This window comes from Xenopus tropicalis, chromosome 8 (genome assembly GCF_000004195.4).
Source record: "Xenopus tropicalis strain Nigerian chromosome 8, UCB_Xtro_10.0, whole genome shotgun sequence".
Classification (NCBI taxonomy): domain Eukaryota; kingdom Metazoa; phylum Chordata; class Amphibia; order Anura; family Pipidae; genus Xenopus; species Xenopus tropicalis.
The window spans coordinates 46,352,717-46,424,805 of record NC_030684.2 but is presented as its reverse complement, the minus strand read 5'-3'; the positions used below and the strand labels follow the sequence as shown (position 1 = coordinate 46,424,805).

The following is a 72,089-nucleotide window of genomic DNA, read 5'->3' as shown; positions in this document are numbered from 1 at the left end:
AATCCTATTGGGTTTAATTAATAATAACATTTTTTTTTTATCAGACTTAAGGTGTAGAGGTTCAAAGTACAGAAAGATCTCTTATCGGGAAAACCCCTTGTCCCAAGCATTCTGGATGAAGGACCTCATACCTGTACTTGCCATTATTCATTTAAAGGGCTTCTGTCATGATTTTTATGGTGTAATTTTTATTTTTAAATTACACTGTCTACATAGCAAAAATTTTAAATTTTATTCTTGAACAAATGTATTTTTTTAGCTGTAATATCAGTGTGTAGGCGCCATCTCAGTGCATTGAGTCTGAGCTTTCAGAAAGAGCCAGCGCTACACATTAGAACTGCTTTCAGCTAACCTATTGTTTCTCCTACTCCCATGTAACTGGAGGAGTCCCAAGCCGGACTTTTATTTCTTACTATTGATTGCTATTCTGATATCTACTGGGAGCTGCTATCTTGCTCCCTTCCCATTGTTCTACAGATAGGCTTCTAGGAGGGCAGTGATAACACTCCAACTTGCAGCGCAGTTGTTTTTAAAAAAACAGATTTTAATGCAGGATTCTGCTGGAGAAGCTCTATTAACTGATGCGTTTGGAAAAAAACATGTTTTCTCATGACAGTATTTCTTTAGTACATACATACATTTGAGTCAGAGTTCTAATCCTTATATCAGAGTGCTGCTGTACATATAGTAAACATTACACATTAAAGGAACAGTAACACCAAAAATTGAAAGTGTATAAAAGTAACTAAAATATAATGTGCTGCTGCCCTGCACTGGTAAAAGTTGTGTGTTTACTTCAGAAAATCTACTATAATTTATATAAATAAGCTGCTATGTAGCCATGGAGGCAGCCATTCAAAGGAGAAAAGGCAAAGGCACATAGCAGATAACAGATAAAACACTATTGTGTTCTACAGAGCTTATCTGTTATCTGCTATGTAACCTGTGCCTTTTCTCCTTTTTTCCAGCTTGAATGGCTGCCCCCATGGCTACACAGGAGCTTATTATATAAATTATAGTAGTGTTACTGTAGCAAACACACCAGTTTTACTAGTGCAGGGCAACAGTGCATTATATATTTATTACTTTAAAGCTCTTTCATTTTTTAGTGTTACTGTTCCTTTAAAAAGATGTTCCTGTTGCAGCTAGGGAGAAAAAAGTCATAATACCACATTTTTTACTTCATCAATAAGGCACAAATGAACAAGTTGTTAATCATACCCATGATGCTTACTTGGCTGTGCCAGCTCAGTATAGGACATTTCCATACAAATCCTTCTCATTGTGATGACACAGACGTCCTGCTGTTCCTTATACACTTTTGGGCTTGAGTTTAAATTGCTGTTTTACATACAGTACAAGTCTATGGCAATGTAAACATGTCAGTAATGTGATTATTTTCTCTGCTGACTCACACTGGTACCCCAAATTTGCTTTAGTAATTATTAAATCATTTGAATTTAAATGATTTGCAATACTCTCTTAGTAGCACTGCATTGTAAAAAATAAAAATAAAAAAAAAAATCTAATGTATAGCGTACTAGCTGCCTGGAGCTGGATGTGCTATAACTGTAGATAATATCAGATTTGGAAACCTGGAATAAATTATTTTTAGTTCTTTTGTTCTACAGTGCAGAAATGGATCAGTAAAATCAATGTTATGCACTCCATCTCTGATTAAACCTTCCCACATAGGAATGTCAATGAAAAAGCTGTAGGTTTTATATGCATAAACAACTTAGCCTGACAGATTTTGATAGGCCAAGCAACACCAAGTAATCAGATGTAAGACTAATTCCTGCCAGGGCTAACCTATGGTACTTTCACTTGATCTATGGCAAAACTTGATGTCACCAAAAAGTGAGCTATGGCAAGAGGTGATGTTATGGAAGAGTGAGCTATGTCCATGGGTGATATGGAGAGAGGTGATTTCAATGAGAAGGAAGCTATGGCAAGAGGCTGAAATATTCTAAAGTTTTTTTAAGAATTATTTTATTGGGTTAGGTTTTTACAATAATATGGAATCTGTCACAAAGAAATCAGTTGTTAATGTACCAAAAATATTGTCTTTACACGTACCATGACTTGACTTCAGATGTCAGGTCCAATATCTAACCCAAATAAATTAGCTTTAGTGTAACAAGGTCTTAGTTGGATGGATCAAAATTCTAGCATGTTGTACTTTTCCTTCCTGTCGCCTGGAAAGTAGCATAATAGAAATACAGAGCATCCAATCTGACATCCAACAAAATCTGCCTGACTTAATCACTTAGAAAAACAAGGCATAGGTTAGCTTGGATCAAAGTAGTGTAACGTTACTTTGTGTTTTCTGCTCCTTTTCATGATGTCCATGGGAAGTAGCAGATTCAGGCTAATGAAACACAGGCCGTCAGATTTTGACATCAAATAATATCTGACAGATTAGGTTGTTTGTGTAAACAAGGCCTAAGGCTAAAGTTATCACAGAGATTTGTATCTGAATTCTTTAGATAATACATTGCAGCGAAAAAAATCCTTAGGACAGCCACCCAACAAAAAAACAAAAACAGAATTTAGGGGCAATGTCTCACACAAAGAGGGACCTGTGGTGTTTTGACCCCTGGCATTTGCCCCATAGTCTAAATGCAGCATCAGCAGGGGAATTCATAGAAGAGGAATAAATGAAAACTGAAGTAAGACATTGTTGAATTGTTGTTACAAAATGGCTAGTTCACAATATGTCATGAATGCAGTGCTTTTGTATGATTTGGCATTTAATTGTCTTTCTGGGTGCCACATCAATATGGAGTACCATTTAAAGGGGATGTTAAACATATAACCAAATATGTATATATATATATATATATATATATAAATATGTATATGGTCTTGATAAAGGTCTTAGGTGGAGAACGAAACGATGGCCGTTTTATTAGCATGATACAATAAAAATAATGTTTTATCTTTAAAAGTTCCTGGTGTGCACCTCATATTTTTGGATTTTTTGGATAATCAGATACATGGAGGTAGCACCCAGGTAATGTGTATTGTAAGTATGGTGTGCTGAAAGCATTTTGGACTGTAAATATGTGTATATATATATATATATATGTGTGTGTGACCTATAAAATGTGTCGTTTAAACATTAATGATTTTGATTTTCTGTCACAAATAAATATTTTCTTTAATTTCTCTTATTCTTTTATTCCATTTTAGCCTACCTGCCAGCAACTCCCACTGCAGTCAGCTGTAATTACTTGGAGATCTTAGCAAGAGTGACTTTCAGTATTATCCTTTCGTTTTATAGCACTGAATATACCATCATGCTTTATACAAGTTATGCAACATTCATATCATGACATTCCTGTGGTTCTCCAGATAAGAGGTCTTGCCATAATTTGGATCTCCATACCTCTACTAAAAATAATTTAAACATTAAATAAACCCAATAGGATTGTTTTGCCTCCAATAAGGATTAATTATATGTTGGGACCAAGTACAAGATACTGTTTTATAGAGAAATTGAGAATAATTTAAAAAAAGTTGAATTACTTAATGTAAATGGAGTCTATGGAATATGGCCTTCCCGTAATTTGGTGCCTTTTGGAAAATGGGTTTCTGGATAACGGATCCCATACCTGTAACAGAATTACAAACAAAATCATTTTTGCAGGACTATAAAAAATAGTATTTTACTGTTTTACAGTATAACTTTAGCTCATCAAATATACGGTGGGGCAACTTTCTCCAAACCCAGAACTTCTTATATTGCTGAAAAGGGCACTTTCCAATGCCATTAGAACTGTAGCACATGGTTATCTGACTAGGAGCCCATTGACCAGATGTGGTCCTCTGAAGTATTTTTATGGCCCTCAGCCTACCTAAGACTTTTTTCCATAACAGCTTTTTACCATATTCTACCCCCAGACACATGGTTTATTCGGTAAATGGCATGCTGCCTGGAAAAAGTTAGCACAATTAGAGCAGATGCCCAACTCATTGTAAGGCTAGTGCAGGGTTATATACACCAATGTGGCTATAAGTACAACAGTATTGTGTTTGCAATAATATTGTTGTTTTGATTCCCCAAGTAAATACTTCACACTGGATTCTGCCCCAAGGATTAAAACCCAGGTGTCACCAAAAGAACTAGAAGGGAATTCTAGAGATTTAGCAGCCAACTGTGTAAACAGCACAGATTCTCACAGCAATTCACCCCAGGCTCAGTAATGGGGCAGTTTAAGTGAATTGCAAGGTGCCAGACACCCGGCTCATGTAATAAAAACACCACTCTGCTACTGTCCCACTGGAAAGAATCATTTTTTTGGTGGATAACGTGAAAAGATTTTTATTTCCTGTTATTTTTATTGGAAACAGCACGTTGATTTGTTTTGGGACTTAGGACTTTAGGACTTAACAAATTCATGAAAGGAAAGGTAGCTGAGGAGCTGGGAGTTTTTCCATAAACAGCCAATAGAGAGCAAATTTAAGTGCTGTAGCTCAGATGACTCACTGTACCACTACAAGGGCTAAATGATGGCTAAACTACATCTGTTTCCATGCAACAGATGCAAATGTGGCATGCTGCGTCCACGTCTGACGCCATATTGTTGCATCCAGTCGGAGTGACTTTTTTTTTTTTTGCATTGAAATACATTGGCTGTTGCGTGTAGACACAGGAACAAAATACTCCATCCAACTTTATCAGATCCAACTACACAATACAGCCTATGGAGATCAGATTTTGTAGGATCCTCCAAAATGTTGTGCTGTTGCATAATGTTGCTTGGAGGATCAGATTAAATCTGACATTCAAAATCTGATGAAAAACACTTGTGGACTGTGTGGGAGCGATTAGTTGTCACAACTTGATTTTAAAATCGCAGCAACTAATCGCCCTGTCTGTCTTCACCCTAAAGCTCATGGCACAGGTGGCACTATTTCAATAGGTGCATTTCAGCCATACTGCCTCCTGCCATAGAAGTGTTTGTTCCCCATCAAGTAAATTGGAGCCACAGGAGGCTGCAGGCCTGGACTGGCAACTGTGGATTCTGGTAAATGCCAGAGGGGCTGCTGTAAGATGCCATAGACAGTCACTATTTATTGGGCTGGTGGGGGGCTGTTTGGGTCTCTGTGTACTTGGAATGCCAGGTCCTATTTCAAAGGCTGTGTGGGAACTTTTTAGCTGGACAAAATACAGTCAGCTAAAAGTACCCTATGTACCATACCTTAATGCCATGCAAAATCATTATTATTTTTCTTAATAAAATGGATGATGTGCCATGTTGTGCTGTGGTGTTAAGAATGGTGTAAAATCAAAATCAAATCCATCTGTATAATATGAGCTGGGTAATTTACAATATTTATGACACAATAACTGGAATATTAGAAAGTGTCCTTGTGCGAGTCACTATAAAGTGGCAGTAATAGTCTACAACAGTTTGCAGTTGGTCTTTACTGTCATGATTTCTGGTTTTTAAATAAATATTTTGTTTTGCAGCTCTCCAGTTTGGCATTTCAAAAAAGGACCAGTCACCCTAAAAATAATTTTTTAATCCATTTCTATCAGGTTAATTAAGCAAAATAAAATTTTCTTACACTATATAAATTATTAAATCTTATGTATAAATGGGGGACCCTGATGCCCATGCACAGGATACAGAATTATAGAGCATGAGAAGGGAGGGGGAATGTGAGGAGTGCAGTGATTTTTAGTAAGTGCAGAATGGAAAGTTTATTTAAAAAAAAAAGAAATTTTGGTCTCATGTTTAGTTTGAAAAGGACTTTTATTTTACAGCTTTTTATGTCTGGGTGACAGGTGGCCCTAGGGCCAAACAATTGCATTAAAATGGCAGGTATATGGGCCTTTGGACTGAGGACCACATCAATGTGCCATCGCTGCCCCGATCCAATGGGAAAGTCAAACCTGCCCGAATTGACATCCGGCCAATTTTGGGCCAGGTATCAGTCAGGTAGGACCATTAGGGGTGCCCATACACAAGCAGATAATCTGCTGAATCAGTATAAGGGTCCCGAATTGGCACCTGAAATCTGCTTGTGTATGGCCACCCCTGACGGTCCTACCCGGCCGATATCTGGCCTAAAAGTTATTTTGCAGACTATTTAGCAGCACTCACACATACCTGTGCATTCACACACAATGGGGGCCCTTACCGTCCTGTATTGGGTGCTTCTTTTGTAACATTGCCTCTGTAGCCAAAAGTTCTGGCCTAGTAGCTTAGCTCTGTTATTTATCAAATGTATTTTTAAACTTGGTACACGTATGAGATCCCTTATCTGAAAAACAATTAGGCTGATGTCCCATGGAGACATCAAAATTCCTTTTCACTGCCAACAATACAATCGCTAGTGGAAAGGTCTATGCATCGCTTTGCCTTTCCGAAGTTGTGTGAAGTTGCCTGCAGGAGAACCGATTTCAGAAAACTGAAGCGATAAGTAGGACTTTCTACCGGCGACAATAGGAATCGCTGGTCTCACTATGTCTCAGTAGTATAAATCTATTGTGGGCGACTAAATCACTCCATGGGATATCAGCCTTATCCAAAAAGCTCCACATTATGGGAAGACCATCTTCTATTTTAAGTAAATCATTTTTCATAAATAATTTCCTTGTACGGTGCCTTGTACTTGATCCCAGCTAAGCTGCATACATCCATTTTGGTGCTAAAACAATATTATTGGATTTGTTTAACATTTAAATTATTTTTAGCAGACTGAAGGTATGGTGATCCAAATTAAAGAAAGATCCCTTATCTGGGAAGCCCCAGGTCCCAAGCCTGCCTGATAATAGATCCTATACCAGTATATTTATATAAGAGTAATATGTCTGATGTAGTTAGATACTCATGATGCAATTAAATAATGTTTGTCCACAGTCTCATTGTACAGGCTGCTGAACATTTTCCCTCAGTCAGCGACAAAATACAATCTGAAATAACCCTCCTTACCTTCGGGGTGTTGACTGTTTGTTGCCCTGCTGCTCCAGCTGATATTACTGCATGTCCATCCAACCTTGGCACCAAACTGTTCTCAACATTTTGGAGAAGAACTATGAAACACAAAGTCAAGGTGGGAATTTCTAATGTTCTATGTTTTAAAGGACTGAGGAAGAAATAGACCCAACCTAATGTTTTGCACTGGATATCATTTTGCTATTGTGACAGAGAGCTAGAGCTTCATCTGCATATGGCCACTGTATAGGCAGTGATTAGTGTGGAGCTTTAACTGGCAAACGTTGAAAGTGGCCCAGGTATTTTTGTATATTTTGGCAGCAAATTGGTAACTTATTTCAGTGAAGATTAATTTAACCCTGCACTTTACCCCCTTCCCCTCTCTTGTAGGTCTAAAGTTGGCCATACATGCCCAAATTGGTTGGGAAGTTTGGACGATTTTGACCATATTGACCAACACTCTGGATAGCTTTGCCACCTTTTATCAGAAGAAATACCAGTAGGGAAGTAGACAGGGAGATTGTATTAAGGGGTGGGCACTTAAGGCAAAGACTAAACAGAGGTTGAACCTTGACGTAAAGGGGGTAAATGGTAGTTGCAGTTATATGGAACATATTTTGGATTGTTGTTAAGATCCCAAAAGCAACAGAATGTGAACCACCATCAAAAAAATTGTTTCCATCATTCAAGAAAATGTTGCTAGTGAAGAGAGGCCACTCTCCTGCACTAAAATAGGGACACCTCACTTTCCAAAAAATTTTCCTATGTCCTGGTGATGCCCCTGTAGTGTGTCCTTATGGCTATAGCTGTACTACAGAGAAAGAGAGTGCCAGCCGAGACACTCACCAGGGAGAGCTAGATTTTCAGCATCACTCAGTAGTCACTTGATCTAAGAACTGTCTGTGACTTTTGACAGTGACAACATTGTGGTTCTTTACCTCCACTGCCTGTGCCCAGTTTCATAATGCATGCTAAGGTAGCTCCCTCCTAACCAGGGCTAACTATCCCAATCTCTGTATACCCACGACTAGTAAATACATTGATTCAGCCTAGCAGCTAGGTATATAAGATCCTATTTAAAGTAGCACCCTACCTACATCTGGCTACTCAAAGCCTACTACTGCTACAAACATTACAGTTGACGCTGCCTGCAGGCAGATAAAAGAGAGCACAAACACCCTTACAATAAACTGCAGAATGCCATTCACCCCGTCCAATGATTGTCATTAACACTGTTTTAAAGGCTTCTTGTTTTCATGCTAATGCTTCTTCACCGAAATACCCCTCTTAGCCCATTACAAACAGTAAGCAGTTAGCAACACTTAATTATCTGTTTACCTTGCCTAGTGCTCCTTTATTTGCTATTGTCTGAGAACTGATAATCCTCTGGCTCAATAAAAATGCAATTTCGGTGATTAGGCCTGCAGCCCAAGAGGCTATCTGAAAATATTTGCAGATCTCACAGTAAGGTGAAGTTGTTTTTATTCTAATTATCTAGCTGTACAATTTGCAAAGTATTATGTAACAAAGCATAGTAAAGAGGAGGGCAACCCTTTAGGGCAAGTGCCAGAAAAACAAAATGTCATGGCATTACCATGCAGTGTAACTCTATGTGCCATGTTCTGTGCACTAAACAAAGCCCAGAAGAGAATGAGACGGCCTAAAATACTACCTCTATCATGCCACCCAGAATTCACTAATGTGGGTCAGATATCAGATATCCCACAATGCACCTAAAAGGCCATTAAAGCTAATAATAAGGACACCAGGGCTTATTTACATCCGCAAGCACAGTGGGCAACTTGCAATTTTCCCGCAGTGAGTTATATCTAAAACAACTTTCATTAAAGGTACTTGTGTCCAAATACACTCTGCACACTTCTGTATAGTTGCACTCAGCCCCAATCAACCTTCCTGCCTTCCATTCTGAATTAAGCACTATTGCAGCTATTGTTGCACAGCGTTGTGTGAACCACCACAGCTACAATCCCTCTGACCAGGGAGTAGCTCCATGGTTCCCCTAGCACCCTGAGTCTATAGCTGTAGCACACTTGCGGCTAGAAAACTGGGAGCAGACATAGTTCTCACCCCAAACACCTGAAAGTCAGACAGACTGCAAAAATATTTGGAGCAACTGCTTCAGATTTGCGACAAAGCGCATGTGCAGTTGTGTCACAGGTGATGACTCAAGACACAGATTCAATGTCTGCATTGCTCCCACAAGGATACATGGAAAAAAACAGTGCATTGTGGGAATAAACCATGTGGATTGCATCCAAAATTGCACTTTGCTCACTGTGTCTGGGTAAGTGAATGTGCCCTACAATCTGCATCAATAAGCCCATACTGCAAGTAAAAGACAAACTACCAAGAGTACATGAGGTGGTCCTATAAGGTCCATAAAGTACTCCACAATCCTGTGCTTCAATCCATCATCAAATCTGATTGAGTTATAATTGGTTTCTGTTGTTAAATGGACCATTCTGAAGGTTGATCAATGAGCCTAAGGTGCATGAGTAAGCCATGTCATTTCTTCTTTTGGCATAAAGAACATGCCTACAGTAGTGTGCACTATATTTGTGCCACAATCCTGAACAGAAATTATCCAGTCATGGTCCAACAGGATGCAAATTGTATTTTTATCATGCAAAACAGAAGAGCTGGCATGGTCTGTGTATCTGTACTATTTCTGAGCCTCATTGGCTCTCTGCTGGGAGTATGTGTGAATTCTGCCGCTTACACCTTCCATGTTGATAGAGTCTTGCAGGGAAGACTGAATTTGTAATAACAAACAGAATTGAACCAAGCAGGACATAGCAGTTATAATGTCTTTAAATCAAACTGGCACCACATTGTAAGGAAATAGGGAAAACATTTTGCAGCACAAAGTCTAGCCTTCCATTTAAGAAAACACAGACAGATTTAATACACATTATTAAACTCCAGTGTAACACAGACTTGCATGTTCTGTGTGCTCCTTATATTACCCACACAAAACCCAATGACAAGCCATACTCTCTACTGGTACACTGGTATAGCTGCCATTTCGCTGAAAATATTATAAGGCTTATTGAGGTAAGTGCAGTGAGCAATGTGAAATTGCAGCACAATCGTCAGGTTTTTGGTGCTATTTTCTGCTAACAGGAGCACCAGCCTGGGGTATCAGGTAAGTGAATAAAATTAATGGGGTGTGTCTAACATTTTGGCATCCCCCAGTGATTCTACCTTTCCTTCTCTTTTAATACCGGACACATATTGGATCCACATTTTGCATGGCTAGTTTAGATGCATGCTGCATGGGTGGGCATTTCGAAGCATTGACTCTGGGCACAGGGAAAAGCTGATGCCAGTGTAAGAGCTGATTCTCACCCTGCATTTATCCACAGGCCCATCTGGCATTAGCCAGATGGGCCTGTGGATAACTCAAGCTTGTCAGAATCATAGACTCAAGCTTGACACAATGATAGTACCTTGTCTCCCTCACAATAAAATGCCCATTTATAAGGCACATTCATGCATTTGCTTTTTTTCACACAGGTTCATATGTAGGTTCAGTTCTCCAGATGATATTAATGTGCATCAATGAATTAAATTGAACCAATGTCCCAGTTGTGTCCCCATGCCCTCCAGCAATTATCATCATTCATTCTTGGATGGCAACAAGGTGACAGCTACATTTGACTTTAAAACTATACATAGCAGGTATAAAAATACATTATTATCAGTGACAGATTTACGGGTGTGGGTTTGATTCCTGGGATGAATGCTGTGTCAACTTTTAATTTTCTTAAGCAATTAACACACTCCCTGCACAGAGTAATGAAGCAAAATATGGGGTTCACACATTGAAATGACCTTTTCAGCACAAGTAGAAAATTACCATGTATTCTATACCACGTAAAACACCTTCAATTTAAAATACATGCATCACAGAAAAAATGTAACAATATTTGCCATTAAAATTCCAAAGTAGCATGGGGGGGGGTACATTATGTGAGTATGTGCAATGCAGTGGGGGGCAGGTGCCAGTTATGTGCAGGAGGTGGTGGGGGACGACAAGGGCCCAGAATAGGGGTAGGCAGACAGAAGGGATACATCCCTGGGTCCCCGCGCTGTTGGGCCCTAGGCATGTACATTTTATTTCTACCCCTTGTTCTGACCCTGACTGCATTAGCTCATTGATGTGATCCACTCCCAAATGGCCTGTATTTACCTTCCTATATTTACCCAAGGGCCAACCTACTGGATCAGCCCAATATCTACCAGGTTAAAGTGTAACATGTTTGCTCCCATCAACTACTCATTTTATGACCATTGGTGCATCTTGAGGCTTTTGGCCAGCTTTACTACCTGACTCTATGGGTGAAAGAAAATTCCAGTCAAAATTCAGTGTAAAATCTATTCTGAAGCAGTAGGGGATGCAAAGTCATTTTAAAAAAATACATATATAGATTCTTAGCACAAAATTATAAAACTTTGTAATATATGTATGTTAAAAATGTTGTACCTATTTTGAGATACAAGTGATCATTTCTGCAGCTTTCTTTTCTCTCCCATGATCACGTTCCCCCGTGAAGTTCAGCAGCTGCAGGTAGCCTAGCGCTGTCAGATGCTTTTTCCAAGAAAAACTATTGTTAGGCTCTATTAGACTGCGCATCTGATGGGAGATAAAACAAGGGGTGATAGTTTGCCTTTAACGAATTAGATGAGAGTGTAGGACTGGTCAGACCAGGGTTGAATTTGACGTAGTTGGCCAGCTTGAAGTATATTGCAATATATGGAAAAACAATCCCTGTTTTGTTTAAAAGGAATTTAAAAGTGTCTTGATGTCCTATATATATATATTGATAATAGGTGTGTGCAGAGGATTTTACACAAATTACAACTTAACTATGCCCAGTGGTTAAATTATAAAAAGAAAAAAAAGCTTTCCTAGAGAGCAAAATCAAGGATAATTTTGCTTATATGTTCATGAATTATTGAAATAAATATACATATGCAGCATTTTATAAATCTGATCCTTATTTCTTGTATCTATAGCATTAAAGAAAAATTACCAAGTATTTATAAAAGGGATCCTGGATTTAGGTTCGCTTGTTTTTGCTTTGATGGCCTCTTGGCAGCTAAGCTGATTAAGATAAGAAATCATTTCTGTTAGGGCTCTGGCACACGGGGAGATTAGTCGCCCGTGGAATGGAATACGCGGCGCGATTTTTAGTGAAATCGTGGAAGTTGCCTTTAGAGGAAACTTACGTGATTTCACTGAAATCACCATCCCAACGGCAATTTACATTTTCGCCCGTGGGATGGCATTTCGGGGAGATTAGTCGCCCGCGAACAGGGAGATTTGTCGCGGGCGACTAATCTCCCCATGTGCCAGAGCCCTTATAGGAGGGGTTTCCTCTTTTAACCAATAATAAGATAATGCTTTTTTAGAGGCAGCCATAAACAAAAATAATAATTTATCCATTTTTTGTGCTAAAGAGACTGGTAAAATGCTTGATAACACCTCATCTTTTAATGTGTAATAGAGCGAAACTAGGAGATAGCTGTAAATTTAAATTCAACCTGTGGTTCAAGAATCTTTCCACCATGTTCCAGAAGTTACCAATCTTCGGACAAGACCATAGGTAGTGGAATAAATGAACACCAGTTTTATTACATTTGGGGCAAAAAGAGTTTGTTTTAAAGCACTTATTATGAACAAAAAGATTTCCATATCCTAGATGGACAAGTTTGAATTGCTAAATCCTCAAGCTTTCAACAAAAATCAGATTGTTGAATTCATGTATAGACTTAACCAACTGCGATGGGGATATAAAGTGTTGTAGATAAGCAGACCACTTAGCGGACATCTTTGACTTAAGCTCTCATTCTGCTTGCTGGTTGACACTGTTCAGCTTTCTACTTGTATGGAAAGGGGACTTTTCTAGAAGACTTTTGGAGTTTGGCACCCACAGAAGGTAGCAGTTTCTTTGTCTGTTTAGTAACAAAGACTCTGTCATCCAGCATCAGAGAAGATTCTGGTCAAGATTTGAGTTCATCTGTCTTATTGACAGTAAGTTTGGTCCCAGGAAGCAGCAGAAGGAAGTGGATGATCCTGGGGCCATCAGTGGCACTGAGTGGAGAGATCACAAGTAGATAAGAGCCACAAGCCCTCTCTTATTGAAATCAGTGGGAATTACATGGAAACCAGAGGTACAACCAACATCTACACCTGTACATTCAGGTGAGGTTCAGATTGGCCACTTGCATTTTTAAGTATTTTTTATCCTAAAATATTCACTAGCATATTTTCAGCTGAGAAAATCACCTATACCGCGAGCTATATTAATTTTATTGAGAGCCACTGATACATGGCCATTATAACCCCATGTTTTTAGTGGAGAAAATAAGGCAGTTAAGTAGTGCAAACAACTACATGTGCAATTATCCTTATCATGTAGAGAGCATCTCTGGAGCAGCCCCACCTATATATATATATATATATATAATATATTGGCATTGGGAGTTGTGATATCTCATGAGTATTCATGTGGTCTGTAATTCTCCATTCTTGATTCTTGAGCTATAGAATATGCAGGTGTTTCATAAATAAATGAAAGTGGTTCTTAAGGCAGATCTGAAAGGAAAAAAAGAGGAGAGTAAATGGCCATCTATCAAAGCCAGAGCTCACAGACTGAATGACAGGAGCCAACATGTTACAGCATCCAGTTGCTGCTTGCACAAGCCAGTGGTTTTTAGCAGCTAAAGGCTGCAGTATTGGCTTTTCAACTTCTGTCTGTCTACACTGTCATACTGAAGGCCTTCTGGGATTTACGGGATAAGTAGTATTCAAGCAGAACAGGGTTTATTTTTATGTCCCCTTTTCTATTCCTCCAGGGGGGAGGAGGGTCAGGATTTGTGGTGGATTTGAAAAAACATTCTTAAATTAGATAAGGAACAGGTTATTTATTTTGTATTCTGAGAACGGCTTTAGATAACGCCAGCTAGATAAGTCTTATTAGCATAAATGTTATGCTTGGTATGTTGCCTGGTTAAACAAGCAACACAGGGGTAGATTACCCCTCCGGGGGGGGCGGGGGGGGGGTTATGATGATCCTATCATATGAGATGCGATCATGTATGAATTGTTACATTGCACCAGAATCGACACTCATACAGGAGAGCCATTAGGGCTCTGGCAGACGGGAGTCTAGTCGCCCGTGACAAATCTCCCTTGTAGCGGGCGACTAGTCTCCCCAAAATACCATGTATGTAAATCGCCAGTGGGATGGTATACGTGGCGCCACGGTTTCCCCCGAAATCGCAGAAGTTTCCGCTCAAGGCATTTGTCACAGGCGACTAGTCTCCCCGTCTGCCAGAGCCCTTAGGCTGTTTAGGCAGGTTAAGGGTAAAGATGGCCATACAGAGGAAGATCTCATCGGCCGATTTAGGTTCTTCAGACCCATTTGGCAGCTTAACTGCCAGTCTACGGATTGCACTGTTTATGGCCATCTTAAGCTTGCAGAGTGCTGTTATCTATTAAGCATTCTTAAGTAACCACATAGCTGCAGAGAGCTGATGATCAAAAAGCTGAATAACTGAAAAACCACAAAAAAAGACGACTAACTGCAAATCGTCTCTGCATATCAATATCTATGTCATACGAAAAGTTAATTTAAAGGTGAACAACTCCTTTAAAGGAACAGTAACATCAAAAAATTAAAGTGTTTTAAAGTAATTAAAATATAATATGCTGTTGCTCTGCAAAAAACTGGTGTTTTAGCTACAGAAAAGCTACTATATAAATAAGCTGCTGTGTAGCCATGGGGCCAGCCATTCAAGCTGGAAAAAAGGAGAAAAGGCACAGGTTACATAGCAGATAACTAGTAGATAAGCCCCATATAATGGGGGTTTATCTGTTATCTGCTAAGTAACCTGTGCCTTTTCTCCTTTGAATGGCTGCCTCCATGGCTACACAGCAGCTAACTTATATAGACTATAGTAGTCTTTCTGAGGCAAACACGCCAGTTGTAGCAATGCAGGGCAACAGTACATTATATTGTTATTACTTTTATACACTTTCATTTTTGGTGTTACTGTTCCTTTAAGTATGATGTAGAGAGTAATATTTTGAGACAATTTTCAATTGGTCTTCAGTTTTTAGAATTTGTTGTTTTTTCGTTATTTCACTTTTTGTTTAGCAGCTTTCCAGTTTGGAGTTTCAGCAGCTATCTGGTTGCTGGGGTCCAAATTACCTTAGCAACCAGGAAGCGGTTTGAATGAGGGACTGGTATATAAATAGGAGAGGTCCTGAATTGACAAACAAGTCATACATCATCTTTCTATCCTGGTCTTCTTCCTGTCTCTATTCAACCCACTGCCTAGCTGCTAAGGTAAATTGAAAGACCAACTCAATATTGTCTAGATCATAATGAAAGATAATTCGAAGGTGAACAATCCCTCTTTGTATAATACATTGAGATTCAAGTTTTATGCTCACACATAATGAAGGAGAAATAGTACAGTAGCAACAGCTTACACAATGCAGGCACGGCTCTGAGAAAGGCACAAATGTCCCTGGGTTGTACTAAGCTGTCCCTATTTCCCAGACATGAGATGAGCACAGTGATGTGAGGGTTGTGCTGCACTCTTTTCTGTCTAGAAACTCAACTCTCCTGGCTTACCTACCTACTGTTCCATTAAGCTCAGTGAGAAGGTGGCACTGCAAGGGATCATCCTCAACCCCGCACACTGTTTTTTGAAACTGTAAGCCTAAGAACTAAGTACAGATTGCTTTATGTGGTCTTTGCTTCCTCTTATGGAACTGAAATCTCTCTGAAATCTCTCAATGGGGAGAAATGTGCCTTTAAAGGCATACTGCCAGCCACCTGTATTTTCAGAGTAGCCCAAAAAAACAGCCCTGATACCTCACAGAGCACCAGACGTCATTATTATTATCATTCTATGGGGCCTCCAGCAGTCAAAAAGTCTGAAAAGTTGGAAATAAGGTCTTGGGACTGCACCTCTGCATGTTTTATATATTTTTAATAGTTGCCATTGCTATCACTTTAAAGGACAAGAAAACCCTCCACTCCAGTAGGGTTGCCACCTTGCTGGTACTTCTCTGGCCTAGCCACTGAATCATCAGTGTTACATATTTACCAACAATGTCCTTTTCTCTCCTAACTGAACTATTTCAACCCAATCTAGCCTTTAAAGCCTCCCATCCCATCACCAACAGATTCCTGGCCCTCCCCCAATCTGCTTTTCCCCAACCCCTGGTCTTTGCTCTATCCCCATCACCCCACCCCTGCCATGCTTCTAAATTGATAGAAAGGTGGAAACCCTACCCATAAGGCTCCCCTTCCAGCCAAATTCCCAGTAGAAACAGAAGCCTAATCTTAGACAGAGTAGGCATATCAGAATTATTATTATTTGCTTTACCCCAACCAGCACCTACCTGCAGCTCCTACTGACTGTCTACCACTAGCAATACATATGTCTCAGATGAGTCACGCTGCTCAACAATAATGCTATATTCTGAGCCCCCAGTCCAAATGACATGATGCCTCATCATTGTTTGCTTGTTTCCAGAGCAGCCAACAAAGTCAATACAAAACAAAATGTGTCTAAAATAAAAGGGAAATTAGTAGGAGGCTTTTAGTTTATTCTAAGAATGGTCTGCAAGCTTTTACTTTACAGACACAATGACATGCAGAAGGAGTTGCAGGAAAGAGAGGATTACATTACATATTGAAAGGAGAAAGTGAAATAATTGGTGCCTGTCAAAAAGAAGCAGTGGGAGAAGCTGTGGGATTGTAAATGGTAGTGTGTCACTTAGGTGCTCATTAGTATGTAGGTTTATAATTAGCAGTTTACTGAGTGCCAGAGCTGTGTTTAGAGATAGTGCAAGCTGGGATCCTACCAAAATATACATAAAACTCTATGGGTAAGAACTCATGGAGCGACGGAAAGGCTTTCCAGTGGCATCAATAGAAGTCGCTGGTGAAAATCCCTTTGCATCATTTCGGTAATCCGAATTCGTGCAACATTTCCTCTTGCAGGCAACTTCGGAATACAAAGTGATGCAAAGGGCTTTCCACCAGCGACTTCTATTGTTGCCGATGGAAAGCCTTTTCGGAGCGGTTACTCGCCAGCGATAGCAGTGGTCTATAGGTTCTTACCCTGTACAACTCTTTTCCACCTCCCCACCTGATGTTTCTATTTGCTGACAAGTGATAATGCGTATATTATGGAATCATTACATCTAGATAATGTGTTTAATGAGGCAAGTATCTTTTATCTGGATTTATACCTTTTTTGTACAAAATAAACACATTACAATATGTTTAGCTGGGAATCGCAATTTTTTTTTATTGAATGCATGTTTTTCATTAAATAAAAAGCACTATATAATCTATTTCTATAGGGCAGTAGAGTGAACACAGGGTAATGGAATAAGTTCATAAATATAGTAAATAAAATATCGCTCTAACAGCTTAAAATCTCAGTAGGTAAATATAAGTATTTTAGGTTAGGCAGAATATTACATTTGTAGTGCAGCGGTAGGGGAAACACTGTGTGGGTACAATCCATGTCAGCTCCTTGAATGAAGGCACGTGGGTTGTTCACATTTAAGTTAACTTTTAGTATGTTGTAGAATTAGCTATTCTTAGCAACTTTTCAATTAGTCATAATTTTTTTTATTTTTTTACAGTTTTTTAATTATTTGCCTTCTTCTTTTGACTCTTTCCAGTTTTAAAATAGGGGTCACTGCTCTGTGAGGCTGCAATTTTATTGTTATTGTAACATTTTATTACTTAGCTTGCCATTTAGCCTGCTCCTATTCATATTCCAGTCTCTCATTCACATCACTCCTTGGTTGCTAGAGAAATTTGAAACCTAGTGACCAGATAGCTGCTGAAATTCCAATGTAGAGAGCTGCTGGAAAAAAGCAAAATGATTTAAAAACAACACATAATAACAAATGAAAACCAACAGCAAATTGTTTTAAAATATCATTCTCTATATCAGGGATCCCCAACCAGTTTTACTTGTTTTGAACACATTCAAATGTAAAAAGTGTTGGGGAGCAACATAAGCATGAAAAATGTACTAGGGGTTCCAAATAAGGGCTGCTATTGGCTATTTGGTAGCCTCTATATGCACTGGTAGCCCACAGGAATTTCTGTTTGGCAGTACACCTGGTTTTTATGCAAGGAATTTAAAAATAAGCACCTGCTTTGAGGCCACTGGGAGCAACATTCAAGGGGTTGGGGAGCAACATGTTGCTCATGAGCCACAGTGAACAACCCCACTAGTTGCCAAACTATTATAGCAGAATTTACCAGTGACTTCTAATATCCATCTGCCTTACAGTAGTGAGTACATTATCCCTTATTAAACCTAAGTGATACTCAGGGGCGCATCTGCTCAGGCAGCATCGCCAAGAAGGGGAGGCAAAAACGTCACGCCTTGTAACTTTAAGAGATGAAATTTCACCTGCTCCAGCGCTACAAAAGCAAGGGCAGCGGCATTGGCTAGGCCACCTCAGGGTGCCATTAAGTGCCTGGTAATACTCCTTGACCTCGGCTACAACCTAGTGCCTTTATTTGGTCACAAGAATCCCTGGTAACTTTTGATATTTTTATACAGTACAGGGGTACAATAGCCACTATATATATATATATATATATATATCTGTATATATGAAGTCAGGAGTTTAATTACATTACCTACTTGGAGCACAGAATCAGACTAACGTGTTCTCTGATACAGTCTACTGCCTTAGACTCAGATAACCATCTGAAAGGGTAATAAAAGTTGCAGTCTAGTAGCCCATAGCAACCAATATGGAGATAGCATTTCCTGTTTAACCTGTTTAAAAGTAAGCATCTTATTTGTTGGTTTGGTTTACTAGACCACCTATTACCAACTCTGCAGCATGTACAGTATTACATTATCCTGTTCAAATGTCATAAAAAAGGGAAAATGGTGTATTAAAAGAGGAGATCAACATGCAGTAGATACAGGGCTAATTCACTACATGCAACAACATCTGCAGTTTCCATTGCCTACAAGATAATGGCACTGGAGCTAGCACAAGTATAAAGTGACCATAAGCCAATAATACAAATATAAAAGAGACTATCTTTGTTTTGTCTACTAATAGCTGGAACATGAAAGCAAAGTTTTGAGTAGTTGCTAGAGGTAACTGCCTGGGTGCAATTTAGCTCCTATGTTAGTACAGTATGTACTAATGTGTCTAGCTTTGGTCACACTGTAGCATACTGGCTCTGCATTTGCTGTATAATGCGACACTTGGCAGCTCATTAACACATGTCCTTAGGATTATGGAGTTCATTCACTAACTCTGGTAAAATCTGTGGTTCTTTCACTAACTCACAGCAACCGATCAGTAATTAGCTTTAAATACTAAAGCTGATAAGCCTGTCGCAAGGCACAAGTCTGTTTTTTGCATAACATAAATAAAATATTGTCTCTGATTATTATTATGAGATGTTCCTCAAAATCTGAAAAGATATGAAACCTATGGCTATTTGTTATTCTATTACATGAAACTCTCTTTAATATTATTCTTTCTACCGAGCTGGATATATTAGTATGAATAAGATTATTCACTGGTACTGCATAAGTGTAACCTACAAGGTGCAATGATTCTAAAACTTCTTTACTGGAGATTAGCAAACCCAGTGCATTCCAAAGCTGAATCAAAGAGTCGCTAACACATTTTTAGAAGTTTTTATACACACTTCAGTTCCATAGCAACAGGCATGTGGAAGAGCTGGGCATATTTCCTGCCTTAGACAGATGGGGCCTGTATTACAGCATCTGTTGCTTATGATGACAATCCAGGAGCACTAGAAACATTTAGCTTCAGGAGACATATGGACAGAAGTGCTGAGTGCCAAGCAAGCGCCCCCACTATTTATGGCATTCAGAGTAAAATTCAAGGTGCTATAACAGCGTTTGCTGCACACACACGCGGCTTTAATATTGTGTATAATCCATTTGGAACAAGGCATGGGAGAGCTCCCAGCATCCAACATTAAATGCCAGTTTCTAGCTAGAATTTAAAGGGACACAACAGAAAATCTTATAAATAGCAACCTATATATTTCAGACAAATTATCCATCTTGTATACACATATGAATAAGGTCCCATACATGCAGGGCCCTTGGCAGACATAAGATCTGCAGTAGCCCAGTATATTGGGTATTAAGTGATTTGTTATTGTGATGCTAGCTGCAAGCTCCCCTTCCCATGGAACTATCTGTTTGCTTTCACTGTGTACATTTAAAGGAGAACTAACCCCCCCACCATACAAAAGCCCCATCCACTGCCCTCCACTGAGTCCTTTCCTGCCCTCCCCCCACATAGTCTATTTCAATGAAAAGTGTATCTGTTTGTAAAGCTGATCTATCGATGTAGAATAGTGCTGCAGAGCTTACAGGTGCTATCTCCTTTAAAGGGTCTGTAAACCCAAATATACAATTGTGCCTACTGATCAAAGAACATGCAAGAAATTGTGGGAGTTGAAATCAACACCCATTACTCTTACTTGGGATCTCTTACTATGTTAACATAAATATGCTTTAGGTAGGGTGCTAGCATTGCTGCCATAAAGTTCTGAGGACCTAGGTTAGTTTTCAAATGGCAATGATCTGCTGGGGGTTTATAGAGCCAGTAAAAAGCAGAAAAAGTCCAACTAGTGCTAGGATCGGACTGTCTTTGCCCCGCCTAGAGAGGATGTGTAGATTCCTAGACCTGGGAGTGGAAGAGAGGCTTGGTAGAGGATCGCTTCTTGGTGCGGTGAAGTCATTGCACATATGACGCACACACATGGTACCATATGACTAGGCTGACCAATGGGGTCTCAGGGAGAAATTAAGAACTACAAGCATGTAAGCTCTGAATGCAAGATTTCAAAACTACCCCCTGGTTGCAAAGGTAAACATCCTCTAGAAACTAAACCAAAAACATAATTCAAAAACCACAAAGAATCCAAAAATGAAGACCAACTCCAAATTGTCTAAGAATTCTGCTACCTACACCATACAAAAATGTATATCAGTGGAGACATCTTATTTAACGGACCAGTAACACCAGAAATTGAAAATGATTCAACTGAATTGACCTAAGAATTATTTCAATCCTGTACATTCCAATAATGTTTACTTGAAGCAGAAGTCACAGTTTTGGAATGTGCTTGTTATCAACCGCTGTTGCCTAAACAGAGACCCATCCAGAAAAAGTCTCTTGTGCTTTTTGCAGCCTTAGATAAAGCATATGTATAACTTATAACCTGAAAACAGGTAAAGCAACAAATATTTGTGGTAGTTTGCCTGGCATTGCCATTTGGCATAAAACAGTGGCTCCTCAGTCCACCTATCACTGCTCTTAATACTACTGAATGTAAAGTGCCCAGTCTGACACAGGGACACTGACATGTGCTTGAGTGTTTTGTCACTTTTCGGTGTGTGTCTTTAGTGCTTTAATATTTGGAATAGGAACAGGCACACAGAAGTGTTTTGCCCACTGCTAGCAATCAAAACACCCATGTGTCATTACCCTCAAGGATCCTTGACAACTTTTCCTTAAATGAATAAAAGCACAGTCAAACCAAAGAAAGTTGTACTGAAATGCTTTCCTGCCTTTTCACTAGAGCTGTAACCAATGATGGACAGGAGTTGCCACTCCTGATTGGTTAGCGCTCTGTTAGATTAAGTGCCTCTGGCACTCTAGCCACTTGGGATGATCGCTCAGCCAGAAGTGCTGCCAACAGGACCGCCTCAGAGCCATGACAGGGGATTGAAATGGTGAAAGAAAAGGTAGTCAAGCGTTTCAGTATAAAACAATAAAGGCAACATTGCAAAAAACGATTTATGTCCCCTTTAAATAAAGATATCATGCTTTCTATAAATGATGCAGAATTTTTAAAAGTGCAGACTTCAAAGAGAAAAATCCCATTGATGTACCCCAGTATGAAATTGAATTTGATGGTTTCTCACTGAATTAAACACTTGGGAAGCACTTGAAAGATCAAGGTTTTTGTGCCCATGGGGCAATTCAGCATCTGGGCAGTTGTAAACCATGTCCTCTCTTTATCCCTATAAATCACACACTCATTTAGATAAATTGCTTAATTACCTGAAAATAGCTACCAGAAATAAGAACTTTCTTAGGCAAAGCCCAAAAAAGCTTGTTCACGGATCACTGGTCTCAAAGAAAAACAGAACACAGCAGGGCCAAGAAGAAGAAATCAGGCTGGTCAGGAACAGGTAAGGGACTGGGAGTCAGAAACCATAATATCCAGAAAAAAACATGATAGAGCTTAGAGCAGGGGTGGGCAAACTACGGCCCGCGGGCCACATCCGGCCCCTTTGCCTTTTTAATCCGGCCCGCCGACGACGCCAAGTCTCATCACGCGAGACTTGGTGTCATTGGCGCGCCGGAATTAAAGAGAGAAGGGGGCCCGCGCGCCCTGGCCCAGTCTGGCCCGGGGGTGAGTAAATGTGGCCCGTGAGCCAAAAAGTTTGCCCACCCCTGGCTTAGAGAATAAGACCAACAATCAAGCATGAAATGTGGGTCTGTGTGGGCTATTAATTTAAAGTTTTGCCCTGAAGTGCTGTGTCACACTTATGTCATGACGTGACACTTTTGTGATGACGTAGGTGCCCTCACTGGAACTGCAATGTCACTGGGTCATCCTGATCTCTACACAAAGGAATCAAGGAATCTCATTCCACTAGAATATTTTAAGAAGATTAACTTGAAAATGGACTTTCAACAGAAACTCCATCCAAATACAATGCTTTAAGTGAGCTGAAATATACTTGCTTCTCAGTTACACTAAACCTTGATTATTTTGGTAATGCGGGTATCAAAATGTTCAGGGAGAAATATTACTTTCATACAAAAAATCTTGAAGATCCTGAGAAAGGGACATTGCTTTTGGTTTAATTTTTGTGAACATGGAAGCGCTATCTGGTTTTATGGAGTGGTTTAAAAACCTTCCCTTGAAGATTACTTCAAGGGCAGAGAGATGGACGACCTTTCCTGTAGGATGATCAGTGAGATTAAAAATGATCTGCAGTTTATTAAATTCTTTAATTCAAGAGTGTGATTTGAATTCTAATTCTCTTAGTCTCCAGTTAACCTAGAGGAGAGAAGCCATTTCTATTATCACATTGCTTCTTATAATGCACGAGAACAGGCCTCACCTTCATCTACAATGCTGACATTTAATATCAATTCCAAGATCCAGCCACTCCCTCCATCACCGGTTTACACATTACATCTCAAAGGCATATATCCTTTGTTATTCAGCTTTGTCTGTTTATCTTCAACTTGCTTACAGTAGATACACCAACACCCCTAAAATATTCATACTTCAAAATATTTACAATTGATTAACCAGGGCCACTCAACATACATTTCTTGAGAACATATTCCATGCAACTATCCACTAACCACCCCATACAGTTTGTAGGTGAAAGTAGGAAGTAGAGAAGCAAGAAAAGAATCTGCTGCCCCCTGCTGGATACTTTGATGAATACTCCCAAACATAGGTAGATTTTCAACTAGGCTAGGGGAGGCTAAATAACCAGATAGCAACCAGATAGCTGCTGAAATATCAAATGGAGAGCTGCTGAACAAAAAGCTAAACAACTGAAAAACCATTAAAAATAAAAGAGGACCAATTGCAAAGTGTTTCATAATATCTACATCATATTAACAGTTAATTCAAAGGTGAACTACCCCTTTAAGCTAACTTTTTTTTTTTTTTTTTTTTTAAAGGTAAATTTTTTATTGTTTTTACAACATGACAAAACAAAAATACAACAGTGTTTAGTATATTGATATTGAAATGGTGTCGATTCAGGTTTAGGCCAATACAGACAAGGGAACTATTGCTAGGCATTGTAGTTGTCACAGTGTAGGTGGCTGTGTTTAGTTCTGTCGGGTCAGTCACACTTAGTGTAAGGGGATAAGCTATGCGTCCAGATTATCTTGATTATACCAACTGTCCCAGATCTTGTCAAACTTGTCGTATGCGCCCCTTGTTTCGTAGGTTAGTTTGATAAGAGGAAGAGCTCCATCTACCAGCCTTCTCCAAAATGTTGGGGAGGGGAGGGTGTCTCCCATCCAGTACATAATTACTGTTTTTTTGGCGTAGAACATGAGTGTACGCAGCCTAACTCTGGCCGCATTGGTGGGTAGGATTTCGTCTATGACTCCTAACAAGCAAGTTATTGGGTCTACTATCTGCGGTGTACCCAGTTCATTTGCTACTGTTTCCATTATTTTGGACCAGAATTCGTGTATGGGGGGACAGGACCAAATCATGTGAAAGAAGTTGGCACCGGGGGATTTACATCTTGGGCAGAGGTCATCCTGTCTCCTCCCAAATCTCATCAGTTTTAGGGGTGTTATGTAGGTTTGGTGCAGAAATTTGTACTGTATGAGCCTATCCTTTATTGGGATTAGGAAGTTGTAGGCATTTTCTGTGGCTTCTTCCCATTGTTCTTGTGTTAGTTCTGGGATGTCTTGCATCCACAGGCGGTAGGCTCGATCAAAGGGTGGCTTCGTTACTGTCATAATCTCTTTATATAGCCTGGATAGTAGTTTGGCTGGAGATGGGGAGAGCAGGATGTCCTCTAAGGTTACTGTGGTTATTGTGGGGGGAAGGGTGTGGAATTGTGCGTGAAAGGCGTGCCTGAGTTGGAGGTACCTATAGAATTGTATCTGGTTTCCTATGGCTCTGTCTTGTAAGTCTTGGTATGTGGGAAACTGAGGACCAAGTGTTAGATCGCCAAGTTTCTTAAAACCCAGTCGTGGCCAGTAGGTGTAGTCTTGTAGTTCCTGTAAGTCGGGCAGAAGCGAGTTAGCCCAGAGTGGGAGTTGGGGTGAGAGAAGTGGCCAAGGATGGTGCAAAGTTTTCAAGGCTGTGGTCCATGCTTTATGTGGGGTCAGTAGCGTATGTGGTAGGTTGGTCATATCTGTGTGGTGTCTATAAGGATAGGTGCTTAGGCCTTCTATTGAGTGGAGGATGGAGGCTTGGAGTTGTGTATTGGGATTGTACGGATTGGGAGCAAGGCACCAATGTATGTAGTAGATTTGGGAGGCTAGGTAGTAAAAGTAGAAGTGTGGCAGGGGCTAAGCCTCCCTTATCAACAGCTGCTGTTAGCCTCTCCCAGGAAATTCGGGGGGTACCATTGGCCCATATGAATGAAGTAATAATTCTGTTTAGTTTTTTAAAGAAGGATCGAGGGATCGTGAATGGGGTATTGTGGAATATATACAGAAATTTAGGCAAATATATCAGCTTGATGATGTTCACTCTTCCCCAAAGTGTAAGTGGTAGTTTGGCCCAAGTCTTAAGAACTTGTGACAGAGAGTCCATTATAGGGTCTAAATTGAGTTGTAGAAAGAGTTGGGGGTCTGGGTGTATCCATACCCCCAGGTATTTAAAGGATGTGACCCATTTCAACTGTGTCTGTTGGGGAGGAGGGATATGGGGGGTAGGGTCAATACTGAATAGTTGTGATTTTTCCCAGTTTATACGAAGTCCCGAGTATTTGCCAAATTCTTGGACAACGGTTAGCATGGTGGAAAGGGGTTCTAAGGGGTCTGCTAGGTATATTAAGATATCGTCCGCGAAAAGGGATACTTTCTCTATTATGTTAGCAAACTGGAGCCCTTTAATGGATGCACACACCCTTATTGTAATAGCTAAGGGTTCTATCGCCAGTGCAAAGAGGATCGGTGATAGGGGGCACCCTTGTCTGGTTCCCCTGCGAAGTTGGAAGGGGGGGGGGGAGATGAAATTGTTGACCCTAACCTTAGCGACTGGGAATTTGTAGAGCAGTTTGACCCATTGGATGAATTTGGTGCCCAGGCCAAATCTATGGAGCACTTCCCAGAGGTAGTTCCACTCGACCGAGTCGAAGGCTTTTTCGGAGTCGAGTGAGGCCACCACTCTGGATCCTTTGTTGGTATGAGGGAGTTGGAGGTTAGTAAAGAGTCGACGGAGGTTAAAGTCCGTCGCCCTACCTGGTTTAAGCTAACTTTTACATCCTTGGAAGTCAGTGGGAACCGCAAGAGGTAGTTGGCAGGTTAATTTTTTTACACCAGCAGCGAATCCACTAAATCTCACATTAGCTTTAGGTCAGTCTATGTATGGCCCATCTTTGGCCTCCCCAAACAAAAAATTCACCCTCCGCCTATACTCTCAAAACTCAAGATAAGATACAATGCACCTCAATGTACAAGGCACCGGTCCTTATTCCTCCCTGTATTTCCTGAACAATGGTATTCTCTCATATATACAATTTTTCTCTCATATATACAACTCTTCATTGCTGCACGCTTCATACAATAACCTCCCTCTGCAGAATCTATGAATAAAAGCAACTCTCTCGGTGACTGAGTTGGTTCTCTGAGTATTTTAAATTTCCACTCAGGCTCCAAAAGCATACAGGAGGATTAATTGGTACCTGATATAACTTATTGAATGTGATAGGAAATTTAGATTGTAAACTCCATTAGGGCTTATTTAGTAAATCAGATTCATTAATAATACCAGCAGGGATCATGGTCCCAGAATGACGTGTACAACTGAAACATAGAAATATATATTACTTCAGGAGGCATGATACTACCTTAATGTTTGATGATGTGTAGAATATAGTTGAAGCAGTCAGTTCATAAGTAATTCTTCCTGCAAAGTCAAATGTATTTTTAATATCTATGGAGAAGTCCCTGTGTAAAGTTTCAGAAAGATTTAAAAATCTTTTCAACTAATTGTTTTCGGCCAGTAAATAAATATTGAAATATTGAATTGAAATTCAATGTATTCTCTACCTAAATGAAGCCTAACTAGAAAGAACGCATACTGTATGGGATCTACTGTTTCATGCTTTGCCCACTTACATTGTTATGAATCTACTAAAACTTTTGTCTATGTGACACATAGCAGGTGAGTTTATGGAAGTGGGGATATATACAGTACAGAAGAAATTGGTAAGATTAAGAAAGTTGTAGCTACAAGTACAATCTATCAAGGTACAAAGAAGTAAGTCTTGTCGCAGTAAGGGTGAGAGAAAAAGGAAAAGAGTAACAATGTCAGAGAAAAAGTGAAGGAAAGAAGGTAAGAGCAAGGAAGAAAGAACAGAGGTAAGGTACAGTAGTACAATGAGAATTTTAAGTGGAGGCATAACAAAACAGATGGATAGAAAAACATATCAAAAGACAAAGACAGAAAGAAACAACCACAGTCTCTAAATCAGTGGGTTTGCACTTTCACACTGTGAATGCAATGTCACCCTACAAAAAAACGCGAACCCTTGTGACTAGCCTTTCTTCTCTAATATCAAAGATAAAGAAAATACGGTGTATCAGTCTTTCATCCACAATTCCTATAATATATTTGTCACCTCAAATCATAAGGTAATTTATCTTCAGCGTTTTCACATGTACTGTATCTATGGAAGCTAATACGCATTAACCCCCCTAAATCTCATCCTTACTGAGGTACGGAACATGCAAATGGTTGTCTGGCCCTGTAAGGAGCAATTTATCACATTCATTTCACAAAGTAATTTTAGAGCCTTGGCTAACAGGTCATAATTTGTCTTTCCAGGCATTTAACACTCAAGCACAAGTGAACATCCTCTTATCTCAGCCAAGCAATAACCCGCCACTGTGCAATAATAATGCATGTAAAGTGGTTTAGCCTTAAAAATATTTTTTTTTTTAAATTGTATAACCTTTATTATAGCCCTATAACTCAACATTCAAAAGTGGAGAAAAATTTAAATCTGAAATTGAGGTGGCTTTTATCCAAAACTAAATTGTATCATTAAAAGTAAATCATATAAGCAATGCTAATAAATAGACTAAACCTCCTTTTAATTGTATTACTCATTCTAAATGAAGGAATATGAAAAGATTGAGGTTTTTTTTTACTGTATGAACTCATAACATTAAATTGAGATCTAAACCTAAAACATTTTTTTTGTAATGAAAATAAATATAATGTAAGCAACTTTTCCCCATATACATTCATTTAAAAAAATTGTAAATTGCTATTGAAAGCAGTATTTGTCTGGCTGTTTAGATACATTGCTACTTCTGACTCCTGAAAAAACAAAGGAGAACTGCCTTCTGCTACACTATTTCTAGGAACAGAAATGTTTAAAGAATGTATATTAGAAAGTTGCTTTGTAGTTTCATTGATCTGCTTACAGGCTTACACATGGGAATTTCACCCTGCGTTAGAGAGGTGTATTTTAAAAAAACCCATATAAATAAAACTGGTGGGCTCTGGCCATCGTGGGTCCCACCATTCCAGGCTCACTCCCCTGCATCTGTCACACAATCAAGGATTAGGGGTAAGGAGGGAAAAGTTATGGCGCATGTGAAGGGGGCAGGGAGTGCACATCAAGAGTCCTGTGCAGGTGGGGGGGGGGTTCAAAACACAGCCTCAGTGGGTCACTGATGTCATTTATGGGGGCCCATTGGTGGTGCCCATTCACAGGCAGATAAGCTGTCAAACTGGTCTAAAGGACCAATAACAGCAACTAAAATTGGCCCATGTATGGCCACCTTAACACTTCCTCTTCCCAGGCCACTCCATTGACTCCACATATCATACATACAATACAAATGTAAATAGGCTGAACGAGGGCAGCAACTAGTAATGGCAGCAACAGGAAACTACTATCACGCATGTTCATAGCCCATAAATAATAAATTGTAATGATAATGGGAAGTGTCATGTGGTCCTTGGCCACAGTGGGCATTTTGAGAAGCCCCTGGCTTGTAGTTATCACACTGGCTGCAATGGGACATTGACCTGAAATGATATCTGTACATAACTAAGCAGCATTAATCAAACATTGTAGGTGTCATTTACAAAGATCCCAGATAGATGTGCAACAGTGCACCCCTTAGTGCTTATGCTGAACACACTTTTGGCTGGGATCTTCTCTACACCTCCAGGACAAGGTGCAGGTCTCTGTGCTCAATAACATACTGCAGAACTGTGTGGAAATCCACCTAGGCTTGAAGACAAGGTGCACAGATGGAAAGAAGTGGGCAAACAATGGGCCCAATCCGCCATTTTCTTGCACTTAACACCCTTCCTTCCATTTCCTAAATGACACCATATGTACTATAGCCCCACAACTGTGTACCATAGTCCTCTTTAACAAGCACAAATCTGCAGTGACATGATATGGTACAGTGGCAAACTGGTCAAAGCATGCAATAAAAATGATGCAAGTTGTAGCCAATAATGACCTTGAGAACCACTTTACATTTGATATAGTTGAGGTAAATCTAATTGCACAACGGTTCACAATCTAATTTATTTCTGCTGAAGTGTCCTTGTGATCTGCATACAAGGTCAAAGGTATGTTTGCTGGATAACAAATTGTGATTATTAGCACAGTGTATGTGTCTTGGGCATTGTAGTAAGTATTCACTCACTTAGAAAAAATATTTCCTTAAAGAATAACTTTTTCCTAATATTTTATAGAATCAGTTCTGTATGTTGGATGTGTATATGACTGAATGCATCCTTGTTCTTCATACGTTCATGTTATATATGGATAATATATATGGAAAATGTCAAAAGGCATATTTTGCACTGCTAATTCGGCCCCTCCAAAGAGAGCTGGCAGCTTTTCTGCCCATGTGAACCTGCCTACTGAACTGATATCAGGCCGAAATATCAGTCAGATATACTGTCTGAAGAGGAGTGCATTGGTATGTTGATGCAGTCCTCATCTGACGGGTTTCTATAGGCCTCAATGGATGATCTAGGCCCGTAGGGTCAATGATTAGATCAGCCTGATTTGGCCCAGAATGTGGTTGGACAAAGTGGGCCCAGATTTACTTGTTTGGCGACCTCCCTAAACAAGGAGATATGGCCGTGTTTATGTCCTCCTTAATTAATGAAAGAGCACTTGCAATTTACTACAATTCTACTGTTGGGTCTTTATCCTTTTCAATCTTAATTGATTGGAAAATAAAATACAGGTTAAAAAAGGGTTAATTCTCTTATAGTCTTTGGAATTAAAGTGTTAATTTCCTTTTATCATGAAAATGAAGAGCAACTTTTCCCATCCCGCTTAACAAATAAACTTTATAGCAAACTAGAAAGCGGTGGCATTTGATTTATACATTCCCTGTGACAGATAAATGAGGGTAGCATTAAATGATCGTGTCTGTGTTCAAACTAGCAGCAGCCAACCAGTAAACCCTGCCAAAGTTATACATCACTCTCAGAAAACAGCTCAAGGGTACTAAATCCATAAATACTTCATTCACATAAACACTGGTGCTACCTAACCTTGGGACAATCTAACAATACATTTGGTGGCTATAGCAATGTACTTATTCCATTTGGTCAAGTGCAGCAAACAGATGTACTGTGTCAGGATGACCTTGATTTTCAGCTTGGAATATTAGAGATGTGTCTTTCCTGGTAAAATCACCCCCTTTGTACAAAAATAAATTACAGCTCAATAAGGAGTAAATACTTAGAATACTTAGAAGAATTTTCTCTAAATAAGGAAATGTATTTGCTCTAGCTAATCTTCATTGTTTTACTCAGAGTTGTGATCACTGAAATGGCTGTGCTTACATTTGGGATGGCCAGCCTGCTGTCCTTCATCTTTTGCTAAACTTCAATTCCCTATGGGGGATAAACAGTAGATAAACAAAAGCTGGTATGGAATACATTAAAGTGGAGGGTGATGACAATTATTTGACCTTGTCTATAAGTTGCCACATCGTTATTCATTACATTTATTCCTAATAGATCAGGGGTCCCTCTTGACTTTTTTTGCTTCCCATAATATAAATGACAGTTGACTCTGGTCCAATATACAAAGAACAACAGCCCATGATAAATGTTTACGTTACTTACCCAATTCATCTAGATAGCTTGGTAGAAAAATAAGACAAAACAGGAAGGTTGTGGAACATTAGTCTATGTTCCTAGGTTTACAAACTACACAACTTTTATCTAGGGATGCACCGAATCCATTTTTTCGGATTCGGCAGAGCTCTTCGTAAAAGACTCAGCTGAATACCAAACCATATCCTAGGTTAAATCTTGCTGTGCGCACGGTGAAAAAATTTCAACTTCCATGTTTACGTGACAAAAAGTCACGTGATTTTTGGGATTCGGTTCAGCAAGGAGCGTGGATTCGGCAGAATCCAATGCTGCTAAAAAAGGCAGAATCTTGCCCGAATCCCGAACCGAATCCTGGATTTGGTGCATCCCTAATCAGACTTTCATATCCCTGGTGTTTTGATCTGTTTTTGGATACTCCAGCCTATGCCACTTTCAAAGTTGCCCCTATTCTAAACACGAGTGTTAATGCTTGCCTGACCCATATGTATTTCTTGTAAAGCTTCATAACTCTTCTAAACTCTAAGCTGAATTGGGGGTGTCGTGTGCATATTAAATTTTATTATCATTTTTTTTTTTTTAAATGCCATCTGCAATCTAGCTTTAACTGCACTTGAATTTTCACTGTAGCTGCCCCAACTTGCCTCTCTTCTGCCTCCTCCTGATATGCCCTTTAAACTTTAGATATACAATTCATATTGCTTGCAGCAGTGGAGAGTAATCCTTAATCCCCAGTGCTACATGATACGTTTTCAATTATGTGCATTAAAAGTGACACTGGATATTGCATTACTGCCTTTGGCTAATGATAAAGGAGCAGAGATGCTACCTTTTCTGGCGGAAAAAAAGATCAGCCTTTCTATTTCTTTAGCTTTCTGCCCTATAAATAATATTAGAAAAATGTATTTTTTACAGACCAGGCTGGTAACCCTAGGTGGCAACCCTATAAAGGAGGCCACGCTGCCCCTGTAGTTGGTGTGGTTTTTTTTCCTGTGGCATTGTGGGCCTGAAGCACTCCATTCTCTTTATTTGTGTTGGATTACCCAACTGGACCCTAGCGATACCACTGGTCACTTTACATATGGACTTTAACATACGACCAAGGGAAAGCAGGCCTGACATGCGTTTTCCAATTTAAACTGTGCAGCAAAAGATTGTGTCAGCATGCTCTGGGTTTGGCTGAGAAGGAAATGACTGAGCCTGTAATACTGTCTGTGCTAATGGGTATAGAGAGGGTTCCAACTACCAGGCTGGTTTCTAACCTTTCCACACTAATCACTCCCATGCTCCTTCCTCCAGGTACCTGGTTCTCAAAAGGCTTTCTACCTACCCATTGGTACACGTTTATTTTCTCTCTCTGGTCCTGGAACAAAAACAAATTCAGGTTAGTAAATATAAACAGTACCCCACTGTTGTCCCTCCCTGTTTCTCAGCCCACCTAGGCTCTATTATTCTCCTCTCCCTGCACCCCGCCCCCTACTGCCTGTGCTGCTGCCTTAGTTGCCGTGCCAAACTAAATCTCTCTGAGGCCTCTGCAGCAAATGGCGGTTCTAGGTCTATTTTTATTACAAACCTTAATTTGTTCACAGTGCATGTGAGGCAGCTCCAGCAGCGGAACTCTAAAGACGCAAGCCTTTGTTCTACTACGGACTCGTTTACGTGGTGCGCACTACGTTACTATGGAAACCGGGGCGTGCATGAGGAGGTGAGACCTACCTATAGTAACATATTGGTTAGGCACTTATTTTGTCACCTAAAGCAGTAGTTCGGCACAAATAAGTTATTTTTTGAATAAACAGGGCTGGTTTAAGGGTAGGGCAGAGAAGCCACCGGCCCTGTGTCCCCACTCAATGGGCTCACTGTGGGTGGAATGTAATAACTTCAAACAATAATTTCATTAGGTTCAGCAAGGACTTCCAGCCTGCAGCCCTCCCAGATTTGTGAGCTGTAGTTCAGTAACAGCTAGACGTGTTGCAGGCTGCAAAGCTCTGATTTATATAATCCCCTCCTTCAGATGAAGCCCTCCTCTTCCTCCATTTGCCCTGTATATAAAATTATTTCACACATAATTGTAATGTTGTTCCTACTGCAGTAACAGTGCTAGACATGTAAAAAAAACCTAGGCATCCATTTACTACAGTGATAGAGATCATAGTGCCAATGATTTTTGCCAGAAATAAATGAAGGCAAGAGCTGGTTTACTAGACTGTTATTACTTCTGTTGTGGTGGATTTTTTGGCTCTTTTTTATGGTTTACTAAAGGTTAGCACCAGAATTATCACATATGTGTGGATTTGCTAAGAAAATAAAAATGTTGGTGTTTATTATAAGAAATAAGGCAAACAAAAACAAGTGACCTTTGATTTAATAAGTATTGAAAAAAAAGTGAATTCAGTACTCATTTATGAAATTGAAGACTGACATTTTGGCTAGATCCCCAGTGCAGAAAACAAACATTCATCATGTACATGGGAAAACTATCATGACTGGTTTTGATGGTATAATAGTTTATGTGATATTTTTAAATGAATCTGAAGTAAGGTGTATGTAGTGATGTTTCTACACAGTTCAGCCACCATGATTTTTTACCACCATATGTGGTTTATAGGTATGTTAAATGTTTGTTTTCTGCACTTTGATAAAGACTGGGGATCTTTTTCATAAGTTTCTTCATAAGACCTGAGAGTGTGGACCTTACAGTCATTATGTTTGTAAATATATAAAAATATATATGTTTGGGGGTGGAGGGGAGGGTAGTTATCAAAGCAAGTCTAGTCTTAAAGAGGTAAGAGAACTGGACCACTAAATGGTACAGCAATTGGGTACACTCTCTGACCAGTACAAGAGGCCATACATAGGGTTGCCACCTTTTTAAAAAGAAATTACCAGCCAGCTGAGGGGTGGTCCTTAATGTAGAAGAATCATGGTGATGGCCAAAGAGGGTGGAACTATGCCGTCACAGACTTATCAACAAGGACCCGTCGAAAGAGAAAAGAGAGAGGATAATTTTCAAGCAGAACAGGGGCAGACGAGGGCATAAGCTTAAGGGTATTACAAATGTAACAGCAACTGGATTGCCAGTAAGTTTGTAATACTGGCTTCCGCCTTGGCAGGTGTTTTACTGATTAGGCCAGTAAGATACCATCAAGGAGGCATCCCTAGCTATACATAATATAGCTGCCTTTCTATTGTTCAGGCAAACAGCCCAATTGATCGAAACAGCAGGTAGTGAATTGGCCTACAGGGAATCGGCATATTACATTTTCAAACTCAGTAGTACATGCATGTTGTACAGTGGCCACCATAGTTTCACCAAGAATCATCTGAATTTTAGTTTTGTACAATATTATTGATATGTGTCAGGTGCGCCACAGAGGCAGTCTTCGGTGCTCTGTTTGGCGCACGTCCGAATTGACACTTTGCACAATACCAATAAAAGGACACTGCGACCTGTTCACTTTGCAAAGTGATCATGGTTACCTGTAACTGATGCTGAGCTTTGTATCCTTACTGATTTCCTGAGTACTTGACTTTTGGCCTAACTTTGAACCTGATTCTTGCTGCCTGGGCCGGCCTTTTGCCTGATTTGGCTACGCTTATTGCCCGCTGATTCTGCTGAGATGCCTGATTATTTTTGACACTCCTGCCACTTCGGGAAAACCGAAGGATCATGTATGCAATCCTTCCGGAGATTCATATTCTTGCTGGTGGAAAGGCATTTCGGGAAGTTTAGTCGCCTGCAGTAGCGAAGATTTATTACGGGTGACTAATCTCCCTGTGTGCCACCAGCCTAACACTTTTCAGACGTCCTCCAAGACAAACTGCTTCCACAAGGTATGTGGCAACCCCGTGATAGCATGTGCATTGCCAACTTTAGTTAGCAAGCTGCATGTACTTAGAATGTATCTGTTTTTACATTTGTATTTGTCCTGAAAGAGAGAGATAAGAGTTATCCACAAGAAAGGCATTCAGAGGGAATAGAGTTGCCATTTACAGTAATGTGACAATTTGTCTTGCTATGACTATAAATATTGTACAGCTGTTGTTTCACTTTCTGATATTATCATGTGTTATATTTTATAGAAGTTTGATGGATGGGCTGTCAGAAGACAGAGAAAGTATAGATTATGAAGAACATATAGTACAGAATTCATCACCCAGAAGAGAATTGGGACATGACTATTCCAGTGAATCGTTTGAATCCCTTACTGATTCATCCAGTGAGAAAGATGAAAGCGAACCATTTAAATCATACTCCTCAGAACAAGGATCTAACAGTGCTACCGTATCATCAGAGCATGGATCTGGTGATGTTTCAGCATCCTCAGAGAATGGATCTGATCACATTTCAGGATCTGAAGATTCAGAAGTGGGTTATCCAGCCAATACACATTGCCAAGGTACATGAACCCTGAGTAAATGTGTATGCCTAAAATCTTTTTAAATTGCCTCAGCAAAGGAGGGCAACTTCGGAAAACTAAAGCGACGCATGTGCCATCCCACCGGCGATTTACATTCTTGCCAGAGGGATGGCATATTGGGGAGGTTAGTCGCCCGCAACAGTAAAAATTTATCGCGGGCGAATAAAGGGGAATCCTTCCTTGTCTTGTGGCACACTGATCCTGTTTGTATATCTAGACTATCTGACATAAAGCAAGACATAAAGCAAAACAAAACTGCTGGAAGAGAAATGGTACGTTAGTACATTCCTCACTACAAGCATAAAAAGAGAATAAAAATGTCTCCATAGCTGCAGTACACTAGGTCTGCCAGATCATTTGAAAATCCAGCTAGAAGGGCTGCACTGATTGAAATGTAATTTAAATGCAATCAGAGCAGCTCTGAATTATGAATTTATTGGACGTGTCCCTAAATGTTCAAGTGATCTGGTAACCCTAATTTAAGTTATTTTCAAGCGAAAGTATGTGCTTTTTATTGTATAATTTGCGAGTAGCTATCGCATTTAAGCCCAATAGATACAACTGTTGATCTCCAGGGGTGTCCAGCTGACAGCCTTCTCTTACATCACTGTTTTTGGCACTTGTAATTATTACAGATACTTTTAAGGCTAATGCCACACGGAGCTGATTCTCGGCTAAAAACAAGCCCCTTCTCTGTCCTCAGCCTTCTGTGACTGCATCTGAAGCTAGAGTGGCACCCCAGGTGCAGACAGAGCAGATTTCAGAGGCAAAATGGATACTTACACATTTTGGCATCGAAATCTGCTTTGTGTGCCTGCATCTGGGCCAACACAGTGGCTTTGGGTGCAGGCACTGGAGAAGGCTGATGCTAGCATAGGGACTGATTCTCAGTCTGCCCGGTGGCAGTAGCCTAAAGAGTTGTGTCACCACATTAAAGGAGAAGGAAAGATCTAATCACTGAGAGGTGCCAAAATGTTGGGCACCTCCCCAGTGATTGTAATCACTTACCTGACACCCTGGGCCAGTGCTTTTGGTATCAGAAAGTTGCACCAGCCCAGGGTACCTACGTCCAAGCGATCCTCTTGCTTCTTCTGCCTTTACGCAACTTGCATATGCTCAGTAGAATGAAAAGCTGAATGGTGCAGTTCCCTGCTAACAGGACCACCAGCCTGGGGTATCGGTTAAATGATTACATTCACTGGGGGGCGTCTAATATTCCTTCTCCTTTAATGAAGAGAAAAAGAATGTTGTGCAGGGGTCTCTAATTTAAAAGTGGATTCGTTTCAAACCTCAGTGCCTTACAGCAGTTCAAATCAGTACCATGATCACCCGGAAACATTTTACCGAGATTGTGGGGGCTTCCACTACTTGTCATAAGGCTAAATAAAGCAAGAACTAATAACCATTGCATTAGAAATTAGTTATTGTGTGTGGGGTTTACATGTCTTTTAATAATTTTGTGTCATGCTCAGTATATCTGTGCTTTTTTAAATGATGGGTTCTCTGTCTCTCGAATATAAAGTTTTGCTTTGTATATGACTTTCATATCACTTCTCATCTTCTCAGCTCCTGGGAATAATATGTTCTCTATTTAGATTTATCATTTAAACCTTTCCCTATTTCAGTAACTCTTCCTTAAGATTTCCTTAAATTATTTATGTTTTGCTGGTCAATGCCCTCAGAACTAAACATGGGTAAAACTGGTGATATGTAAAAAGAGATTACACATTCTGTCCTTTTGTCATTTTAAAAGTTTATTAGAATAAGGGATCAGGGAAGAATTCATCTTAACACACTGACCTTCTGAACTCTTTTCAAGGACAGATTTGATTAAAAAATGGATTGAAAATCTTCAGTTCAAGCATGCATGTGCTTCAGCTGCTAGAACTAATGTCAAGAAGTCAAGAAACGGTAAGTAAAACTATCAGTGTTAACATAATTGCTTTTTAACCCTGTTTATAGCCACATAATGTGCAAATACACTGGATACTTTTACACGCACAGAAGACGTCATCTTGAGTCTTCCCTCTCATACAGTGAACAGACTGCTTGGATTGAAAAAAATCATATGAAGAAAGTTGGGTTTTTGACACATGGGAAGACAGCTGCAGTCACCTAGAGGCACATTTATTAAATGTCAAGGTCAAAGATTGGTCAGATTATATAAGATATACTCATTTTTTGTCACCTAGCGACTCAAATGGCTGGAGGCTGCATGAAATACTGGTATACAGGTTGTCCTTGAGTGTTCAAGTGTAATATCTTTGATTACACTCAAGTCGAGTGTAGCCCATTAGAAATACTTCTCAAATACAGTGACTCGAGGAAGTTCAATATCAGTTTATTGATCGGCGTAAGGGAGATTACATGAAGTCATTAATTAATAATTAATTGCAACCACATGATTTTTGATGAAAGTGCCCCCTAAAATGTGATGTTTTGTAGCCATGTTGGCTGCCTATGCAATAATAGGTAATTTCAGACATTATTACCAGATTGGCATCTTAAAGCCTTCAGCCTTAGCCCAACAAGTGCGTGGCTGAACAATCTACAAATCCAATTGTTGTTTGGCCATTTGCCCACTTAAGAAAATCTTTCACTGGAAGGGCACCTTTAGCTTATATGTCTTAAATATATATATATTATATATATTTCTGTCACCTGTTTCATCAGTATCCCAATCATAATCTCATAGTGAATTGTTGTCCTTATGTGTGTTTTTGTTAAGGTTAATTAATTTATGTTGTATATTAACTAGATATCCTTGGATCTGGGGATGCTTCTTGTATGTTGTTTAAATGGAAGTATGCATTTCAGCTGTTAACTATCTCCTCCACCTATGGATTTATAGAACCGATTCATAATAACATCGCACCACTCTCTTCTGCTCAGTCCTACCTTTAATCCTGGGGGGGGTTGTGCTGATGCATTGTGTATTATGCCTGTTTAACTATAAAAGAGCCTTTATGTGCTGGATGACTGGATCTCTTTCAGAAAAAAAACCTGACTTGGGCTATAGCTAAATCAATTATCCACATAATCTCCCATTTCCAAATGCATTAAACATCTGTCTTATTCAGGACCTTGTAATACATTCAAAATCTCCCCTTGGGGCTGTTGCTTATTGTTTTATATACTTAGATGCCTCCTTGATTACCTCTTAATTGTTTTTGCATTAAATTGAAAATGATCTTGCTTAATTCATTCAGCTGAATAATTAAAGTTGCGTCCTGAAAGCAGGGGGGATTAAGGTAGATGAGGCAAAGTAGTCACTATTAACCATTTACTGCCTGGATAGGTAATTTAGAAAACATTGCAATTTATAGTGAGCATCAATAAATAATAAGAATATTTTAATATGTTTTCTTAACGTGTTCAGTTATAATTAAATCCTAAAGTTCTTGGGTTATGAACGTGCTTACTTGGCTGAGGCCTTTCTCTATAGTCTAAAAAAGATAACCATCTTTATGGTTTTTCTTCTAAAAATGATATAATCCTCCCACCAACATCATTATTATTAAAAAAAATTTTTATATATATTATCACGTTAAAGAAATACTGTCATGGGAAAACATGTTTTTTTCAAAATGCCTCAGTTATTAGAGATTCTCCAGTAGAATCCTGCATTGAAATCTGTTTTTAAAAAACACAACCAGATTTTTTTAATATTTAATTTTGAAATTTCACATGGGGTTAGCCATATTGTTTATTTCTCATGGTGCTACAGCCATGTGACCTGTGCTCTGATAAACTTTAGCCGCACAAGTTGGAGTGATATCACCTCCCTCCCAGCAGCCGATCAGCAGAACAATGGGAAGGTAACAAGATATCAGCTCCCAGTAGATATCAGAATAGCACTCAATAGTAAGAAATCCAAGTTTTGGCTTGGGACTCCTCCAGTTACATGGGACTAGGAGAAACAATAGGTTAGCTGAAAGCAGTTCTTATGTGTAGCGCTGGCTCCTTCTGAAAGCTCAGACTCAGGCACAATGCACTGAGATGGCACCTACACACCGATATTACAGCTAAAAAAAATACATTTGTTGGTTCAAGAATACAATTGTAAATGGTAGAGTGAATTATTTGCTATGTAAACAGTGTAATTTAGAAATAAAAAGTATAACGTAAAAATCATGACAGTTTCCCTTTAAGGTAATTCATGCCAATAAAAGATTAGGAATTTACATTTTTCTTTCACCTTGAGTTTGTGTCTCATATTTTCAAGCTGCTTCTGGTTTAATGTGGTACAGGTAAACTTACAGTTGCACAACCAATCCAGAGAAAGAATTTATTTGGGCCCTTAGCTTGGAGGGGGAAAATAGCATTGTGTCTCTTTGATGCTGTGATCAAAATGGCAGTACTTTGCACTTATTGCCCGTTGTGTAGCTCTGAGCATTAAGGCTTTGAGAGTTCCTTACATAACTTGATCAGCAGAATTTCCTTTCCATTGCAGCTACAGCACTTCCTGGACAGGAATCTCCCGAGGAAGAGACATTTGGCCAGGAGACTGCTGAGGAGATTGCTGAGAAGGAGACAGAGTCTCTGCACACCTATTGCTTGATGAAGATAAAACACATCTGCCAATCCCAAAACGCCCACAAGAAACAAGACCCGTGTCCTACAAACAACTCCAAAAGTTTCATGACAGAAGACCTGGAAGATGTTGTCCCACAGCAGCTGCTCAACAGGCTCCATCTAGAGAACATGAAAGAGACCTTCAAACAGGTACTTTTGGGAATGCTAATTAGATTGATTGATTTAAAGGGATTGTAAATACTTTTTCTAATATAGACATTAAAATGATAGTAAATCAAATGTTTTGACCCACCTGTGCAAGTGTGTCTATAGTTGTATAGTTTACCCTGTTACACTGAAGCAAGAGGGATCTTGTGCTTCTTCACAATTACTACGACTGGCACCCTCTGAGTGGGAACAGACTGGAGACAGTTCCAGACAATTTGCCGTGACTACTGTTCCAAAGAATAATCTTGGCTAAAAAAATGCTGGTGTGACATTTAATTTAGAGAATACAGAGTACAATATTCTTTACATGTATAGTATGTGTAGATTGTGTATTGCTACTCTGAGGGAGAAAATTCACAACTACCAGAGACTGACAGATCTATTGTGAGCCAATTCACTCAAATAGGATCACACAAAGGTTTACTGTTCCTTTAACCATTTTCCTCTATGCCGCTGCTTGTGAAGTGCCTGACTAAGATCATACACATTTACGGAGTTCCTCTTTTTAACACAAATTAATACACAAAGCAGAAAAAGGGTTAAAGGGGGACAATAATTAAATATAAGCAGTTGTAAAATGAAAATACATCTGGTATGAAAATAGGAGTCATTTACAGCGATCCTGAACGCAAGTGCTACAGCACTAAGGGACGCAACATCACAGACCTTGGTGCTCATTCAATAAACAGTTGTGTCTGGCTGTTGATAAATGACTCTTAATATGTTTTATATGTTATTTTATTTTGGATAGAATTGATACACAGAGCAGTGTACAGTTGCTTTTTAGGCACAGAATTCCCATCCAGTAGCGCTTAGAGTGTACAGTGCTTGAGCACATTTCCAAATTGCTTGTTTAAACTTGGCATATTAATTTTTATGATTTCTGCTGACAATATAGTTTTGATATATAATACTTTAAAGCACACTTAAGGACACACAGGGCATATTGTCCAGAGGGGAACCTGCTCCCATCTGCTCCTGTGTGTCGATGTATGTACAGTCAAAGCGTCAGCCTGAGTGCAGCTACACGGACCAGAGTTCAGCCAGAAAAATCGAAAGCATGCATTTTCGGGTCGATCTCTGCTCTATGTAGCTGCTGACACTTAGGTGCAGATTTATCAGAATGTGAGTTTACACCTTAATACATAATAATTACCCGTATTGTATTCATTCCTATGTGATTGTTAGAAGTGTACTTTTTAAATGGTGAATTCCAAATTTCACCCACTGATAAATACAATTCTAAAAATCCCATAGGAATGAATAGGATGTGAGTATTAATTAAGCTCTAAACTCACATCAACCCCTTGGTGCTAATTACAGGGTGAAAACTGGTTGAATATATATTATTTAATTTTTTTTTTAAACAGCCTTTGCTATCTTTGAAGTGCAGAAATACAGTCTCTGCCAAGTGTGTGTTTCATTTCTTCCTGATGAATACCAGGAGTCAAGACTAATAAAATGTCCCTTGTGGCTCCTTACTGTTTGGAAGTCTAATAGATTTTATTTACAAGCTCCTTCCCTATCACACTCATGTTTTCATGATTTTCAGGATTAGGGGAGAAATATGAAAAAATATAATCTTTATAATATAATTTATCGATATATTGGATCAATAAATTTCCAGTTTTTTTCACTTTGCAAGACCTGTGAGTGCAGTTATTTATGATGTTACATTGTTTTTTAATTCTGGCATCCAGGCAATTATGCCATACAAACAGAGTGCAAACTATACTATGATAGAGATTATTATATATATATATATATATATATATATATATATATATATATATATATATATATATATATATATATATATATATATAGGTATGGGACCTGCTATCCAGAATGATTGGGACCTGGGGTTTTCCAAATAGGAATGTTCTGCACCCAGTAAGGATTAATTATATCTTAGTTGGGTACTGTTTTATTACTACTGAGAAAAAGAAAATCATCTTAAAAAATGTAATTATTTTATTTAAATGGAGTCTAGGGGAGATGCTTTTTCCAGTAATTTGGCTTTTTGGATAACAGGTTTCCTGATAACGGATCCCATACCTGTATATATATTTATGTATATATAACATCTTAAGCAGAGTTTATTTTCCATTTAATCATACAGTGGAGTGTGGGCTCTAAGCTTATTGTTAGCAAAGACATTTTTTCTGATAAATGTAATTGTATCTATATATAATACATCTGCACCACCTACCCTATTTTCATAAATAGATTGTGCAGGCAAACCATAAGGCAGCTTATTATGCATATATGTAAATGTAAATATGCAAAAAAGTAATGTTCTGTGTACACGATAATGGTTTTTCTCTTTTACTTTCATATTATATTTTGATGATATTTTCATATTATTTTCCTGAAGAAAGACTTTTAAAACAGGACCCAGCCTCATAAGGATGCTAATACAGAGCAGATTGCCATTGCTTTTATGTATAATAAAATCATATATGCTGATACATTTTATGTTCAAATAGCATTATACAACGTAACAAAAACAGCATCTTGCACCAAACGTCAGCATGTATAAGGTGCATCTAAATACACATAGAGAGAACAAGTACTGTGAAAGCTGCCTGACCATAACATTTCCAGTAACCCTGACAGCAGTGACTAATATACCGTATATACTCGAGTATAAGCCGATCCGAATATAAGCCAAGGTACCTAATTTTACCTAAGAAAACTGGAAAAACGTATTGACTCGAGTATAAGCCTAGGGTGGGAAATGCAGCCGCTACTGTCAAGTTTCAATAATCAAATAAATAATAGATAACTGATCACTGTCATTGTACTGGGGGTCAATGTCTGGGGTTACTGTGTCATATATTGCTGGGCTACTGGATCATATATTGCCATATACCATGTCATATGTCACTGAGGGCCACTGTATAAGTAAATACTTCAGTATCTGTTTGATACCTTGTTTGGGTCACTATCTTGAAAAGCTGGGGTAATTGTTTCATAGTTTGCTGGTGCCATTATATCACATAATGTTGGGGTCAATGTGACGTGTTTCTGGGCCACTGTGTAAAGGAGAGTTACATTGCTGGTCTGTGCAGTGAGTGACAGTGTGACAGTGCTTTCCAATGTGGGGCATGCTTAATTAAAAGTTAACTAAAAGGTTGCCTCTCTCTTTAAGGGCATGTACTAGTACAAAAAACATGTTCATAAAAAAAAATCTAGATTCTGTTGCATGATATTGTGCTATGAATTGGTGCAGATGTAATTAACCACTTTACATTTAAGTGAATGAAGGTAATAAAGTTCATAAAATGATTTTTTTAGCTAATGTAATAAGCCACCTTTTATAAGATATATCAGTCAATCACATAATATCTTACTTCAATGTTCTAATTACCTGTCATTGTGGCATGGTAAGGGCCTGTCAAATTGAAAAAAGGAATGTTTATTGCCATTATGCTGAGGGCAGATTGTATCTTAAAAGGAGAAGTAACGCCAGTGATAGACCACAGAACCCATGCACAGGCTCCAGAAAGGCTCATGGTCAAAACACCCATATCTGCTTCCCATGAGATTTAGTGCAACACTGATACCATATTGCAGAATTCTTAGAACCTATGGCATAGTCTGCCAGCTTCTTTGACAAGCTTGTGAAGCTCCTTCACTGTCCTTGTATGCTCTGTACTCTCTGCCTCTGTATCGTCACACATTGCAAAACAATTATATTGTGTTTTCAGTGTTTAGGTATTATTGTTGAGTGAAGCCCCGCCCCCACTTCCTGTTCAGGTCTCTCACCAAAAAAAAAACCTGGAATTGAAGAGAGAACAGAACAGGAAGTGGGGGCGGGGCTTCACTCTGCACAAGGAAGCAAAGAAAAAGAATACCTTCTGACTGAGGAACCAGGTCAGAGAGAATGCTGGGACAAAGGTAAGTAATTCTGGAAGCTGTTTAGAGTATTTTTACTCATAGAAAAAAAAAAGGTTTACTTATTCTTTAAGGTAAAAAAGTATCTTACTCTGTGCCCGGTCTGGACTGGGATTCGAAATAGACCCTGGCATTTCAAGTACACAGCGGCCCAAACAGCCCCCTAAATAGTGAGTGTCTATGACATCTTACCGCAGCCCCTCTGGCATTTGCCAGAACCCACAGATTGCCAGTCCTGGCCTGTTATCTGCCCATGGCAGTTCTGCTTTCCTTCAAGTTAGATTTCTCGGTCACTGCTGCACGAGACTCTAAGGGCCCGATTCACTAAAGTCCGAAATAAGGAGTGCTATTTATAGCATGCGTTAAAAATCTTATCACTTCTTATTTTTCGCTCGATTCACTAAAAGGACACTTGTCATAATTAAGAAGCGATGTTCTTGGCGTTATTTATCTTGTGACGACATATTTTCAAGCAATATATTACGCAGCGCACAACATATTACGCAGCACGTTGCTTGAAAATATGTCGTCGCAAGATAAATAACGCCAACAACATCGCTTCTTAATTATGACAAGTGTCCTTTTAGTGAATCGAGCGAAAAATAAGAAGTGATAAGATTTTTAACGCATGCTATAAATAGCACTCCTTATTTCGGACTTTAGTGAATCAAGCCCTAAATGTTTTTGCTGGGATTCAGCATAGGTTTTACTTAGATCAGTTTTTCCTTTAGTGTTCTCAGTAAATTTATTGCAAAAAGTCTGAAAAAAATGTTTATGCATAGAGTTTATTTCATATGTCAATTGGAAAGTATCATTTATATGTGAGACAGTTGATCAGCAGGTTTATAAGTATACTTGGGAGAAAAGACAAAATGAAAGAATTGCACTTCCTTCTGGTCTGTAGGTGGCTAAAACTGGAATGCACCAACCCTCTACTTGTCCTCATTGTACCACTAAGCGGGCTGAGCTGGCAAAGTGTGAATTTGTTAGACGGAGAAGGACCAAGCTAGAAGCATCCTTACTACAAAGCAAAATGGAGGAGCACCTGTACAGCAAAGTAATGCTCTTTGTTTTATGTCATACACCAAGTATGGTGATATCACTATTACTGCCTTTAAAACAGCTTACATTTTTCACTGTAAAGTTTTGCTTGGATTGAGTACTGTAATTGTTAAGAAGAGGAGGTTAGGAGAAAAATATAGGAGCAGACAGCTAGAGCTAAATTTCTATGGGAACCAGCAAAGCCATCTCAGCTAGACTGCAGGGTGTGTTTAGTAATCTGAGTTGAGAACAACTGAGCATGCTCATTAGCCAACAGCCAAACCAAATTCCTAAAGGAGGGGCCAAGTAGGTTAGAGGAGGAGAAGGAATCCTAAGTGATTTTGACCTTTGAACAACCAGAGTGGCAGGTGTTTAGTAAACAGCCTCTTTAAAATCTTTAATTACATTTTTGTTTAGGGGGTTTACATTTCCTTTAATGGATACAGTAATATTGTTGAGATTGGAGCATGTACCAGTGGGAAGCCATAAGGCCCATTTTCAGGTGCCACTGAGCCTCGCTAGTTGAAAATAATAGTCTTGCACCACTGGTCAGGAGTATCACAACCTCATTCTTTTATACTCCCATAATCATTGCATTTTATGTCTCCTTCTTAGGACCTGCTGACCTGTATTGGGGAGATCCACCAGTCCCTTCCCAGACTTACTGATGGGAGTAGCACCATTTGGCAGAGACTGTATGCTAGCAGTAAGAAGACATAGCTGGTTTCAAGAGCCTCTGTAAAGGAGGTTACTTTGGGGTGATTGGCTTTGCTTTATGACACCTGGAAACTGAGTGTGTGTTTTGCACATTATGGACCATTAGTGTAAATAATTATGACTTTTGAAGTCTGAAGAACAGATGTGTTGCTATATATTTATTACACTTTTGTGTTAAGTCTCTTTCCAAATCTTTGAAATAAACAGCCGAACTGCATGAAAAAATGTTGTGTTTCCCAAACAGCCAATCCTTCCTGCAGCAATTGCCCTGTTAGTGGACCTCTTTAGCTAGAAAAAGAATTTAGTCGAGTGTTATGCCTTCCCTGTGAAATGCATGTAAAAGAAAGGTTAATGTTTTCGATTATATTTTTCAATAAAGCCCCAGGTTCGCCCTTAATATTGTAATTAGGTGCTTCCAAATTCAATTCACCATATATAAATCTAAAAAAAATGTGTTAAGACTCAACCAGATTTCCTGGTAACTCGTAGATTTAGCGCTTAGACTGTATCATATACAGCAGGCAAAAAGAGGCACTTTATCAGACTTGCAGTTAGTAAGTTTCCAGGCTGTGCCTGATCAAATGTAGCTTTTATTCACTTATATTTCATGTAAATCTAGACTTTGCAACAATTTAGATTTTGATACTCCATTAACAGCTTATTAGGGTTACAAATAAAATAAGCTATTCTAACAGCTAGTGCTTAGGGGATGAACTGTCCATTTACCTGCATCAGTGCCCATCGTTCTGGCTCATGATAGACCTTATGTATTTATGCGTGGCTCCACTATTTTTTCCCTTTTTTTATTATTTATATTGTATTTTATTCTCTTTTGTGTAATTTTAAAACCCCAAAATAAAGACAATGTTTAGTAAACATTGGGGTTACCATTTTATGACCAAAATTGGATAGACTGAAATGGAAAGCTACTTGGCTACATGGATGTAACAGAAATATCCATTCACTGAGGCTGGAAAAGCCAGTACAGGCTTTGGGATTGAGTCATCACTTGTATAAAAGAGGTAAAGCAAGAAGGGAGCTTCATCAAATTTACACCTGGAAAGTGACCCATAGCAACCACTTAGTTGATTAACTTTTTTCTAACCAGCTGCAGATAGAAAGAAAGCAGGCTGCCAATGGACTAGTCTACCCAGGTTTTGGAACTTCCTGCGTGGTGTGAATTCAGATTTGCCCTGTTAATAGAAAACCTGCTGTGACTAAAACAGTCGTATACATGCTTGGATATTATATTTTGCTTTGGAAACAGGTATTGCCACTTATATACATATAACTCTTCAAATATTACGTTCTAAGATATCACAAACAATGGGGGATGGAAATAACTTCTTTCTGTGGGGAAAAAAGTGAGTCTAGATTGTGGAACTGGAGCCACTGGCCCCCTATAGAGTACCCCAGCCTTTTCAGTGACTTCGGAGGTTTCTTTATGACCTTATCATCAGCATAATATTTATGTGACATGTCAAATAATTCTGGTCTGTTCCATTTGACAGCAATAACCAACAGTTCCCACTTGCATGTTTTTTTTTTTTTTTACAAGGAAGTTGCTTTTTCTGGCACTGTTCTGCGGCTGTAGTTTATCACGTTAAGAATAGTCTGATCATGTACTAATTGCCTTAACGAGACTGCATCGTTTTCAGGAACATCAATGGAAACCATCATTATCGCGCATGATTACATTGCTGGTCCCATCCCCCGTTAATTAGCGCAACAGCAGTTTCAAGAATGTACTGTCAACAGCCATATCTTTTTCTGATGATAAATTATCTTTATTAATTAGAAAATAAATGAAGATGCATTTGTTTAGTTGCCATTTGTATTGACCCGGGGTCCAGTGGAATTGACAAATCATTAAAAATGGCGCTACGAGCCCATCTGTACTGAAAAGATAATGCTTCTCATAGTCACGACACCATATGCATCCAACTCCAGCTATGTGAATTCCTAGCATTATTCTCTTCTCTGAACATTCTTCAAACCTTCAAAACACAACACAAGTACCTTGTGCATTTTATTCTTTAGAAAATATATAAACTCAAATGGAGGCACACAAAGCAGCTTTTATACAGAAAAATGCCTTCACTGCGATAAACAAAAAGCATTAACATAATTACCAAGTGCTGTATTTATCAAACACACTATAATCCGACACTACAATATTTAAAAATCGTTGACTTATTTTTCCAGCTGACGTGTTAAAACATTCACGTTTAATAGCCCTCTCTTCAAGCGCGTTTTGTTCACAGAAGCGTAAATTACATCAAAACAGGGCTTTTAAAGAGAAAAGCTGAAGAATGCATAATTTTGGCATAGCAGCAAGCAAGGACTTTTAAAATCACTTCTCTTTGTAAATGTATTGAAAAAAAAAACACCTACACTTATAATACATTCAGTAGTCTTAGAAAATATTACTATATGCACTGTACAACCCACACATGGTCATTATCCCCTAAATAGTAAAAAGACGTACTCTGAATTGCTTGCCCAGCAGAAATCATGGTTCTGCGCCAATAATACCTGGAGCTTGCGGAGCGGCTGGTAGGAAAGCTGGCAGGAGGGGTTCAATTTATCATAGAAGTGGGAGGCAAGAGTTTACCTAGATGTCTTTTGATCTCTCTGTTGAATATAAACCAGAGACACGTTTATAAATCAGCTTGAGTCAATTTACTGCAAAACTAAAGATTATGCTTTGTGTTCTACTGGGTTAAAGAGAAACTGACATTTTTATTTAAGAGCTGTAAGGTTTTTGCTTCAATTAGTATAAAAAGTATATACATATACAATTCTAAGTAAAATGTAATTTCTTATTCTGGTTAAATACAGCATTTGGTTCTTCTTTGCATTCTCCAGCCATAGAGTGCTTCAGATCAGATTTAGACTTTAAAAGGGGTAGTTCACCTTTATATTAAACTAGAGTATATTGTAGACATTGCTATCCTGAGACAAATTGCAATCTTTGTTTGTTTTTTGTTTTGTTTTTCAGTAATTTAGTAATTTTTTTTCCAGCAGCTCTCCAGTTTAGCATTTCAGCAGCTATCTGGTTGCTAAGGTCTTATTTACTGTAGCAACTAGGAAGTGGTTTGAACAAGAGAGGTATAAGATTAGAAGAGGGCTTGCATAGAAAAAAAAAGTAACAATAAAATTGGAACCTCGCAGAGCAATAGTTTTTGGCTGCCGGGGTCTGTGACCCCCATTTGAAAGCTGGAAAGTGGCAGGTAATTCAAAAACAAATAATGAAAGCCAACTGGAAAGTTAACGTAAAGGTGAACCACCCCTTTAAAAAAGAAGGAAAGGTGTAATCACAACAGGGTTACAGAATATTGGCTCCTAGTCACCGAGAACAGGGTACATCTGTATGAGCACCAGGTCACCATCTTCTTAAGCTTCCTCTTAGCCCCCAGTCCAAGCATGCGCAGTAAAGTGAAAACCCAAGTTAAAAGCCAGCTTTTCATTCTATAACGCATGCATGCTTGCCCGCCCGGGGCAGAAGCTAGAAGCAGAAGATAATTGTGACATGGTGCTCTTATAAAAGTACTCTGAGCTGGTGCAGCGTTCAGCAAACAGGAGTCCTTGCCCAGGGTCTTAGGAAGGAGATTTTAATCATTTAGGGGTGCCTAACATTTGGCATCCCCCAGTGATTATGCCTTTTGCTCTCTTTGTGTATGAAGGCAATCAGTTCCAAGATAGTGTAGTCAGGCCTGGATCTGTAAAAAGGCCACAAAGGCCCTGGCATAGGGCAACATTCATTAGGGGAAACAGGCCATCCCTATACTCTTGTGGCCTATGGGCCAAAATACAGCCTGTGGGTGCACCTTATGCTTATACGGTTAGTTACTGAGCACAAGGGAGCCACACTGGGGAAAAGGAAGGACATTCAAACAGCTGTCAAATCTCCTGTCACCCCAATGCCCAGCACAGCTGTCCTTTGAAGGGGTGAAGAATATAGAAATCCGGCACCGATAGTGATAAAACAAAGGGCCGATTTTGTTGATGCCTTTGCAGCATGACCATTTTCCCATGGTTTTTTTAAACTAGTGCAGTTAGTTTTTACTGCCAAGTGCATAAATATTAATATGTATAATTTATGGGTTGAGTTAACCACAAATAATCGGTGAAACCTATAGAATAGTGCCTCCTGAAATGCTGGGGTTGGAGACAAGAGCTAAATATGATGTAGTCAAGTATCAAGTACAATACACTGTAGATTTCAAATGCGTCAGGATTTTAATATGGATGAGAGGAAATGGCTTGTTGGCAGTTAATCAACAGAAAGCCATGAAAATCCCAGGGTACTCATATATGCAAGAAGAGAGGGGGAAATGGAAGTCTGACATTAACTTGTCCCGATACTGACACATGTGAACTAATCAAAGCATTAGATTAAGAGAAAATAAAATGTATCTCTGAAGAGTTAAAAACATCAGGAAATAAAATGTAACAGCACCGACACTTCTCTGAGGAGTACAATTTCTGACCTATAATAGGTCAGTGAGGGAGACCTGTTCATACTAGGAAATGCAACCATTTGACACACTACAGAACTAAAAGAACCCTCTGCATAGACACGTGTCAGACCTGCAGTGAGACTGGGACTCTGGCAGAAGGTTTGCTTCATTTTAATCAATAACTCTCTAATCATCTATAGGTAAATGTAATAGCATACAATATACATACACAAGCACACTATGCAAAGCTTCTCCCCACTTTGTAATATAGAATCTTCAATAACAGACAGGGCACACAGCCTAACCTGAAGGCAATATATTTTATTGAACAGATAAGATGCCCAAGCTTTGCCCCAGGTGCAATACTAGTGAAGATTCACTGGGAAAATAGCCATACAGGAAGTTTGCCTCTTTGCTCTCACCTCAAAATCATGGTTACTATATCGTCCCTCATTTTGTCCATGAAATATTGCAATAATCTTCCATGCAATATATATTTTATAAATATCACTGAACTAAGAATATTTTATAGTGTAATAATAAAGTTGTAATAAGTTAAAAGCTGCATAAAATAAAGTTTTAAAACTCAAATTCCCCCTTATTCATCCACTTTCCTTCTCCTTTCAGATAAGACATGTATAATCCCGATTCCCTGAACCTGAAATGACATTCATAAATAGATAAACATAATTTGTTGGATAAAAAGACCTATTTACTGAGCAGCACTATATACAGTATATTACAGTCCATTTGCTTGACTGTGCTACAATGCAACTGTTAGGCTCATTAGTAAACAGGACCTAAGCTACAGAAGTAAGTTGTTACAGATGATGTGCTCCATTAATTTAAATTAGTGCATGAGTAAGGTATCACGATTCAGATTCAGAAGTATAATGGCCCCGTTGCCTAGGTTTCCAGATGCTTGTACAGTTAAGATGTGCAGGGGGACATGTTCTTCTCTTGGTCTTTCTGATATTCTTCCTGGGCCCTCTGCAGTTTTCTTGCTCGCAGCTTCCACTTATGAAAGCAATAAGTCAGTAGTGAAGTCACCACCAAGGAGCAAATGATAGAGAGCACCATGATCAGGACAACAATGGATGACAAAGCTCCCTCTAGAAGCCTCACGTCCGTGTCACCTGTAACATTTTGATTGATCGCAGAATTAAATTCAGTTGGATATATTGGAGAAGGAGGCAATTCTAATGTCGGCTTCATTGGATATTTATACTTTTAAAAAGATTCTATAATCTTTGGAATATTTGGGCTATAATCTTACATCTTTTCCATATTTTGAAAATCCTTGCGATGCCCAGTGTGGTAGTCTACTGTCCAGTCAAAGAAGACTCTTTATGTAGTATACAATATGAAATTGTACTTAGCACCATCACAATAAAGCAAAATGGTCTTCAAACTTTAATAAAAAAATGTCATCAGCTGAAGAAAAGTGTAGTTTAACAGAGAAGGAAGGAACATATCCATGAGCTAAAGGAACTGCAACAACCATTAGTGTGACTTGGCTCAGGGCCTTTATAAAGATACAATGTCCGTGAAAATGAAGGTATGGTAGCTGAAGACTGTTGTCTCGTGATAAGTTGGCTTGAAACAAAAAAAATGCTAATTTCAGAAGCCAAGGTGTCCAATTAGGTCACAAACTGGTTGGCCATCCTTAAAATGGCTTCTCACTGCTTGTATGAAAAAGCTTAAGTCGTTTCACAGACCTACAAAGGAGAAAGGAACGTAAGTCAGTGTTTCTACCTCTATTACCTTTAAGCAAACAGAAAAATTATCTATAAAATTGTGCACTTAACTAGTTTTTGGTGTTTTTTTTAAGAATTGTTACATCTTTTTTTGAAAACACACAGACTTACATCAACAAGTATATCAGATGATGTCTATTTGATATCAACCTTAAACATCGGGGTCATAAACTCTTTGTTTCAAAGAACTGAACGTATTTTTCAATACAGTCACTACTTCCTTGGTTCTCCAACTGTAGCCACTCTAGTGAGATATGCAAGCATTGCCATGGTCTTTGGTGCACACATACAAAAGCTCAGCCAGTTCCTCATCTGGAGGGGCCCCTACCTGGTTCCCCTGGCTCAAGAGCAGCAGAAGGGCTGCTGGATGGATATCCCTATTTGCTGGAAATATATCATAATTTGTTCAAAAACTTAACATGTTCTATATAATTCTCCCCAAGTTAGCCATGTGATCCGGGGGGGGGAGGGTACAAACACTAATATAAAACAAGCCCTGATGCTCCACTTTTGCTTTCCATGTCTTAGCTGTCGACTCTGGTTGTATTATGGTCGGAGAAAAATAATCCATCCAGATGCCAACTATGAATCATTTACAAGCAGCACCTCTGGTTACCATAGCAGTTTATACCACATAACATGTTCCTTAGGGTCATAAATAGTTGGATTGTGGGGGTGGGGTTTTTTTTTTTTTTTTTAAAGGAACAATAACTAGCTTTAAATAACACTTCAGGAACATCTTCAGACTTTTTTTCAAGCCCTATCAGGAACTGGCTTGTGAATAATATTACTATTGGGAGTTATGGTAAGGCTTGCAGACTAGGCTTCCACTAATTCATGCAACAGAATAGGAGAATTCCATAATAATGTCACTATTATTGAGATTTAATATGCTCCTCCTGGCAAGACCAGCCCAAAATATGGTCTAGGTCAGGGGTCCCCAAACTTTTATACGCATGTGCCTCATTCAAATGGAATGTGTTGGGAGCAACAAGCATGATAATATTTCCAGGGGTGTCAAATAAGAGCTATGATTGGCTATTGGTAACCTCTATATTGACTAGCAGCCTACAGTAGGCTCTGTACACCTGGTTTTTATGCAACTTGCCAGCAATTCAAAAATAAGCACCTGCTTTGAGGCCACCGGGAGCAACATCCAAGGGGTTGGTGAGCAACATGCATTTTAAAAGTACAGCATATACCCCAAAACACGATTTAAATAAAGGAATTCCAAGGGGCCAATGTAATCATAACAGATATTCAGTGCTAGATTTACATTTGGCTCTGCCCTATGCACCCCTATGACTACCCCTTCCATTACCCGATGGTTCTTGCGCTGGAAAGCAGATTGCTTAGGACAGAAATACCCCCCTCAGCTCCACCACTAGCAGTGATTTCCAGTGCCAGGCAGGGGTTTAATTGGTTGATTTTGTTTTCTCTGTAGGCACCTAAGGGCTGGTGCCCTTGGCTGCTTATGTAGAAAATATGGACCAGCAGTTATCTGCTTATACAGTATATCTGTTCATCAAGCATGCAATTTGCCTGTCAAGGCTTTCCTTCTGTGCTCCATCACCCAACAGATATCCCTTTGTGCACAAGGCCGGAACCCTGGGTTGCATGTACATCACATCCATCAAACAGCAGAGATCACAGGCAGTGTGTTCATACAGCAGCATATTGGGCCTAGTAGATCTACAAATGTGTCATAAATGTCTTAGGCTCCCAACTCCTTGTAGATTGTAACCATAACAATGTTTCATTGTAAAGGAAAGCCCTGGAGATATAAGCGTAGGGGCTGCATGACAAGGGATCCGAATAACCAGCAGCCAGATTACACTGGTTTATGTTTAGAGATTGGCAGAACCAGGTGCAACTGTGATTAGGTGAGAAGGAAAGAGTTAAGGTAGGAGAAGGCTGGCCTGGGGAGGGGCGGAGAAAGAGAGGGATGTGATGTCAGAAAAGCACTCACTTCCTTATCTTCTGAGCAAGTAGAAACATCCCACCGACCCTCCCTCTTTTTGCATATTTTGAGAAATGTCAGGAGTTTCTCTTCTTTTGGTTTTCATATTATCTATTGATAACTGAATGTGGAATTTTACCTGAATGCATTTTTATATTGTGCTTTCTGTATCTTTATATGGTATAAACTTGAGAGTCAACTTTGTGTTTAATTCATGTTAACAACGATTTCTTGATCCAGGGAATGTTTCCGATCGCCCAGGGGGTCAGGAAGGAATTTTTTCCCTCTTGAGGCATAATTGGCACTAGCTTCAGGTTGGGTTTTTTGCCTTCCTCTGGATCAAAATAGTGGATATATCATAATATATTTTAAGTTTTATTTGTCACAGCAGCGGTAGGACCTTGCCAGAGTACTGCACAGGTAATTTTAGCAGAGGGAGAAAGGAGGTTCTCTCCTGTGACTGCACGGTGGATTGATAGATACAGACGCTACTACTGCTTGTGCTAGGTGACAGCCTTGCTTGGATTTCCTATCATCGAGACACTGCAGATCCAGGATCGGCAGCAGGGCTGCTGAACTTCTCTCATGGTTGGTAATGCAGCTCCTGCTGGTAGCAGAGTTTGGGGCCATCCTCTCTGTAGGTAGAGGCAGTCTAATACTCATTCAAGTCTTCAGCGAGGAACAGCAGAGCATAGTAGCGACCTCTTATGGAATTATGGCTTTAGAATATTGCCTTGGGTTAGGCTGGCAAGGTCCTATTTATTTGATAAAATGTGAATAAATGCTGTGGCCATTTTCTCCACCTCTGTCTCCTGGTGTTTCATTGAGATATGTAACAAGGGGGTTCAGTGGGGTGCCTCAAGGCGAAGGGTCAATTGAGGAGTCCCCTTGTCATGGGCGGTGTGCTCCCTCAGAGATCACCGGACAGGAAATAATGCAACTCTAACTGTAACAGGAATAAGTGTGGGAGTAAAAGACAGAACTTTGTTCATTAACTGGCTGATGTGACCCAACATGTATAAAAAAAAAAAAAAACATACTGCTTTAAATAAAAAAAAGTTGAATTTGTGTCTGCTGACTGGATGTTTACATTTGTTTGCAAATTACAAGTGAGTGCAGACCTGTCAGCCCTCCTGGGTCTTTTGAAAGTCACTTGTATAACAGAAGGTTAACAGTATGAAACGTTTTCAAGAAAAACTCAGAAAAGTCCAGTTGTTTTAGACTTAATTCTACTAGATACGTTAACAGTATGGTTACAGCACCTGATTCTGCCATAATGGTTAGTCTTCAAAGAAAAGTCAGGAATTTGTTTCTACTATTTTACTGTAGCTGTTATTTGGTTGCTACGGGTTACAGGGCTAGACACAAACATCTACGAGAGAGGAGGGAAGTTCATCCTGAGCAATTTCTGACATCTCAGTGGTATGATATCTTCCTTGCTAATGAGCATGGCGTGAGTCGCACCTTAGCAATAAATGTTCGTGGCTTCTATTCCTGAAGGTGTTGATCATGGTTACACGGCTATTAAATATTATGTGCCAGTGTCATTTTAATAAGTGACTCTGAATCGGATACTTCACACAAATGGGGCAGATTTATGAAAGATTGACCGGAAAGGGGTCCAAAAGGACTTTCACCACAGCCCCCTCACCACCACCCGTTCCTCTGGGGGGGCCTCCTCTCTCTCCAGACAGCCCCCCTCCACCCCACCCTGACACATTCCTGCACAAATACCTTGCTGTATCATCTGCAATGGGCCCCATGAGGGTGCAGGCCTGGGTGCAGGCCTGGGTGCACCCCCCCCCCCCACATCCCTGGTAATTACACCACTGGATAAACTTGTCCAAAAACCTTATGTAAATGAAATCAAACATCATTTTGTTAAGGTTATTTGAAAGAGTGAGCTAATTCTGCATTACATAAATGATAACTAAATTTAATAAAAATCCATCCTGCCTACATGGTTGAAAATGAACAGCACAAGGTCACACTCTGCGGAGGAAAACTATAGTATTTTCTGTAAAAAATGCTGGTCACTAGCGTTATGCTGCCTACACCGGGGAGGGGAGCTTCTGGTGTGAGCAGCCATGTTTGATCATACGCCCCCTAGTTACTATGTACTTGATGTCATACGCATGTGGATTATGAACAAGCTGGAACACCAAGCTCTAAGCTCAGATAACTGACAGCAGCCCAGAGCATGTCCTGTGAATCAGCAAAAAAGAATGGGGGTGCTACTGGGGGCCTAGATCTTCACTGTCATCTACTGTGCATGCTACTGGTCTATAGCGTAGAGGGTCCAGAGTTCACTAAAACAAGGTATGGGTCACTTACCATAACCATTTGGCACCTCTTTAGTGTGCCATCTAGGCACAGGGTGAAAAACAGCTGCACAATGTGGGACAGACCTGGTACTGCTTGTAAATAAATGGGTTTGAGGTTCTGCTCATCACTAGTCTCCATTAATGGGCTGTATGCGGTTTCCCAATGTATAACTCGCTGACACTAAAGAAGAATGTGGAACTTCAGCACATCTATAACTCTCCGTACGAGCAACTCTGTCTGTAGAGGTATTGAGGAATAAGTAGCTCAAATAATTGTTTAAAACGATAGCGCCCCTATAGGGTTACCTATAGAAAAAAAACGCTTTCTGGTGCCATGCAGAACAACAAAAAAACCTACAAATGATTTATAGTACAAATTCAAATTCAATTTCATAGTGCACAATACAATAACACAGAACCTTAAGAGGATGTGTGCGGTAAGTCATGTTTGTCTCCGATCATCCCACAAGCAGATAATAACTTTTTACAATTTAACTATCAGTGTACTTCATGCACCCCTTCTTTATATTTTTATGGATGAGCAAGGGCTGCTGTGTTGCCAATGAATAGTATCTTCTTAGCTTCCTGTAGAACAGCACCACTCAGTGGTCAAAAATAGGTGGTGCTTTTCTGTTAGAAACTAGGGAAGATCATGTACTGTATGTTTGTATGTATATCTTTATTTATAAAAGCACTACTTATGTACACAGCACTGTACAATAAAACAATAGATTAATACAACAGGGGGTTATTAAAATAATAACAGATAAATACAAAGTATAATAATAAATACAAGGTACAATTGCAATAAGTAAAGAATCAAAGAGACAAGAGGATGGAGGTTCCTGTCCTGTAGAGCTTACAATCTAAATGGGAGGGTAACTTACAGACACATATAGGTGAATATTAGTGCTGCAGTTAACAGGGGGTGACACTACAATATAAGTGCTAGTAACCAGATCAGGTGCTGTGCAAGTGCTCCAATAGGTAGTCTTTGAGTTGAGCACGGTTTGTACGGAGTATAGGATCCTGTAAATGTATGCTTGAGATTCTATATCAGAAGCAGATGTATTTTTGGAGTGTTAGTCAAAATGTAATGAAATGTATATACATATATATAGTATAATGGTAGGGGTTTACACAGTGCTTTTCTTTTTAGGGGTCATGGTCATGTATGGATTTCAGTCAAACATGCGACCTTTGTTGCACTCAGTAGAACTGATAAATTCATGTGATTCTGGCAATGCAAGTAACAGAGTCTAAAATACCCAATAGGAAAACTAAAGTCAGTGGCATAAACTTTAGACCTATGGCTCCCATTGCAAATTTCTATGGGCCTCCCTGCCTCACTCACTTTGCACTGTGTGATTTCCAGCAGTACCTTTGGCCTCTTAACACGCCCCATTGGTGTAGTCAGACCCCCTTCCCCCTTGGGAGGCATAGCTTAACAACATGCTTCTCCTGATAATTGTCCATCAGTTCTTGACAAAAGTTCCTTTTCCTTATAAATCTTATGATCTGTTTGTAATGTCTTCCGGTGTCTCACCATGGCCATACAATAGGGTGACAGGTGCAACTTTAAAACATGAAGATAGATACTTAGAAATGCCCCCCAAAGAACACTTCTTTACACTTGTACTTCTTAATAAGGAAAATCTACACATAAAAAGTTGTATCAATAGAACTGAAGACCATCTGTCACCTTCCAAATGTTGGACAACTACAGTTCTTAAATGCCCAGCAGCCTTTGAAAGCAAAATTTTTCAGTTAAGACCCTTTCCAAGCCCCATTGGTGCAGAGTGAAGTTCCCTTTAGGACAGCCATGGACTCTTGATACTGCCCCAGAAGTAACTATACATTCAAACTGTGAATGCAATCTGCATACTTCTTCCCTATTCTCATGTAAAGTTTGGACACCTAACCCTGGATAGAAGCACCCCCCCCCCTGCTGTTAACATTTGGCGCACTCCTAGCATTCACTACACAGAGACAGAGAGTATGTTTCATAGGTTCTGCTCATTGCAGAAATGCATGGATTAAAGAAAGACAAAGCACGGCAGTTATGTGTGACGTGCAGTTCCTATCTGCATTACTCAGATGTCTGTCCCACTAATAATACAGTTACAGTAGCAAGTAATAAGGCTGCACAATACTTATGTCTGTTCTATCTGCAGCTCCAGTTGTATAAAAGCAGGTATAAATTCACACCCACCCCTACATATGAATTTATTGATACTCACTACCCAGCACCCATTACAGCAGGGACTCATAGGAACACTTGGCTTAAGATCAGTCATTAAGATGGGTTACTCTTGTGATCTACAGCATATTAAAGGCTCCGCTTGTGTTCATTATTGTGTGCATTTACATAACCCATGCATTATTTTCACCCTGCATGGGTTTGGCTGATGAGCCCTACAGTTATTAAAGCCATGCAGGGCTGCTGTAGAAGAACAGTGCAATACAGGTAGAAGCCCCAGTCTACATGCAGCAGCAAAGCTCTCCCTAACTTGTGTATCTGCTGCTGTATTAAAATGAGCTCCCTTGCTGCATTGTAGCCGCAGAATGTAGCAGCTGCCACATGAGACCGGAATGGTTTATCAGGGGAATGAGGAATTATAGTTAGAATCACAGAGCATGCAACCTGTGTATTCTTAGTGACCTGAGCAGGTGGGTTTGTGGCCCCTTCTACATAAAAACTATAAATGCTGTCTCTTTAGTATGGACTATTCAGAGCAAGAGCACCAAGGCTAAGTTTCCCAGGCAAAAACTAAAGGACATGATTTCTCTACCCCTGCACCTTGTGTCCCAAAGCCCCTTCTCCTTTTAGATTGTAAGCTCTAGTGTGCAGGGCCCTCTTTATCTCCTATATCAGTCAGTAGTTGTATGTTTGAGGCATGTTCCCTTCTCTTGTACAGTGCTACAGAATATGCTGGTGCTTTACAATTAGGTGTTAATAATCTATAAATATGTCTACATGCCTTATATGCATGTATATACATAACTATAAGCTTGCTGAAAGTGCAGAGTGAATGAGTATGAGATGAGAGTGAAGTGTATAAGAGAGAGATTTGCCCACCTACCTCTGCTGTGTGCCTGTTACTGGGGCAGATTCCTCCTGCAGAGACTTGGCTGCTCCACACAGATTAGTGAATGGGATGCTGAGATCCTCAGACTGGGAGTTATGCTGCAGGCTGGGAGTGATCCACACAAGCTCAGCTCTCACAGCTAATACAACTTTATTTAGGGAGGCTGGATCACATGGGGTGGGTGCTAAGCTGGGAGGGGCAGACTTTGGAAAATCAGGTCAGCAGCAGCAGCAGCATAAAAAGCCAGGCAGGCTGCGATTGTTGAATGCAGTGAGTACAGGCAGCGGGACGGAATTGACTGGCTGCTAATCAGCAGAGCAGTGAGAATGTGGATTAGAAATTTTCCATGGAGATTGTCTCTAGGATAGATCTTGGGAGGGCATTTATAGGGTGATATAGCAACTAGATGAGACAGGTCCCTAACACATGCCAGGTGTCTTCAGAGCACAGGCAAGAAAGTGTTAATGTAAATTAATCACCACTTGGGGATATAAACCCCAAACTAAAAGCGTGCCTGGTGAGAAAAAAATATATAATTCCAAGCGACTTTCCATTATGCATTGCAGATTTTCATTGGTTTGAAATGTAATTGCTATTGGAAGTAGTACCTGTCTGTCCCTTTCTATTTTCTGCACTGGTGCTTCTGACTTGAAACAATGTAGCTGAAGCCAGCGGAAGAACCAGAGGAAAAAAAGAGATACACATATACAATTCTGCAGTGACAAAAATGCAACTGCAAATGACACATAGGGGCAGATATATCAAAATGTGAGTTTAGAGCTTAATACATAAAAACTCACCCATGTTCTATTCAATCCTATGGGATTTTTAGAAGCATATTTATCAAATGGCAAGTTCTAACTTTCACCTATAATTTTAAAACCACTCAACATTTTTAAAGAACTGAATTTTCACTTATCAGATAAAATTTTGGGTTTACATCCCATTTAATTAAAACATCTTGTATTTATAATTTAACTTGCATACGGCATAGCAGCTGAGTGTTTCAGGGTTTGGGTTAGTAAGGAAACAGATTGTATTGTTCAGTAATTTACTGGGGACCCCAAAATTGTAGAGCCCGAGAAGGAAAAGGTGGGTTTTCTAATTGGTAATTTAATAATTCTGATGCAGTGCAGTATTATATATGGTAGTACTATAGAAAGCATCATTATATCAATGTTTAATCCAATGTAGCAATGGGAATTATCCCATGCTCCTTATGCACATAAAATATTTCTTAAGCTCCACAGTTAGCTTATGGTAGTGACATTCTGACTATATTTGCTGCACGTCCTCTCCCCTTTGCTCCGTATGCGGGCAAAATATTCAAGTGTGGCAGGGCGGCATATCACCCCTAAATATCTTCCGCCCTAGGCCCGGGCCTTTGTGGCCTCGCCACAAATCCGGGCCTGTATATATATATATATATATATATATATACACTATACAGGGAGGAGCACACCCTATACAAGTCCAAATGCCCTTGGTGCAGGTCAAAAAACAAAAATATAATATAAAGAGTGCCGCACACACAGGGACTTGATACAAAAGAAAAAGTGGTTTTATTGAAAAAATTCCAACGTTTCGAGCACAATCTGTGCTCTTCCTCAGGGACAAACCAACAAGACCATCATGGTCTGTTGGTTTGTCCCTGAGGAAGAGCACAGATTGTGCTCGAAACGTTGGAATTTTTTCAATAAAACCACTTTTTCTTTTGTATCAAGTCCCTGTGTGTGCGGCACTCTTTCTATTATATATATATATACACTGTATATATAGGACAATAGGACATTAAGACATTCTGTTAATTAAGCTACTAAGAAATGCCCTCCCCTTTAAGCAAAACAGGGATTGTTTGTCCATATATTGCAATATACTTCAAGCTGGTCAACTATGTCAAAGTCATCCCCTCTGGCCAGTTCTACACTCACTTTTATCTAATTAATTAAGAATTCTACTGCTTCAATATACATTTAACAGAGGGACTGAGTTTCACCTGCAGCTTGTTTGCTTTCAAGGTTAAAACCCCCAAAAGGTTGCCCTTTTATTGGCTCCACTAGGATCACCTGACTGTAACTGGGAAGGGTGGGAGTTAAAACATGGAGCTGCCACTGCTCCTGTATAAACTATAGCAACAAAGGGAAAGTTGTGCTCAATCACATCCCATACACCTTTCCATGCAAATATGTTGACAGGCCACAAGAAGGTGACACAATTGAATTATCCAAATTAATTAATAAGCCAAATAACTGTCCAGTGGCTTGCACTTTTTTCCTTATGCCTGCTCCTAATTTTCCTAATGTTGATGGGTTTTTTTTATCAGCTGCTTCTGTTTTTTTTTTTAATAAACATGTGTCATTTTCAGCCAAATTGCCAATTGCAATATTCCCCCTGTAAGCGGCATATAATGTCATTACACAGCCCCAGAGCAAAAGCACAAGGATTATTCCATGAGCCAGAGCCATAAGATCCTGCTGAGAGTTACTGAGCTGCTGGTGCTGCTGCAGTGCAACGCGCACGTCTCAGAGCTCTGCTTATTGCTGGAAATCATGGAAAACGCAATGCTTACTTACTCTGCCAGGAGCTCGCAACATTCTCCCTCCGGTTGAAGCAATAGATGTCTTTCTATACTCTATACTTGTTTCTGTAATTAGGATCTGATAATTCTGAGGCAGTGATTTCCCAGCATGCTATATGTTTATCTCCTAATGAGCCCCACTTACTGGAAGCACTGGGAATTTATATTTTCTTATAAAGAATTTAATTCAAATTGCGCTTAAAGTGTAATGTCATGTAATTGGCCACTACATTATATTGATCAAATTTTGCTCCTAGCAAGGCTACATGTATATGAAATCCTTCCCACCAGTTACCTATAGATCCAGCCGGGATCAGCAGCCACTTTACATGCACAGAAAATCTTATAAAACTTATTTTCTTTAAACTGTATGTGTGTTTGTATGGCCAGTATGTGTGTGTGTATGTGTGTTTGTATGGCCTTGAGTTTTATTTATTTATGGGCAGCATGAAAAACAGAAATCGCTGCTTTCCCCAGTCAGGGCCTTTACTATTATAGAATCTCTGGTGGAGAATAGCAATGGTAAACACGTCCCTCTCTCCCTCTCCCTGAGTGCCAGTGCTGGTGGGGAGGGTGAATGAAGTGAGCAAAATGATTTTGGGGAGTGGGGTTGTTAGGTGTTAAACCGCACAACCCCCCCCCCCCCCCCCGTCGGGATATTAGGCTGAGCTGCTCACCACTGTCACCCTCCACCATAGCTTCAAACAGAAGTTCCACACTTGCTACCATTGATCTCAGAACACTTTTATTTACAGTTCCAGCATGATCACACTCAATCCTTCTCACACAATTTGACAGCTAGAGCTCCCAAGTTGCTGCGACCCCACCAGTACCTACTTCTCTGACCCCTGTAGAGACAGCGTTATTCTTTGCAGACTTTCAGTATGGGGGATTAGCCCGGCATACAGATAGGCTATGGCCCTACTTATCCTAATTCCTATTTCACCAGGTCACTAACTATGCAAGTAATGCCAGGACACTGTTCCCTCCCTTTCTCCTCCTTGGAGCCCCAGCTGCTCCACTTACTACCCCACTGTAGCTCTTACCAACTGCAGTGAGCTCCAGCAGATCTTACTACTGTTATCTTTCCAACTCTTTCCTACCAAGTAACTACTGAGATAGCTAGCTAATTCTCCAGCAATTCTGCCAATAAAGTCATTACAGTAGAGAGACTGCAGAGCTAAGCTATTTTCCAGGAATTTTGGAGACTGTATTTTTTAAGTAAAAAAAAGTGCAGCAAAACTGACCAAGAGCAGAGAATGATATATATTTTGCTCTTTCTTCTTGTACTTGTCGGCTTTGCATATTTTTCCTTTCCAGCTTTTTTCTGCCAGATCGTTAAACAAATGTGCCGACTAATATACTCCGTGGGCTGTCCCTGATCTTTCTGCTCATATGATTATGCCACTGGCCCCTATGGAAATGGAGTTTTACCGACTCTTCCACTGACAAGCAGAATTTCCATGAATAATTATTTGTTAGTTACTGCAGCCTTCTCTATTAGTAACCATTGGTATAATCCAGCCATTTAGCAGCCCTACAAACGCTACAGAACATACACAGTAAACAGGGATCCCCAACCTTTCTTACTTGTGAGCCACAGTCAAATGTAAAAAGACTTGTAGAGCAACACAAGCATCATAAAGTTCATGGAGGTGCCAAATAAGGGCTAAGATTGGCTATTAGGCAGCCTCTATGCACACTATCAGCTTACAGGAGGCTTTATTTGGTAGTAAATCTTGTTTTTATTCAACCAAAACTTGCCCCCAAGTCAGGAATTCAAAAATAACTCCCTGGTTTGGGGGCACTGAGAGCAACATCCAAGGGGTTGGTGAGCAACATGTTGCCCCCGAGCCTCTGGTTGGGGATCACTGTAGTGAAGGGTTGGGAATGTTGCAGTGTTGCAGCCGTACAGGAAACTAAAGGATTTGCAGTTATACTGCAGTGAGATGCAATAGGTATGCAGATAATTCTGTATTTGGAAATAAAGCCTTGCGCCTCCTTAAAGAACATCTTTCTAAAGGGCAGATTGAACAGAATCCTAGGAAGTTTCTTGTTTTTTTCTCCACTCCTCTCATATGGGAGACATTACAAAACAATTTCTCGCTAGAAAGCATTCATTTCTCACATTTGTTATTTCTCATACCAATTTTCTGGAACACTAACTTGCACACCCAGAAGATTCACATCATTTCCACAGTTTTCTGTTGAACTATATTTACTAACCCAGCTCAAGAATTCCCAAGTTCAGTGGTAGAATTCCTTGAAAAAAAAAACATTGACTTGCCCCATTGGATAGAACAAATCTTGGCACCTCTGAGCCACTAGGTGTTTTAGGTGAGAAAACAAGAAAAAAAACCCTACATTTCAGCATGAGTTTTCTTGTTCTCGAGATCTCCCTTGCTGTCCTTATGTGTGAATTTCATGCATCAAGAATACACCAACTTAGCAAGCCAAAAGGTGGGTTTTTCTTTTAACATATATGCCAGATGTATGCTTATAAATCTTTACATACAATCATTACACAGGTTTAGAAATGCATGTACTGTGGTGCTACCAAGGCAAGATTTTGTGTATTTTAACTTTCAGTCAAAGACATGGAGAGCAACACAAGCATCATAAAAGTTCATTGATTGAACTATTATGAAGCCTCTACACACACTATCAGCTTACAGGGGGTTTTATTTGGTAGTAAATCCTGTTTTTATTCAACCAAAACTTGCCCCCAAGTCAGGAATTCAAAAATAACTACCTGGTTTGGGGGCACTGAGATCAACACCCAAGGGGTTGGGGAGCAACATATTGCCCCCGAGCCACTGGTTGGGGATCACTGGCTTATGGTATAATGGAAACCTTCCCTCCCTTTGTTCCATTGTGAAGTGATGGATTCTGGGACTTGAAGTCTATTTGCTTTCCAGAGAATCCATGCCCCACCCCCTATAGAAACAGAGAGACTTTAAGTCCCAAAATCCATCACTTCACAGTGTAACAAAGTGATGGAGAGGTTTGCTTGAAACAGTGAGTCTAAGAAGGGTTGGGAAATCTGTGGAAACAGGTATGTCTATGTAAAAAATATATGTATATTCTCTGTCTATAGAAGTTTACAAACTGTTTATGCTCCATTTCTGCATACACCCAACTGAATGAGCTCATGTCAAAAGGGTGGGAATATTTTTATATTTCTGTTATGATATATGCTTTCTTCTTGGCCACCATCATCCACCAACAAAGGCTACCAAACACTCAACTGTATAGTTCATTCAGCCATTTGCAAACCCTTAGTTTCTATGATGAAATGGCATTTGGCATTTAATTATAGCTGAAAAATAAGTCAATTTCAAAGTAAATGTACTACATTTATATCACTTTAGGGGTTTACTGGGATAGTGCAGTTCTAATTAAACAGAACATCAGTTGGTTGCTATGGGTTATTACATGTTGCTACATGACAATTTTCAGCATTTTAATAGCATATATGTTGTAGTTCTATAATTATTGATAATGATAACAAGTTGTGAAAGCAATAAGGGTTCATTTTTTACATAACCAAGGGACCTCCATGGGCTTCAGCTCCAGTTCTGCCCCATCTCACCCACCCCTGGCTTATTTCTTTTGTATAGGAGTGCGTCTGGAGGGAAACAGAAATTTAGCTTTCTTTGCCGCCCAGCCTGCCCCTGGTAACCTGCTGCATACTGCCCCTGAGGTTCTCACCTTGTCTCATGGCAGGAGTAGCTCTAGACATAGCTGATTATGAACCTCTCCTGCAGTTGTCTACAGTGCTTTCAATCAAACACATTTACTTTGAGGTCATTGGGAATAAAGTTTTTAGCCACCAGTATTAGCTTTCTACTAGTGCAAAGGGAAGGACACAGAGCATTATAATCAACCTATCCTTTAAAAAGCAAATACATAGCTCTCTTGCCACTTTTACCCTTTCATAGAGAGAACTCAATTCCCAGCCATTAACAGTGATAAGACTAGAAGTTTGAGGACTTGGATCCTTAGTTGTACATCTATTGTATTGCCTACCAAATGTACGCTTGTTCATTTCAATATTGAGCCACTGAGGATTAAAGTGGAAATATTTTCTACAGTGGAGCAACATCATGTCATAATTTGTCCCTTTTGGAGAACTTTTTCCTTATAATGGACTATTGTCAGCCCTTAATATAATTATAGCATATGACATTAGGAGATATGGGTTGCCATGCCAACTGATCTTGCGATAGTGGTGACTTCAAAATTCGAGTTTTTTCTAAAATAACTCCCATAATTCGTGATTTATTAATGTTTTGTGTATTTTTTTTGCCAAAAAAAAGTTGTCAGGTTTGATCTGTCGAGTACCATTGAGTCCTATGGAGGCATGGAATAGAAGAGGAATAAAATAGTCAGAGCCTGTCTTTGAACTCAATGAAAAGTTACCCCCTCTTTGTTTTCAGTTTCACCCAGCTTCAAGGGAAAGTTAATCCCCTCATTGTTTTCAGTTGCAGTCAGCTTCAAGGGGAAGTTAATCACATCATTGTTTTCTATTTCACCCAGTTTCAAGTGAAACTTAAACAAATTATTGTTTTCCAAGAATGAGTGATTTTTGTTTGGGAAAAACAAAGAGGATTCATGGAAACAAACGTCCGTTTAAACTCCAATTTTTCATACGAACGATTAAAGCATTATCGCAACATTTTAGAAATACAGCAATGATCGAGTTTAATTAGATTTTATGCCATGTCACCTTTATGCAACTTTGGAGGCCAGAAAAAAACACATTTTAGTAAATGTGCCCCTTAGTATAGAAGACATCTTTGAAGTTAGTTAAGACTAGAAGTTGATCTAGATTGGCAACTACCCGCCCCCTGGTTTTCTCCCAACTTGCCCTACCACCAAATTTAGAGGCCAGAATATACAAATGCTTGTGTAACTTAAACAATTGACTGTTATGGTTTTCCAGCCTCCTGCTTACTTCCCTGCTTCTCCTTTCCTGCCAGGGACGCTATATCTTTTTACACATCTTCAGCAGAAGGGTCAGCCTTGCGTTCGAGGCACACTAGACCCATAGCACCCTAGTCCCTCAGTTTCTCATCTCTGTACCCTTCCTCTGATTTTATCCACCTACAGTGAGCTCCAACAAATCTACCCTACCCTTCACTATCTCACCTATGTAACTTTCTGAGGTGGCCTACCTCAGGCTCCCTGACATCATATATTATACCCTTTGCATCGGCCAAAGAGAAAGTGGCTCACTGTACTCCCACTTATATAACTTTTCCTGGGGCATTCCCTGGTGGCTAAACCAAACATCACAGTAATTACATAAAAGACACTTTTCCCACTTCTTACAAGTATCTACAAATTTCTGATGTAAATGTTACATCATGTTTAAACCCTGCCAGCTGCCACATCATTGTGCTGAAATGACCTTTAGTGCTGCCTTTAGTGTTATGGTGCATGAAGTGCCTTGGGGTTTTCTGACCTTTTTTAGAACCAGCAAAATGCAGCTTTAAATGTCCAAAATTGCTTTCCATTTCAGCAAGAAGCACAATTTCTGCTCATTTCTCTGGGATTAAAAACTTGAACTCATTAACCTATTTTTTTTAGTTAATTGTTCCAGTTCCAATTTAGTTTTGGTTTTTCGGCTGCAGTTTGACTTGGCCAGCCTATAGTATCCTCATCCATTCAAGTTATTTGAACGCTTAGGGGCACATTTACTAAGACACGAATCTGAACCGAATTGGAAAAATTCCGATTTGAAAACGAACATTTTGCGACTTTTTCGGCGTCTTTACGACTTTTTCGTTACCAATACGATTTGCGCGAAAAAACGCGAGTTTTTCGTAGCCATTCCAAAAGTTAAAAGGTGCGACGTTTTGTGCAAGTTTTAACGCTACGAAAAAAGCGCAACTTTTTGCGCAAGTTTTAACGCTACGAAAAATTGCCAGATTTTGCGCAACTTTCGGAATGGCTACGAAAAACTCGCGTTTTTTCGCACAAATCGTATTAGTAACGAAAAAGTCGCGACATTTTTCCGAAAAAATCGCAAAATACCGATCATTACGAAAAAAACACAATCGGACGCATTCGGCCCGTTCGTGGCTTAGTAAATGTGCCCCTTAGGATCACTGTCTCCATACAACAATTTGTGCTTCTATGATACGGGAAAGTAATATCAGTGGTACAGTACCAGGCCTATGTTCCTATACAAACCCACATTATTACTTGCTCTCCTGTATCCCAGATGATGCTGGGCTCTTCCACACCTCAAAGATAAATCAGAGCTTAAATGTGTTGGCCCTGAAAGTGGCCACTTACAGCGACAGCAATTCATTGCCGTCTTCATTCCAAGCTCATCCATAGCCAGTGAATTTACAGGGAAGAGATCAATAGCCATAGATCAGTGTGTTTTTGCTACAGTGCTGCTCTGCTGAGAAAGGACACACAGCGGAAAGAGAAGAGTAGAGTCGGGAGGGGACCAATTGTTTCTCCTCTTTTAACTCCTCAAAGAAGTAATTAAAGCAGCACATAATCAGTTTTATTATAGAGGGCTGCTTGCTGGAATTTCAATTGGATTGTGCTGTGTGTAATAACCAGCATATCTGTAGCTCTGAATTAGAATGCTGACTCTGCTTGGTTATTTGTAATCATGAGGATGAAGACCATATTGAACCCTCTTAATTAATTTTCCAACTCCTTGTAACAATGGAGAGCAAACACCCTATACATAACTACGGGTCCCTGGGGAGACAAAGCTTCAATAAAAGCTACACTTAGGCTTTACATTCAATTGATATTCTCTTAAACAGACACTTAAGTAGAAGCAGCGGATTCTTTGTTTTGTGTGCAGTCATTTGCCGACACTTCATCTGAAAAACGCAAGGTCGGAAGTTTCCCTGCTAATAAATCCCATACCTGCTACAATGCCGCTTGCCTGGTGTATTCTCTTTTCATCTCAGCACAGCAACAAGAATTGCAACATGCGCTTATTGATATAATTATTTACAGTTGCTGCTTAGTGATTTGTGTCCTTAACTAACTATATATTTTAAAGACTATTCCCTGTATTCCCTTTTTAAATTCTTAAAGGGGAACTGCCACTCTAAGAAATAATTCAAAATCCTTTTTAATTGCGCTAGCTGGGCAAAATAAACTTTACTTTCACTATAAATTATTTAAAAATTGATTATTTTCTTCTTTTGAAATCCGCAATCACAGCAAGCAGGGGGCAGCCATTTTATGGACACTGTCATTAAAGCAAGTCTTGTGTCACCCCATAATCTTGTTTATAGACAAGAATGGGCAACCTAATGCCCATGATCAGGCTACAAAATTATAGACTGTGAGGAGGGGGGTGGGATGTGCGGAGGGCAGTGAAATCTAGGAAGTGCAGAAATGAAAGTGAAAGTTATTGCTGTGCCTGAGGAGGGGAAGACAATAAATGATTAACAGCTAAAATTTTCAAATGCGTTCATTACAGGTACAGGTATGGGATCCCTTATCCGGAAACCCGTTATCCAGAAAGCTCCGAATTATGGAATGACCGTGTCCCATAAACTCCATTTTAACTCAGAATTTTAAAACTGATTTCCTTTTTCTCTGTAATAATAAAACAGAACCTTGTATTTGATCCCAACTAAGATATAATGAATCCTTATTGGATGCAAAACAATCCTATTGGGTTTAATTAATATTTAATTGATTTTTTAGTAGACAAGGTATGGAGAAATTATGGAAAGACCCCTTATCCGGAATACCCTTGGTCCCGAGCATTCTGGATAACGGGTCCTATACCTGTATATATTGTTTTATTAAAAAAAAGAATTTGGATTTCATATTTACTTTGAAAAGTACTTTAATTCTACATATCTTTATGTCTGGGTGACAGGTCCCCTTTAGTGCCTAAACAACACTATACCCACCCTTCTGAAGTTTGAAGGGCTGCACAGATTGAAATTTACATACATTTATTAGACATTTTCTATTGATCTAGTAAACCTTAAATTCAGTACCTTCTTCTTAAACACGGAAACTCCAAGAAGCCTTTTTTGACAGAGGTAATTGCAAGAGCTTAGTGAGCAAGGGGAGTAAACACATGCCTGGGAAGTTGCTCAGTCGATGAGAAGACCTGGTGCATGTAATGGAGAGTCGGCTCTTGATGTGACCAGAATTCTTAAGCAGTGCAAGTGGCAGGCAGCAGTGTAATAAATGAACAGGGGCAGAAATGCTGGAAAGAATGGTGAGATTTGTAGTTTTAGTATACTGGGATATTCACACCTTGTGTCTCAACCCTTTCTCCTTGTAGATTGTAAGCTCTTTTGGGCAGGGCCCTCTTGTATCGGTTATTGATTGCTTTATATGTCACTCTGTATGTCCAATGTATGAAACCCACTCATTGTACAGCGCTGCGGAATATGTTGGCGCTTTATAAATAAATGTTAATAATAATAATATAATTCAATCATTTCTGTTTTCTTTCATTGTGGGCAATCATGTTAGTGTTAATCAGGTTCAAAATGAACTTTTCCAGGCTGCTTAAATATAAGATATGCATATACATTAGCTCTGTATCTAAATATAGGAACATGTGCCTTAATCTATAGTGATGGGCGAATTTTTGTTGCCAGATGAAACTTCAGCAAAAAAACAGCGTGTCAGAAAAAGTCACGATCGTGTTAAATTGGGCGCACTCGCGTCAAAAAAAGACAGGGTTGACAAAAAGTCATGCAACAAATGCATTTCACGGATTTTTCGCCATTTCACGAATTGTCTTGGCGTTTCGCATTATCACTATTAATCTACAATTTACTTGGCCTTTTTACTCAATATATTTGCTTGTTAGTTTTTTTATCCAATTAAAAAAATATCTTTTTTTTTCTTTTATATATAATAATCTGCTTGTTGTCTGACTTTTATTGACACTATACCTACAGTGTAGTATTAAGTACAAAACATGAAACTAGCACATTTGGACGGATTCTTCAATTTCTACCTGCAATGAGAAAAGGTGCAGTATTGTGACAGTATAGGTATCAGATCCATTATCTGACAAACCAGAAAGTTCTGAATTTTATTTTTTAAAAATGATTTTTTATCTGTAATAATAAAACAGTACCTTGTACTTGATGCCAACTAATGTATAGTGAATCCTAATTGGAGGCAGAACACCCCTATTAAGTTTATAAATTGTTAAAATTATTTTTTAACAGACTTTAGATTTAAGGATCCAAATTACGGAAAGCCCCTTATCCAGAAAACCCCAGGTCCACAAAATTCTGTATAACCTCAGATCTCATGTTCTACTCTCAAGAGTAGTTTGTATATTTGTTTAACAAAACCTAATTGATAAAAAGAAATAGAACTATGCAAAAAATAATTGTTACTTATTATTGTTAACTAATGATTTCTGACTATAGTCAAACTTTAAGGTGTAAAAAGTACTGTCTTGGAAACTTTCCCTTTTTGGCACGATGTATAATTTATCAGTCCCTAAGGACTCATGCAAATGTTGAAAAGTACTCACTGATATAGTACAGCTAAGCCCTCCTAAGCATTCATTATTGTCTTCCTATGGATTATGTATAGGTTTTATGTAAGTAGGGCAAAAGACGATGCTTAAAGGGGTGGTTCACCTTTAAGTTAACTCTTAAGGGCACATTTACTAATACACGAACGTCCGAAAAGCGTTCGCGTTCGCGAATTGCCGCAACTTTTTCGAGCTCTCAATACAAAAGTTTCGATAATTCGCGAAAGTCGTAATGGCTATGAAAAAGTCGCGATAATTCACGAAACTTATAATGGCAATGAAAAAGTCGCGACAATTCTCGAAACTTATAATGGCAATGAAAAAGTCGCGACAATTCTCGAAACTTATAATGGCAATGAAGTCGCGACAATTCGCGCAAGTCGTACCGGCTACGAAAAATTTGCAACAATTTACGGGAAAGTCGTAACGGCGATGAAAAAATCGCAAAAAATACGAAAAAGTCGCAAAATTTTCGTTTTCCAATCCGAATTTTTCTCATTCGGATTCGTGGATTAGTAAATCAGCCCCTTAGTATGTTATAAAATTGCCAGTTCTAAGCAACTTTTTAATTGATCTTCATTATTTATTTATTTATTTTTATATTTTTTTTAATTAGCTGCCTTCCTCTTCTGCCTCTTTCCAGCTTTCAAATGGGAGTCACTGACCCCAGCAGCCAAAAACTATTGCTCTGTGAGGCTCCAA

The 72,089-nt window shown here is 39.4% G+C and overlaps 1 protein-coding gene and 1 long non-coding RNA gene across 3 annotated transcripts; one reads left to right on the top strand and one right to left on the bottom strand.

The window, feature by feature from the left end:
• Positions 1-32,032: 32,032 nt before the first annotated feature.
• c8orf48 (chromosome 8 open reading frame 48) lies at positions 32,033-45,930 on the top strand. Of its 2 annotated transcripts, XM_002931799.5 has the most exons (7): positions 32,033-32,267; positions 32,473-32,588; positions 34,967-35,283; positions 37,129-37,215; positions 39,758-40,029; positions 44,852-45,004; positions 45,604-45,922. In XM_002931799.5, exons 2-7 carry the CDS (start codon positions 32,563-32,565, stop codon positions 45,706-45,708), a joined length of 960 nt encoding a protein of 319 aa, XP_002931845.2. In that variant the 5' UTR covers positions 32,033-32,267; positions 32,473-32,562; the 3' UTR covers positions 45,709-45,922. The 2 variants fall into 2 exon arrangements, with proteins under 2 accessions (XP_002931845.2, XP_012823086.2); XM_012967632.3 differs by lacking the exon at positions 32,033-32,267 and having other exon boundaries at positions 32,350-32,588; positions 45,604-45,930.
• Positions 45,931-49,384: 3,454 nt separating this feature from the next.
• LOC101735165 lies at positions 49,385-59,526 on the bottom strand. The gene is made up of 2 exons (XR_208758.4): positions 59,293-59,526; positions 49,385-51,886 (listed from the first exon to the last, which is right to left on the bottom strand). It is a non-coding gene; the product is annotated as an uncharacterized LOC101735165 (long non-coding RNA).
• Between the last annotated feature and the right edge of the window lie 12,563 nt (positions 59,527-72,089).

What these genes read in the sequence shown, in the direction of transcription:
- c8orf48 (XM_012967632.3), top strand. Translation starts at nt 32,563, where the DNA reads ATGGAAACCGGGGCGTGCATGAGGAG. An exon ending in ACCGGGGCGTGCATGAGGAG is followed by an intron (nt 32,589 to 34,966) that starts GTGAGACCTACC and finishes TATATTTTATAG; the next exon opens with AAGTTTGATGGATGGGCTGT. An exon ending in AGCCAATACACATTGCCAAG is followed by an intron (nt 35,284 to 37,128) that starts GTACATGAACCC and finishes TTTCAAGGACAG; the next exon opens with ATTTGATTAAAAAATGGATT.